Raw genomic sequence first — 60,948 nt, 5'->3', positions numbered from 1 at the left:
TAGAATTTCTGAGAGCCTGGCATAAACAAATGCAAGTCCATCTTAGAGAAGGAGAAGAAGTCCTAGGTTTCAAATATGCAAATTAAAACTGCCGTGAGAAGTCACTACAGAATATCTAAAATTAAAAGGCTTGCAATATTACCTGTGGGCAAGGATGTGAAACATTCCAACTCTCACATTCCACTGGTGCTTGTTATATATATAAAAAACATGTACAAGAATTCTCATAACAGCAATATCTTTAATAACCAAACATTGGAAACAACGGAAATGTCCCTCTACAATAGATGGGTAAATAGACTGATACACTCACACAATGGAACACTATATAGCAGTGAAAATGAACAGCCCTTTTTAAAAACGTAGACCACCTGGTGGTAGGACAGGAAGAAGGCAGTTGTGTAAAACCTCCGTTCATCAGAATGCCTGGGAGAGCTGCTACTCTTGGCGTCAGCTCCTTGCTCTCCGCGCCTTAATGGGCCAGGTTAATACAGAGGCGAATGGGTGGCCGCAGCCCTGTCCTCTGGGGGCTCACTCTCCATTCACCTAGATGTTGGGGCAAGGAATGGTGTTGTCAACCGGCAGCCCGGGGTCAAGGAACCCAGGGCCCTGTCCTCGCGATGGCCATGCAGATAGCTAGGGCGTCATTGCTCTTTCTCTCCCATAGGGCAGCTGATTTAGGATAAAATGCGCCCATTCCTGGTGCCTCCTCTCAGGCGGGCCAGGTCTGCTGGGACATCTATGCCCCACGGAGGCGCCCAGAGGAGGGATCTGGGCCTAGAGAAGGGGAGCGGGGGGGGGGGGGGGGGAGCAGAGACCACACAGGGTGACAGCAGAGCCCTCGGCACACACTGCCCACCACACCCTGGCTCACCCACCCCCTCCTTTCCTTTCCGCCCTCGCAGGTGGCTGCGCTGTGCATCGGCGTCGCGCGAGGGGGAGGAAGGGGCTGGCATTTGGTTTAAAGACCAGAAGCAAATGTCCCCCCCGACAATTTCTTGTCCTTTTTCTGGATTCAAAGGAGGGGTAGAGTGGTGAAGACAGACGCAGAGGGGCAACGAGAGACGGCCCGATTCGGGGTCTGCCGGAGGCCGGGCGAGGCGGTTCTCCCCCGCCCGGGTGCGGACTCCGGGGTGGGTGGACCGACGCCCCCAGCCCCGCAGAGCCGCGAGCCCCGCATGACATCAGAGGCAGGGGAGCGCGCAGAGCGCAGGCGCCGGCGGAGGAGGGGGCGGGAGGAGCCCGAGTCGCGCGGCCGGGAGAGCGCTCCTCCGCCCCGCGCTGTCCCTGCGCCCCGCGCCGCTCGCGCCTCGCTGTCCGCGCCGCGCCTCGGGCCGCCAGAGCGCGCCTCTCTCACCGCAGCGAGCGCCGCCCGCGACAGCCCAGCCCAGCCCAGCCCAGCCCAGCCTTCCTCCTCCTCCCGCTCCTCCTCCTCCTCCTTCGCCGCCGCCGGACACGCAGCCGCAGGCCGGGGCCGGGACGCAGCTGGGGAGGCAGGGACGCGCGCAGCCAGCCCTTCCCCCTCCGGCTCCCGCACCGCCGGCCGCCTCCCCGCGCCCTCCTCCTCTCCCCTCCCGGCTCCTTCGCTTCTCCTCCTCCTTCTCTCCCGGCCCCGGCTGCCAGCACCATGTCCGCAGGGGGAGATTTTGGGAACCCACTGAGAAAATTCAAGTTGGTGTTCCTGGGGGAGCAGAGCGGTAAGTACCCCGCTTGGTCTCCCGGCGTGGCGCCGAGTCGTCCCCCGCCGCCAAATCCCCCACCCCTTTGGGACCCCGGCCCCGGCCCCGGCTGGGAAAGGCCCCTCCACGCCCGGGTAGAGGGGAGGGATGGGCTTTGGAGGTCGGGGCGGCTCGGGCGGGGCCGGGCAGAGGAGGGACCAAGGATAGAAAACGCTGGGGCCAGAGATGGGGGTAACGGTGGGATCTGGGGTGGGGGCTAGGGCTGCGGGTGCAGGTGCAGGTGCGGGGCAGCGGGGCAGCGGGGCGGGAGGCCGGAGGGCGGAGGCTCGCTCGGCAGCGCAGACCGAGGCGTGAAGGCGCCGGGCTCGCTGGCTCGCTGGCTCGCTGGCTGGCTCGCATTGCGGCAGCGGCTGCGGGCGACCGGCGACCGGGCAGGTGGCGGGGCGCTGGCGGGGGTCGGGAAGAGGACAGACGCCCCTCTTCGGGGAAAGAGGTGGGTCTGGCGTCTGCCGACCCCCCGCGCAATGCACCGGAGGGGTTCCCTGCGGACCCTGCCCGCAACCATGCGTCCAGGCCCAGAGGCAAAGGGCGGGGGGCGGGGGTAAAAACGGACACCTGCTTCCTCCCGAAGGAGCGAATCTGGGCTGTGGGGCGCCTACTTCTCCTGGTTTATGGCCCCTGGTTACTCCCCTGGACACAGAAGGTTCTAGACCCGCTGCCCTTCACCGGCATGTGTGAGCCTCTTTAGGGCTCCGGCGTCTGGGCGATGGCAGCAAGGATTCCCCAACGCGAAGCAGATTTGGGGGACGGTCCAGGGGTGCCTCTCACCCAGAGGCGGCGGCGAAGCCTGGCGCTGGACAGAGAAAGGATCAGGCGACACGCCCTGCCCAGCTTCCCCGCACCCCTCCCGAGAGCGCTGGCAGCCGATTCTTCCCACCCCCACCTCCTAGCTCACCGCCCTTCTTGGGGGAGGGGAGGTCACCGTGGCAGCCGGCCAGGGGCGGGGAGCGGGGGAGAGACGCGGCTTCCCTGCTGCTAGCAGCCTCCCTTGGGAAAGCATCTTTGGAACCCAGGTGGGTCCCAGGGTGGGAGGACCAGGTTGAAGAGCGTGGACCCGGGAGACACCTGTAGGAAGGAGTGGTTCTCAGAACATCCCTCCGGAGGCCTCTCACCCTGGAGCTGCAGGCCCTGCCCAGCTCCACTCAGGGAGAAGGCAGCCCCTGGGGGCAGGACTCCCCGCTCTAGTTCTGCAGACCAGTCCAGTTCACCAGGTTTGGAGTCGTTCTGTGCCAAGGGCCACGACGCAGGCAACCTTGGGAGAACCTGGTGGGCTCAGGGAACACTTACTGTGGTGTGTGTACATGTGGGTGGTGGGGGTCCCACGGCCTGGGATGGATGGGCAGGGGGAAGGGTATCAGGAGGCGGTCAGGCCCTCGCATGGGGAGGGGGCATTTCAGAGCAAGGTTCACTCGGCCGGCCAGCCCTGTGGCCTGGACTCTGAGTTTCTGATCTTCAGAGGTTCCAGTTTCAGAGCTCACTTTTCCCCAGGCCTGGAGGGATTTCGGGGTCTCCCCACCCCAGGGCTAGCCTCACTGGGCCCGGAGCCCTGGGAGAGAACTCTGCAGGGAATTCCTCGCTTCAGCTCCCAGAGCAGATTTTGAGGCGTCGCTGAGCCTCCGTTTCTGTTTCTGTGGAATGGTTCCTTGAGGGCAATCCTCTGACTCCTGCATGTTTCCCTAGTGCCTGCCCTCAAAGGGCCAGGACCTCGGAGGTTCTCAATAAACATTTGTTTATTCCAAGTCTGAGCCATGTTTTAGTAAAGGGCCGGGGCTTTGCTGAGGAGAATGTCTCTGGTGAGTCTGAGTGAAAACTCGGGGCTCCCTCGGCATCCCTGATGGGCTGAGGCCCCTGCTGAGTCCTGCAGAGCCCCCTTTGCTGCTGAAATCACGGAAATTAGAGCTTCACCTCAGAGATGGAGCCCCCACCTCCCTGGCATGTGAGGTGGGATGTCTGAGCCCCAGGGATGGGGAGGGCTTACCCAGAATCCCATTGTGAGTTATTAACACTTCTCCTGCTCTCAGTCACTAACATGTCATTGGGGAAATAAGATGACCTTGAATTGAGGAAGCCCGGAACTGGGGAGTCTTCCTAAGAGAGGGTGAGGGTTGCCACTCTCTGGTCAGGCTTGGGGCTGGGTTGGGTGGGAATGCAGGGCTGGTTGATTGGGGGCAGGGTTTGTGGGTCCTTGGAACACGGTCATTGATGGATGTTAGTCTCTGCTATCAGTGGGATCGGCTATTGGCCACTCTGGCCGCTCCTAGCAGGGAGTCCTAGGCTCTGAAAAGCTTCCTCCAACGTGGGTGTGTCATCAGTGGGTTACCATAGATTTTACAGAGCTTTCAGGGCCTCTGTGTGCATCTCTGAGTGGGTGGGGCTGGGGAGTTGCCCCTGCAGCCACTGCTGCCCTCTCACCTGAACCCCGTTTTGCCTGTGTTGGTCCTTTGTGCCAGCATCCTGTGTAGCCTCTGCAGTGGAGGGAGACCCTGAGCTCTAGCCCTCACTCCCCACCCACCCACCATCCCCACCTCTCCCTCCCTCCCTGTGTGACCTCAGAGGTTCCCTCACCTAAGTCTCGGGGGCTTGCCTGAGTCCCCTGGGAAGGGGTCAGGGGAGGGATCTGGAGAGATGTGGTCTTCTCTGGTTTCCTGTGCCTGGCAAGTGTGTGAGGACAGCTGGATTCCAAAGAGGAGTGTCCAGCCTGGAGCCCGGTGATGAGAAGAAGCATCAGGCTTCCAGAGATGCCAGGGACCTGGTTTGAGTGGGAAACCCTTGGAGAGCCACTCACGAGAGAACACCTCCAGCCCGTGAGAGAGCCCCTGCTCCTGGCAGCAGAATGACCTCTGTCCACTGGACCGAGGAATGCAGGCTGGCAGGGTCAGCCTGGCAGTGGGGAGGATTGTGGGGAGGGTGCTGTGGGCCCAGGAGAAGGGGTGTCCTTGCACTAGGAAGGCTGTGCCATTCTGCTGGGACTTAGATGGCAATCTGGGCCTGCTGGCCATGCCCCTGCTGATGGCGGTGGTGGGGGACAGCCGGGAGATGCACACCAGTCCCGACGGGGGCACTTGGTGGCAGCCGAGAAGACAGGCACAGGCAGGTGTCTAAGGAAGGAGAGTGGGTCTGGGGGACACAGCTTCCTCCTCAGTTCTGATGGCATTCTAAGGGGGCTTAGGTTCATTTCGGTGTGTGTAGCGAGGAGGAGGGGTGTGAATGTATCGGATGGGCTGTGGCCTCTTCTGAGCTTCCTTCCCTGACCCTCCTCCAGCAGCAGGAAGATTGATGGACACAAGTTCCAGCCACTTTCCCAGGCTGAGGCCGGCAGGCCCGCTCCTCCCTCGGACCAGCCACCTCCCTGCCCTGCCCCTGCCAGTTGTGCTGCTACAGGTGCCACCGACGTTGAGCACAACCTGAGTGGTGTCCCTGGAGTTGTGCCGCACTGTGACCCTGTGTGCAGCTGCCGCTTGGTCCTTACGGCATTTGTTCATTCCCCCCTCTCTCCCTTCCCTGCCTCCCTCTTTCGCCCTTCCTCCTTCCATCGTCCATTTATTTATTTAATCACATCTTTGAGTGTCTCCCCGCCTCATGGAACTTATGGTCCACTAGGGAGTGCAGACAGTTGTGGGTATAATTACCGTAAAGGCCTGTGAGAGCCACCACAGCTGCTCTGGAAGCACATAGAGGAGACGCTTCTACAGGCAGCTGGCTGGTGCTCCTTTGGGCCAAGGGCGGGGAGTAGGTCCTTCAAGGGTCCCCCCCCCTTTTTCCCGGGAGCCTTGTCTGTTCTCCTCCCTGCTGGGGAGAAAGTGTGAGTGGGGGTTGGGGAGCAGGAGGACAAGGGCGACCCTCAGGTGTCTGGGTTGTTGGTACAGGGAAAGGCCTTTACCTCCACTTCGGTCCCAGTCCTCCAGGGTAAGGAGCCTTCATTGCCCCCCTCCCCCCCCCCCCCACACTGTCCGGAGGGCTCACCCTCCCCAGCTTAGCCTGAACCCTGCCCTCCTACCACCCACACCTCCCACAACCACCCTTTGCTGGCCTGGTGGTTGTGCCTGAAATCCATACCGGAAGTTCTCTCTCCCCACTGACTCCCAGACTGGCTGGCTCCCCTGGGCACTCACCGTGTTTGTTTTTTCCTGAGCAATTTAAAAAAACAATCACACACTGCTCTGGGACTTCTCTGTTATCTCGGTTACTCAGGATTTTAAAAAATGTTTTAACTTTTTTCCTAAGTACAAAAACCCTAACTGAATTTGAAGCCCCTTGAAGGGCAAAGTTCAGAAGGTTAAGGGGACGAGGGTTTAGTTGTCAGTCCCCCTCGCCATCTTCGGGTGGTTCATGATCTCAGTCTGGAAATGATGAGGTTATCCTGCTGTGTGAGATTTGCTGCTGGCCCATCAACAGATTAATAGTGAAGGGAGTCGCCTGGCTGGTGTGGCGCAGTGGTTGGGCATCGACCCATGAACCAGGAGGTCATGATTCCAGGTCAGGGCACATGTCTGGTGTTTTGGACTCGATCCCCATTAGGGGGCGTGCAGGAGGCAGCCAAACAATGATCCTCTCTCATCATTGATGTTTCTCCCTCTCCCTTTCCCTTCCTCTCTTTGAAATCAATTAAAAAAACACACACACAAAAACATTTTAAAAAAAAGTGTGTGTGGGTGGGGAGTCAAGACGGCTTTGAAACAGGCTTCTTCATCCTGACACCTGCTGCTTTCACAAGCCAGAAGATTCTTACCAGTGACACTTAGACTCTTTCACAGACAGTTAGATCGTTTAGTCTTGGTTGTGCCCGGCTCACACAGTTCATCGCATTCTCGGCGCGCCCCCTTCCCCACCACCATCTCTGAAGACCTATGAGGAACAGTAAGGCCACCAGAGGTGGGAAGGCAGGGACGCCTCCAAGCCTGATGCCAACAGAGCTCACTGTGAGGTCCTGCGCCTTAGGCTTCTCAGCCTTGCCTTCTCTCCTCCCAACCTCTCTCTCGTCCTCTGTGCCTGGAATGAGAGAGGGAACCTTGCATGTTGAGTACAGACCCAGAACCTTTGCTTCATTTGCTGAGAGAGTGAGAGAGTCCGACACCAAGATGAGAGTTCACCTGCACTTGGTGTAAGAGGAGAGTGGCGCCTCAATGCTAATGAGAGACGACAGAACTAACCAGAAGAGAAAAAAATAAATGGGTAGAATATGTTCTGATTGTGCAGATGTAATAGTAATTGCCATCTTTTGCATGATCTGATTATCAGAATCATTTGCAGCCCCCATATTACAACGAATCCCATTAAAATAGAACAAAATAACGTCATTGTCCTTTTGTGACTTAGTGCATTCCTAAAATCAGCCCATGAACATTTATCCTTATAGGTGTTTCCCTGGCATTGCACACTCACCTGGGGCAGGCCTTTGGGGGGCTATCACCTCTGTCCCATCCCCACCCCATCTCTTCCACTGTTGCTGAATGAATGAACCATTGCATGTGCAGGACTGATGGTCTTAATGTAAATAATTTAGAAAAATTGTTGGACAGAACCATTGAGGAAGATGAGAAAAGGTTAGGTGGAATAGAAAACTCATAATCATCAGGGTGGACTGCTGACAAACTGCTGGGCATTTTCTCCACGGCCCGTCGGTCTGTCATCCTATCCTAATTCTCACCAGAGAAGAGAAGATGGGAGAGGTTGCCAGGAGGAAGTACCAGCCATGCCCTGATATGGGCAGGTTTTGTTAGAGCTAAAAGACAGGCTGCAGGGAAAAGGTGGGCCCTGGGCAGGGCTAGATTTATAACTCCTAAGAGAGGTTCCTTACTGTTTCTTGGGGCTTGAAATTTCCAATTTCCTTTATTATTTTTATAATTTTTCCCTTAAACTAAGTGAGATCTTTAAAAAAAATAAATGTTCAATGTCATGAATACTTTATCAATTTAGTAAAATTATTTCTTTTTAGTAGAAAAGCATATTTATTCTGGTCTCTTGGTAACAAGACCAGTGGTGACTCAACCACGTGTTCTGGGGCAGGTAACACCTGTTCCCAAGTGGTGACATACCCAAAGGACAGGCTGGGGTCCAGGAGGGAGCAGATTATACCTCGCCCATGACTAGAAAAGAACCTTTAAGCAAAGGCTTCTTCCAGGAAATGCATTCAAAGAATGGCAGCCTAGAGCCCCAGCAGGTGCCTGGACAGAGGGGTGGGGAAGGGGGGCAGTAGGGTCTGGGATGGGGAGGGAGAGGGAGACCTCAGTTGTGTGCCTTCTGTGCTGGAGACCACAGGTTTCTTCCAGCACTTGTGGGTGGTGGGCATGCTACTTAGTGGGGTTTCCCCAGAGGAAGGGGCTTCCAGTATTGAGGTAACCAGCTCACCCAGCTTCCCCTGTGGCTGGAGAGGAGGCGAGGGTGAGTCACAGAGGCAGGGTCGGCCATGAGCTGGCACTTTGTTCTGAAGGAAATGGGGAACTGGTGGAGGATCCTCGGCTGGGGAGTGGCTCAGTCACCTCTACACATGGGAAGGATTGTCATTTTAGGGCCTTGGAAGGAGGATGGATGGGGAGGGCTTCTCACTGAGTCTGTCTGTCCTTCCTGACAAAATGGAGCCGACCCTCCTGGGTTCCCGTATCCTTCCTCCAGTTAACCTCAGATGGCACTTAGGAACACTCTGCCCGTGGCTCTGCACGGGGCACCCTGCAATAGACGTGGGATTCACCCATTTTGCAGGTCAGGGGGCAGAGGATCAGTGAGAGCTGGTCATGCCCAGGGACTCACTGCCAGCGTGGCAGGATTAGGAGTCAAACCCAGGTCACTATGAGGAACACAGTGATCTATTGGGCCTCGTGCCTCTAAAGCAGGCCCGGGCCAGGGAGTGGGGAAGATGGGACAGAGGACCACGGCAGCCTGGTGGACTTGAGGTCACTTATAAATGCCTCTTAGGGAGTTCATCAAGCTCTTAGCCAAGGAGGAGCCAGCAGATCACAGCATGGGGGTGGGCGGGAAGTCCTTTGATTCCCCTAAGCTGGTGAGGGGCACTGGAGCCAGAGCCGGGAGGAAAGAGGGGGAGGGTCTAGGAAGGAGGCTGAGTCTCCATGTGGAAGTCTGATTGCATAGCAGGCACTCCATCCTTACTCCGAATGAACTGCTTATTTGGAGGTAGCTAAACCCTCCCAAGTCAGCCCTCGGCCCACTGCATAGAGGAAAGACACTACTTAGTTCTCAGGTTTCAGCTGAGAACTAAGTACTAAAAAGGGAAGAACTAACCAAAGTAAGTGGCTGGCCTCATCCTCCCCCCAGGCCTGGAGCAGCCAGGCCCCTGGAGACCCTGATTCTGGCCCCGGTCAGCCGCCAGCCAGTTGTGTGGTTGCACAGGCCCTGTCCCATCTCTGGCTTTCTCGATGGGTCCCCAGAGGCTGCTGGACTGAGTGACCACTCCAGCCCCTGGATCTCTAACTCTTGCTCATAATTCAGTGCCATCTTAGAACATGATGCCAAGCCAGTAGCACGCCCATCCTGGAGAGATGGCCCTGCTGGTCAGAGGGGTTAGAGGGGTTGTAGGGATGAGGGTGCGGGATCAGGGTGTCCGTCAGCTATTTTGCCCTGGATCTTCTGCCAGCAGGCCCCAGTGCAGGGTCCTGTCCAGCCTGCACCCTCTTCTCCTGGGAGGCAGTCTGGGCCCACCTCCCTGGGCCCAGCTCTCCCTCGTGTGCCCCCAGGGTACTCTGGCTCATCCATCTGAGGATGTATTTGGCTCAGGTTGCCAGGCAACAGGGATGGGGCTGTCCTGCCCTTCCTGCTGGAAGGCATTTATTCTGTACAGAGGGGACCTCTGATGAGGACAGAACATGTGACAGCTCCCGGGTTCTCCATCTCTAGGACACTTCCTTCTGCAGCCAGGCGGCGGGTGGTAAGCAGGGAAGGCTGGGAAAGGGCCAGCACCTAGAGAGGTTTGCAGTGTTTCCACCCTAGGCGAGGCAACTTACCCCACCCCAGCTCCTACTCCAATCCCATCTCTCCATCCTCCTCAGGCCCGGCTTCCTCCCCAGCTCCAGCTCCACCCCATCCCCCCACCCCCACCCCATGTCTGGATGCTGTTGAGATGGAACAGGACCACTCTGTGCTCATTTTCCTCGCCAGACACTGGGGTGATTATTGCCTTGTTGGGGTTTCACGAAGACTGAATACTTCGCTGCATGGCACGTGGTAAACGCTCAGGTGACAGGTAATTTTGTTAATGAAATAGTGACAGCAGTCCCCCTTTGTAGATGGATGAGGGAAAGATGGGTAGGGCTGCGGGGTTTTGAGAATCACTGATCTGTCAATTTGGTGTCGTGAGCTGCAAGGCGCACCTCCGTGTGATCTGACAGGTAGAGCTGCCTGTCCCATTTTATAAATGAAGACTCCGAGGCTCTGAGAGGTGACGGCTTTTACATGGAGTGCAGGACCCAGAGTGCTTACTGCTGAGCTGGGAAGGGCACTGGGTCTCTGACTCCCTGGTGGGTGTTCTCCCCGCTGCCCATCCCAGCAGGAAGCCGGGGGACAGACTCACCCTGCCCCGCTCGGTGGGACCCCCACAGCGGCTCACAGAAGTGCACCTCGTGTTCACAGCTCTGGTACTTCCCCACGAGCACAGCCCAGGGGGATTGCAGGGGCGGAGGCTTTGAGGCATGTGATTAGAACAGCAGTTGGCGAGGTAAGCAGGTCATAAGTCCCAGCCAGACAGTGTTCAGTACCGAGCGAGGCTGTGGGCGGGGTCTGCTGGGGTTGTCAGGGAAGGCCTCCCGGAGGAGGCTGTGCACAGTGAGCAGGACTTGACGGGCAGACAAAGGTGGGCATGGTGAGTAGAGGGCCAGGCTGTGTCAAGGCCCAAGGTGGTGAAGGGCTTGGGGATTCCGGGGAATGGAGTGTGGTGCAAGGTGGCTGGACTGTGGCCTCGGTGGGCATCGCGTGGTGGGAGAAGGAGCTGAACTTGGACAAGTAGGCGAAGTCAGGCCCTAGAGAGCCTCGCTCCCACATGCAGGAGTCAGGGTCTTCCCTCCAGGCTGTGAGGACCCACTGGGGTTTGGATTAAGGAGGGACATGATCATGGTTTAGAAGAAGAAGGCGGGGTGGGGTCCGATTGGAGACAGGAGATCCAGGCGGCCTGAACCAGACAAGGCTGGGAACATTCTGAGGATAAAATGAGAGGAGGGCTCGTGAGAGGGTAAGCCAAGGCTCCTTCTCTGGCGGTGAAGTTCAGCCCCACTGGGGATGTCTGTCTTCCTGGTCCTTTTCTGTAGAGTGAGGAACAGGAACAATGAAGGCTTGTAGAGGAGGAGCTTGGCTTTTCCCTGCAAGGTCACACCATCCTCAGATGTACCCAAATTGGCCACCTTGAGCTCCTCTGTCCTTCCTGCCTCCACAATGCCCTGGGTTCCCTGACTGCTTCTGACCTGCCAAGGGGGTGCCCAGGACGCTGGCAGCCCTCCCACACTCTCCCCTTCTGCCACCTGCCCAGGGCAGAATGGACTACCCGGTGAGGAGCTGGCTATTAGATATCTGTGCTCCCCAGCCATCTGGTCAGTGGGTCTGTGAGCTCCCTCTGCCTCTGCCTCAGGGGTAGGGGCCATGGGGGCCAGCCATGGTCATTGTCATTGGGTGCAGGAGCTTCCCCGATCCCTCTGGTGACTGAGTGTGAGAACTCCCTCTACCCTCTTGCCATCGGGCAGGCGCAGGTGGGCGTGTGAGCTCCCCTAGCCCTTTGTGCAGCTTCCTATCACTCCCCCCCTTGCTAGGCTCCTCTTCCAGGGACACTTGACTCGCTATCTTTGCTCTCTCCCAGGGATTCCCTGCTCTTCTCCACCAGCTTCCAGCTTCCCAGCAAGCTCAGGGGTCCCTCAGGACTCGAGGGAGGCTGTGATGTGTAAGGGAGAGCTCCCCTTTCTGCCTTGAAGACAGAAACCCAACCTTAAACTGGCTGCACAAAAAGCGGAAGGCCAAGAGCCATGGAGCCAAAGTGGAAGTGGGGCTGCCATCCCGAACCCAGCCCTAGCCCAGAGCTGCCATCCCGAACCCAGCCCTAGCCTAGTTCAGGCCAGTTGCTGCCGTTCCCTGCCTCCAGGCCAGCTCACGGTCTGTTCTTGAAGCCTGAAACCCCAGCCTCCAAAGCCCTGGTGACCCCTGCTTCTTGCTCCTCCTGCCTTCTGTCCAGGCAGGGCCTGTGGAGGTTACTGAGCACCACCTGCACTCCTTTGCCAGGGGGGCTGGTGGGTGGAGAATATCCTATTTGGCATCATCAGTGATCACAGCATGTTTCAGTCACCACCCATGGCCCTTTGGGCAGTGCCAGAGTAATTGTCTGTGAGGTCAGGGCGGGTAAGGAGAGCTGTCGCCTCGGCTCGGTGCTCAGCAAGGGTGCCTCCCTGCCAGGAACGCTGGCCTGGAGAAGAGCTGGCCTGGAAGCTGGCCACAAGCAGCTCAGTTCAGTTTTGACGTGTGGGAACACCCGCTGGTCCCCCATGGCTCCTACCCCTGAGGCAGAGGCAGAACCAAAAAATCCTATTCCTGGTTCAGAACTGGAGAGTTGTGCCTGTGGTCTCTGGGGGTGGCTAATTCTGAGAGAGGCAGAGAACATGTTCTGTTCTGACCTGTTGCTGAGCGGGGAGTCCACACTGCACAGACTGAAGAGGGTAAAGGGAAGCATTTAGAACAATTGTTTCTTATTGATTTCCCCCTCCAATGAAGGGAGAGGGCTAGGAGAGAAAAACGGGTGTCGGGGGAAGAGAGCTGTGAAATCACTGAGATGGAGGAGGGAGGCGCTACCACCAGACACAGACAGGCTTCCACGAGCCACAGCCTGTCTGTGACCATGACCTGGGGCTTTGAAAAAGCCGGGGTGGTTTGCTGCTCTGGGCGGTGGCGCTGTCCATGCCTGGGTTCTGACCAAGTGGAACGGAAGGCTGAAGTTTCCCACGGAGGCATTACTGCATATTGGAGCACAGGCCCAATTCTGTTCCGTGTGGAGGATGAGGCGAGCAGCGGGGCTGCTGCTATAGTGGTGGCCGATAACCTGCAGCCAGGCAGAGCAGGAGGAGCGGAGAGAAGGGTCCTCACCTTGCCCTGGGGATCAGGGAGGACGACCATCAGCTTCACTCCCCGAGTGCAGCCAAGGCGGGGCTTCGGTGAGCAGACTGAGCTCTCTCTCCCTCCCCAGCAGTTCCCAGGCTGGGCTGCTGTGAGTAGGGTCTAGTGTTGGGGGCAGGAGATTTTTGTTTGCGTCTGTGCTCTGAGGTAGAGAGAACCTCTGGGAAGGCTTTCTTTTCAGGGAGGGGAAAAAAAAAAAAAGACTGTTACCAAAGTAGCCACTTATTTTTAGGATATTAACAGATCCTACGTGTACCACCAAGATCCAGAAATTCTCCCCTGATTCTAATTCATTCAGTCTCCCCCTCCATTCCTCCACACCCAGCCAAAACACGGCAGGCTTCTGTCCAGGCCAGAATATGAAATGCAGGCCTGAAAAGGTGCCCGGCTAGCCTATCCGCCCTGCTTCTCCCCCACCTACATCAGAAGAGGGCAGAACCCCAGATGTTGGTCCAAAAGAACTTGGCTCCTCTCCTACCTCCACCAGGCAGCAAAAGGGCCAAATAAGGCCAGGTTCTGGTGTGGACAGCAGTGTTGGCTCATCCGTCCACCTCAGCTTGGGGGGAGGGCTGGGTGTGATGTGGGAGAACTGGCTGGGCAGCGTGCAAAAATACACAGTGAAGTAGGCACAACAGGGGTCAGCCCCTGCCCACCCACAGCCTCCATCCAGGCCAGCTGGTAGCTTCGGTCTTAAGGCAGAGAGACCTGTGAGGTGATTAGCTACTTCATCAATATAGGAAAGGGGGTGGAGGCTGAGTGAAGAGGGGGGTGGAGGCTGAGTGAAGAGTAGAGGCAGCGTCTCCTAGGAACCTGTGACTGTGTGATGGTGTGGTAGACACGACCTAAGGTGACCCCCAGTGACTCACATCCTTGTATGGTCCCCTCCCCTTGAATGCACATGGAACCTGAGACATGCTTCTAGCCGATGTGGTACAGTAAATGTGATGGGGTGTACCTTGCCATGTTGTGAGAGGGTCTGTGAGGGGCCACGTGGCAAGGAACTGTGGATGGCCTCTAGGAAAAAAAAGAACAGCCCCTGGCCCACCGCCCCCGAGAAAATGGGGACCTCAGTCCTCCAGCCACAAGGAACTAAATTCTGTCAGCAACCTCGGGAGTTTAGAAATGGATCCTGAGCTCCGGAAAGAAACATAGCCCAGCTGATACCATGATTGCACCCTTGTGAGACCCTGAGCAGAGGACCCAGATAAGCTGTGCCCATACTCCTGCCCCACAGAAACTGTGACATCATCATGTATGTTGTTTTTAAGCTACTGAGTTTGTGGTGTTTGTTACACAGCGCAGATAACTAACACAGATGGGGTGAAGATGTCTGAGGGAGGGAATGCCTTGGAGATGCCCTCATTTTGCAGACAAGGAGTTGGAGCATCCAGCAGGGGCTGTGACCTGCTCCCAGTTACAAAGCTGGCTGGGCCCACCCACCGCAGGCGCGAGGGAAGCCCCTGGGAGCTGGGTTCTGGTTCCCACTCTGCTACTGCTCTCCCTTCTTGTGGCGCCGAGCAAACCCGCCTGCTTCTGCACCTTCGATTTTTCTTGTCACGTGATCAGACGTCTCCCAGGCACCTTCTTGCCATGACTTGGCATCCTGAAGCTACTCGGATCTGAGATCTTTCTGGAAGCCAGCCGTCTGCGCCTTGGTACTGTTTACTCTTTGCTGTTCCTTGGCCCCTCCCATGTGGTGTGTTTCCCCTGGGACTTCAGGAGGCAGGGTCTTCCTGCCCTGGGCACACTTGGACTCAGAGAAACCTCTGAGGTGGAGCTCTTGGCTGTGCACCAGAAGAAGTATTGTCTGGCCATGACCCTGGGGCTGTGTGATCTTGGGCAAGTGGCCCCTCTCTCTACCGTCACAACTTCCCAGCTCAGTGAGCAGCTTGTACAAGATCAGCTGGCTTATGCCATCTGTGGTGCTGCTTTTGAGATGGGCTCCTTAGGGCCCCGGAGCTTGTGGGATGGAAACAGGTGACCTGGCTATCGTCTCCCTGTCTTGGTTACCCAGGCATTCAAGCCCAGGGGAGACTTGGGTTATTAACTCAGGTCCCCTTACTCCATTCCCCTAGCCTGGCCCTCTGGCCACCCCGAAGCCTGACCAGCAGTCATTTCTGGCCCAACAGGGGTGGAGACACAGTTGCCTGCTGGGTGGTCCTGTGCCCACTTCCAAGCCCAGGGTCCTTGGAATCTAGAGTGCCTTTTCCATCCCAGAACACAACACTAAGCATTACCTGGAAGGCTGTCCCTACTCTTTGAGTCAATCCTGAGCAGGTGACTTTGAGTCTGGCCTGAGGGCAGGAGGAGGCTTCTGTCTGTTGAGAATGGGGAAGCCTACAAGCCCATTCTTCTCACCAGCTGACTGTGGAGGCGCAGGGCCTGGGATTGCACCCAATTTCTCCTTGTCAAAGCAGCAAGGTGAACAGCACTGTGCAGGCTGTATGAGGACAGGAGTGAAGCTGGGCCAGCAAACGTGCCAGGAACAGCTCCGTAGGCTCATGGAGACCTCAGAGTCAGCACCCAAGGCTGCCCAGCCCAGGGGTTCCTCTGAGAGGGGGTGAGCATCTGGGAAGATGCTCTGCCTACAGCAGCCTACAATCTGGAGGCCACCTTCCACCTTCCTGAGTGAACTTGGTCACATGGCCAGGCCACTGCTGTGCCCCCAGGGATGGGAGCTGTGGGTCCATTGTCACAAAGCCCCTCTGACTGGACCCCAACTAACAATCTAGGAAACACAAGCCATGCCTCTCAATACTCTTTCTCCCCATTCTCACTGCCCCTGTAAGTGAGGCTTTTCACATCAATGCCACCAGCAATTTCCTTGGCAAGAAAAGGATGAGCATATCTATTACTTCACCAAACTCCATGCTGTGGATGGGTCAAGAGTTCCTATCAGTTAAATAAATTACCAAATTGCATTAATACCGGCCTCGTCAGAAGATCAGCTGGTGATGGGCACTAAGCATACTTACATTTCTCTCAAACATACATATACGCACTATGAATTAATTCTTCGCAGCACCCAGGCAGCCACTCAGACACATGGATGTGATTGGCATGCGTAGGGTCTGGCTGGAACTGGGCTGAGCTCCAAACCAATTGAAATAGACTACATTCTGCCCACTGGTCTGGCTATCCAGGAAGTGGTGTATGCTGTGGGCAGGAACTCCTTTTCTGAGTGGATGTTGGAGGGTGGCTAGTCCTCAAAGATAGCGGGTGCTGGTGGTGGTGCTGGTGTGGAACCTGCCCCTACTTGAAGCTGACAAGTGTTGGAGATGACTCAGTGAGATAGAGAGGGTCCAGACAGTGGGTGGATTGACTGGGTGGGAGGAGCTCTGCAGCTCACACAGCTGTGTGGTCAGATCTCAGGTGGCTTTCAAGAAGCCCTGAAGATGTTGTATTTGTAAGGTTTTCATTTTCACAGCTAAGACACCAGGGGAACTAGAGGGTTTCCAGACACCAGGGCTCTGGTGCCTGTTTCATTGAGCTCACATGTGCAAGTGTGTGTGTGTGTGTGTGTGTGTGTGTGTTTGCACGCATCAGTGAACATGCACACATGGTGGTTACACATGGGTTCTGCCCGCTGAGCTGATCTATCTGGACTTGATCCATCTCCTGGTCTGTGGTTAGAAGTGCTCACAGCAGTTCCCCAGTACCCAGCTAGATCCTGCCTCACTGTGAAGATTAATTTGATGCCAAGTATAGTTAGAGTCTAGTTCCGTAGGAAAATGTCATGTTGACCAGAATGTCTAACTAATCAGCACAATATTTCCTGAATGTGCCAGTAATCTGAGAGAAATGGATGTGTACATGTGTGTGCATAATTTTTTAAATCAGCATTATTTTGACATAACTTTAGGCTTATAGAAAATTGTAAGAACAGTACCAAGATTTCCCATATGCCTTTCACCCAGAATGTTAACTTTTTACTGCTCTCAGAGGATTCATAACACTGCTGTGAGGTAGTCATTTCTGCTCCCATCCTATAGAATAAAACCCTAATATGCAAATCGACCAAACTGCGAAACGACTGGTGAAACGTCTGGTTGCTGTGATGCACACTGACCACCAGGGGGCAGATGCTCAACACAGGAGCTGCCCCTAGCCTGCAGGCCACGATCTGCAGAGGCGTTGGGGGGCAGGGCCAGCAAGCAGGCGGCGCAAGGCCAGCCAAGGTGGGTGCCAGTGGGCCACCCTCCCCCGATCGCCCTGTCTGTCGCCCCACAGATCAGCCCTGATCACCAGCCAGGCCTAGGGACCCTACCCTAGGCACCAGGCACCGGGCCAGCCAAGGCACCAGGCCTCTAGTTGTTAATATAAGGAAGCTGCGCCTCAGAGGATAGTAACTAACCCAAGATCACACAGGAAATAAGTGGCAGAGCCAGGATTAACCCTACCAGATTTTTCGGTACTTTGCCTAGACCTATTTTCTACAATGTCTCCAAGTTCCATCTTATTCTAACCACTTGTTTGCATGTAACTAACATTTTTCTATATCATGTTGATTTTTTCTCTTTAATGCTCAGGAGCCCAGGTATAGGGCACAGTTAGGTTCAGGGCCTCAGGTCTGGTAGGGTTAAAATCCAGGTCTGTCAGACTTTGAATGTGTGTCCTGACTATATTGGCTGTAGTGTGAGTGTGCAGGTCTCCTGTCCTTCTGCCAAAAAACTTCCTTTCTTGTGTTGCAGGTCTGCTAGAATGAATTATCTCAGCATTTTATTTTCTTTATTTTACCTTCATTTTTGAAAGATTTTTGCTGGGTATAGAATCCCGTGTTGACAACATTTTTCTTTTACTCCTGCAAAGATGTCACTTCCCTTTCTTCTAGTCTGTATAGTTTCTGTTAAGGTAACAAGATTTTTGTTCTATGTTTCTTGGGTCTGTGATTCAACATAGTATAGTAATTTTTGTTTAAACAGTCAGTTATAAAGACATTTTAACAATATGAAAGAAATCTTACATATTTATCCATGCAGTGACCATCTCCTGTGTTCCTCATTCCTTTGTGTAAATCCACATTTCCATCTGGTGTCATTTCAGTTTTCTGAAGGACATCTTGTAACATTTCTTGTTGTGAGTATCTGCTGGTGATAAATTCTGCCAGCATTGTATGTTTGAAAAGTATTTCTTCTTTATTTTGAAAGATGTTATATATCTGAAAGTTATTGAATTCTGGGTTAATGGGTGTTTCTTTTAGTAGTTTAAAAATGGCTCCTTTGTCTTCTTGCTTGCATTGTTTCTGAGGAAATGGCTGTCTTCTTTATCTTTGTTTCCCTGTACATAAGGTATCTTCCCCCCCCCCCCCCCCCACCCTCAGCTACTCTTGTGATTTTCTCCATATTGTTTATCCTGTGCAATTTGTATATGATGTGCCTTCTTTGGTTTCTTTATGTTTCCTTTACTTGAGATTCATTGAACTTTTTGGATCTGTGGGTATATAGTTTTCCTAAAATTTAGAATATTTTCAGTAATTATTTCTTCAAATATATTTTGCTGTCACCATCCCCATCCTCCAATCCTTTGAGGACTTCAATTACATGTATGTCAGGCTATTTGACATCATCCCACAACTCACTGTTGTTCCAATTATTTATTTTTATCCTTTTTCTGCATGTTTCATGTTCACTGGTACTTTCTTCTGTAGTGTCTAATCTATTGTTAATCTCATCAGTGTATTTTTTTACCCTGCACATTGTAGTTTTTACCTCTAGAAGTTTGTCATGTCCTTTTTAATATTCTCCACATCTCAGTTTAACTTTTTGAACATATGAAATGCAGTTAGGATAACTTTTTAAAAAATGTCATTGCTAATTCTAATATCTGTGTCAGTTTGGGGTTGGTTTCAATTGATTGTGTTTTCCTCCTCTTTAAGGGTATATTTTATTGTTTCTTAACATACCTGATAATTTTTTTTACTGATTTCAGAGAGGAAGGGAGAGGGAGAGAGAGATAGAAACATCCATGATGAGAGATAATCATGGATTGGCTGCCTCCTGCATGCTCCCTACTGGGGACCGAGCCCACAATCTGGGCATGTGCCCTTGACTGGAATCAAACCTAGGACCCTTCAGTCCACAGGCTGAGGCTCTATCCACTGAACCAAACTGGCTAGGGCTACCTGATAATTTTCTTATTGGATGCTGGACATTGTGACTTTTGCCATGTTGTTTTTGTATTCCTATAAACATTATTAAAATTTGTTAGTTGAGACCAGGGTGGTGTTCAGTTTCGGGCTAATTATTACCCACTATGGAGGTACAGCCCTTTTGACTCCTCTCTCCAGTGTCCCAAGATTTCCGCTCTGGAAACAGGCGGGAACAGGCACTCTCCCAGGCCCTGTGTGGATTCCAGGCACTGTTTCCTTTAATCCATTTGAGTGGTTCTTTCCCCAGTCTTGAGTAGGTTTCCTTACACACATGCACTAAGCAGTCCTCAGCTGAAAACTCGGAGGAGCCCCTTTGCAGACCTCTGGAGTTCTCTCTGTGTGCATCTCCCGCCTCTCTGGTACTCTGTCTTGTGAACTCCAGACTCTCAGCTCTATCTCCTCAATTCAGGAAGTCCATCAGGTTCCATTTGTCTCCCTGCTCCCTATGCTGTGGCCTGAAAGTTGCTCAAAGCAATAATTTGGGGGCAGTTGTGGGGCTCACCTCATTTGTTTCATGCCTCTCAGAGGTAATTACCTTCAGTGCCTGAAGTCCAGTGTCTTGAAAATCATTATTTCATATATTGCGTCTGTCTTTTGGTTCTGTCATGTGAGAGGATAAATCTAGTCCCTATTACTTCATCTTGATCAGAAGCTGAAATCTTGAAACCTGGGTTTTTCGTTTAATTATTTATTTGTAAGGCACATCGGTCTGGGCCCATGACTGCGAACATTGACTCGGACAGGGGATGTTAGCATCCTTGATTTTCATCAGTGATGTTCATCCAGTTGATTACATAAACATGTACATTTGCCCTGTAAGTGGCCACATGATTTCTGCACTCTAGACTCTTTTCAAGAACTTTCTGCTATTCTTATAAAAAGCTCAGCAACCAGTTTAGTTTTACCTCATGAGTACTGTGACTATTGCAGTTGGTCATGTACTTTTTTTCAAATATGTTTTTATTGTGTTTTAGAGAAAGAGGAAGGGAGAGGGATAGAGAAATAGAAACATTGATGACAGAGGTCATCGATCGGCTGCCTCCTGCATACACCCCCAGTGGTGATCAAGCCTGCAACACGGTCATGTGCCCTGACCGGGAATCGAACCAGTGAACTCTTGGTTCCTGGGTCGATGCTCAACCGCTGAGCCATAGCAGCCGGGCTGGTCAGGTATTCTTACTTTTATTTTTTACTCTGACATCATCCCATGACTGCCAGGGAGATCGGGCAGCTTCTTAGTCTGACTTCAGTGACTTGAGTAGGATGTTGCAAGATGTATTTCCGTAAGTAAAGTTTTTGCTCCTGCCTTTTTAGTTTACGTCTCCTTTGCCTTATATCTATCTCAAAATTCTTAATTGTAAATAAGAGAAACCTATTCTCTCTGTCCAGCTGATTTGTGTAGACAATTAACATACAGAGTAATGATTGGGAAGAAGAGGAAACCTCAGGCCAGGTGCAGACTCGCTTAATTAGAAGCTCCTTGTGTGGGTTGGGATTTCTCCCATGTTTCCTCATTTAGCCCACGGTGAGCCAGTCGGCCCCTCAGGACTCAGGTAGGAGCTGGCAGAGCCCTGGTCTGGGGCCGCCTTTCTGTGCACCGGGTTGGGCAGGGGTGATTTGCAGTGTCCTGAAAGCTCATGGGGTCCTGGGAGAGGTAGGGGCTGAGGTCAAGACCGGACTACAAGCTGGGCCTGGGGGCTTTGGGAAGTGGGGGGAAGCTAGAGAGGAAAGGAAGAAAAGCAAAGACGAGAGCACGCCATCAGGCAGAAGGAGACGTAGCCAAACCTCCCCTGTGGCAACCAGCAGTGCTGGTGTGGCCATCTGAGCCTGGGGTTTCTCCGAGCCCAGCCCTGCTGGCCACCTGCTTCCTTGGAACTCGCCTCTTTCTGCCAAACGTGAAACCTCTGGGGAAGGAAGCAGGAGGTGGGTCAGGAAGGGAGACTGAGGCTGAACCGTGTGCAGCCCCAACAGGCCATCATGTCCCCGGACACCACAGGGCTGAGTTAAGGTGTTCTGGAGGAATGATGGAGTGGAGGACCGGCCTTCATGGGAGTACCTGTGGGTTCGCAGACACAAGGAAAACTCCCCACCTGGAGTCCGAGCTTTCCTGGGTCACACGGGACCTTTATTTTGTTTTTCCTTTTCCTTTTCTGTCCTCACCCTTTCTACATGATTGAAGCATGGGCTGTTATGCTGATGGGGTTCTTAGGACCCACTCGCCCTGTTCCTTCTTACTCTAATGGGAAGCTGAGACCCTTAGCAGGGGTTGGACAGGTCCAAGGTCCATAGCCAGCCAGGGACACCCATAGGGCCAGTACTTCCTCCTGCACCCCAGGCTTTCTCCTTTCCAGCAGGTGGTGGGGGGCATTGTGAGGCTAGTGGATGATACCCCCTAGCCCTGACTCAGGGCAGGCTTTCCTGGGGTCACTGGGCTTGGTCAGAGGACAGGGGACAGGTGGAGGACAATGGGGCAGCGTGAGAGTCAGCAATGAGTCCATCTCCCAACTGGAGCAGGAGAAAGGGTCTGGGTCAGCCCAGCCCACCCCTGTCCTGCCAACCCCTTCCCATCCTTCCTCCCCTCCTCCCTCCTCAGTTCTGTCTTCCCCGAGTCCCTCGGTGAGGCCCAGGTGGCTGAGCATTCTCTGGCAGAGGGAATTAACATACTTAATTAAAGTGTCCAATGAAGAGCTTTGCATATTTCTTAATTACAGTCGGAGTCTTTGGGGGAACAGTTTGAAATGGGATTTTTCACGTGTTTCCTCATTTAGCCTACGGTGAGCCAGTCGGCCCCTCAGGACTTGGGTAGGAGCTGGCAGAGCCCTGGTCTGGAGCCACCTTCTGTGCACTGGGTGGCAGGGTAGGTGTGGAGGGGGGAGCCTGGTCCCCAGACCCCCAGGCTTGCTCACCTTGCCCCAAGGTTGGGGTTGGATTTTCTATTTTCGGAAAACAGAACAAAAGAAAACAAGGCTCAGGTAGATGTAGCTGGTGTCTTACTACCACAGGGCCTGGGGGCTGTGCGCCCGCAGGAGGGCCAGTAATGGGGGACTTTAGGGCAAAGGTTTGCAGGGCATGGTGCATCCTCCCCGGAGGCCCCTGTGGAGCAGGGAAGCTGGGCCAGGATGGTCCTGGCCTCCTTCTCAGCTGCAGGGAAGGATGGAGCCCCTCGGAGCAGGCCCTTCCCAGCACTCACAGCGTTTCCTGGCTGTATGCTGCAAACCGAGCTGATGGGAGAACCGGGTCAGCCAGCCTAGCCTAGGAGTGGGTTGCTGGCCTGAGAGCAGGTTTGCCTTTTCCAGGGCCACCTTCTGACAACTGCAGACTCTCTCTGACCTAGAGCTGGCTGAAGGGGGGCTGTGGGCCAAGATTCAGAGACTCTCTCCCAGGCAGCCCACCATGGTGGCCTAGAAATGGCAGTGGGTTCCACCAGGTCTTTTCTGCCTCCCATTCTGGGCCAGTTCTGTGACCCTGAGGAGGACCAGGTGGGACCCCATTGTCCAGCAGGGCCCGGAGCTGGCGTGGGTGGTCAATGGGAACGCGTGGCTGAGAGCAGATTGTGGGCCCAGGTCTGGCTGGGCTGGGCAAGGGGGCCACCTCGTGGGTGGGGCTCTCTCTGCCAGGCCTTGGCAGACCCTCTACGAAGTCTCCAGCTAATTTCTTGTGCTCTGCCTCACATTCTATGTTTCTGGCCGGCATGGCAATCTCTCCACCCACACCCACACCCACACCTACTATGGAGATGGCAGGGCGGAGAGGGGTCCTTCAAAGAGGGAGGCCGTGTCAGCGTGGGAATCTGGGGGCTCATGGGCCACTCAGCTGTCACCCTATGGCCTGGCACAAGCCAAGGCCCGGAGCCCTGGGTGGGTTTGGTTTCATGTGGCAGTCATGCGTGAGGCGTGGACTTTGGCATCAGATCTGGGCTTGTGCGCCAGCTCCACTGCTTACCAGCTGTGTGACCTGGGGGATAATAACTCACTCATTGGATCGTGACAAGGATCCAATGAGGGGCCCTAAGTGAAGCACCAGACTTCTTGTCTGGCTCTAAGAGAAAGCCCCGTAAGAGTTCGAGTTCCTATTCCTTCCTTCTAGACGAGGTTCCTGGTAAATGCTCAGTAAGGAATCGTCTGACCCTGGTTTGGTTGAAAGGAAAATGCATCTCTCTGCTTAATCAGGTGGGACTAAACTACAGGAATATTGCTAAGCCAAGAGCCTAGATAAAAAAAGCTCAAATGATTTGGCTGCTTGTTTTTAATAAAATCCTGGCAGTAGAGGGGAATCTTTCAGAAAAAGCTCAGCTTTGCCATACTGGTGTCTCAGACTGTTGTTAGCTGTATTCAGGACAGTGTGACCTTGAGAACGGAGCCCAGTGTGACCTTGAGAACAGAGCCCAATGTGACCTTGAGAACAGAGCCGTGTGGAGAGGACCACTCTCTCAGAGGCTGCAGGGGCTGGTGGGAAGGCAGGAGGGACCTCAGGGGAGTGTCTCCTGCCCCTCCCGTGCGCCTTTCCCTATCCGCACCGGTTGAATGTCACTGCTCCTCTCGGTTCTCCCCTTGGCTACAGCCCAGTGGTAGTGGCCAGTCAGGTGATGGCTCCAGCCTCCTCCTGCTCTTTGTGGTGAGACTGGGGAAGCGGCCAGGTAGATGGGCTGTGCAAGCTCCCCATTTCTGGGTTCCAGTACCTCCTACTCAGGTGTGGGGTGAGGAAGGGGCAGCAGCCCTTCCGAGGGGAGAGGAGCTGGCACAGGACAGCCCGTTTGCCAGCTCAGCCTCTTTATGTGAGGCCAGGGTGGAGCCTGGGCAGCCGTGTGCAAGGGGCCCCTTTTCCTCAGCTGTCTCAGGGCCCTCGGCAGCCTCCCAGAGACGTGTGGAGGATGCCTTTCCTGCATTCGTGTCAGGCAGCGTGGCCCAGGCTTTTCTCTGCGAGCTGCAGTGCCCGGAACATCCCTGAGTTCCGTCCTGGAGCCCTGGGGTCAGGGGCAGGGTGGAGGCCCTGCAGTCACACTTGCTCAGTGGGGGCTGGATCTCCATTCCTGAGGCTGCAATGGAGAGTGCAGATACGTGCCGCAGGGAGGAAGAGCCGTCGGACAGGTCTAAGCAGGTAGCCGAGCTGACAAGTTCAAAAAGGGCCTGAGCCCTGTTATCCGGGCAGCCTCGGAAAGAGGACTGGGTGGTCGTGGGGAAGCTCTGAGGCAGGGAGGAGGGGGCCTTCTGCCCTGAGAAATGAGGAAAACAAGCCTAGAGGAATAGAAAGAGATTCCCTTTTGGAGCTCATCAGTGGTGATCCGGTCATCCAGCCCAGGATTCGGTTGGGGTGCTGGGCCCCTGATGTTCAAACATGCCCACTCTGGCTTTGTAAGCCCTCCTGGGCCCCACAGGGCGCCTCAGTTTCCGGTGTCTGAGCTTCCGGTTTGGGTCAAGCACTTCCCGAGTGGGGAGAGGCCCTCACCTGCAGCTGGTCCCAAGGAAGAGGTGCCTCGGCTTGGCAGGGGCTGTTCCCAGGACTCCGGACATCCACAGTGATGACAATGATGACCTGGCGGGACCCTGAAACCCAGTTTGACTCAAAGATGCCAAGAAGGGTCAGAACTCGGAGCTCAGTTCCTGGTCAGGCCGCCTCATCCTGGCCTCACTCAGCTCTGGCCCTGGGCACGAGGCTGTCCACTCATTGCCCCTTCTAGAAAGCGGGGGTGACGTGAATACCCGCTTCAGAGTGGAGGACCGCACAGGTCGGTGCTGAGGGCTCAGCACAGCGTAGCTGCGGGCGTGGAATCCTGCAGCTTCAGGCAGCAGGTGTCCCGTCTCCTCTGTTTACTCCTGTCATGTAAATCCTCCTGGCACGGCCCCTGGCGTGTGCCTGGAACAAGCTCTATAAACACACGTGTTGCCTAGGATGGTTATTGTGGGAATGCTCAGAGAGTATTGGCTGTGGCCGGGCCCCCACACCTGTTCCTCCTGACAGTCCCAATAAACAAGTTGTTTTCTTGGGATTTTCTCCTTCTACCCTGTGAGCCAGTGGCTGGTGTCCTGAGAAGGAGCGGCTCGGCATTAGACACCCTGTGGGGATCGCTGAGTTCTCAGCTACTCCACGAACCTCCTGTTCCACTGTGTGATTCCACTGTCTTTCCTGCCTGTCTGCTCGGCTGCCCCGGGGAAGAACCTGGGAGAAAGGAACCTGGTGTCTCCCCACCTTCTCACCCTGCTCCCTGATGCTTGTCCCTTGTCCCCGGGAGTAAGGTGCGGGAGTGTCACTGCCTAGGGAACTTACCGGTGGGCCCTGCCCTGCCTCTCTTCCCAGATGATGAGGCTATAACTTTCCATGGTCTTTTGGAAAAGGAGGAAGCTGTGCTCCCTCCCATTTGTCTGCCTCTCGCTGGCTCAATGTTGCTCCACGTTTTACGCTGGGGTCCCCTTAGCAATCTCCAGCCAGGCCATTCTGGGTGGGGAGCCCCCACTTCCCACATTCATATGAAATTTAAGGGGAGATTTAAAGCAATTGGGAAGTACCTTACAGATTAAATGCCCATCAATAGCTTTTCAAAGGACAGTTTTCAGTTGCACTTAGAAGAGACCTTGGGTGCGTTACTGCTCACCCCAGAGAGGTTCTTCCAGAAATGTGGCTCTTCTGACACCAGCTGGGGTACTGCAGTCCTTCCTGCCACTGCCCACCCAGAGTTGGTGTCAGACTCCCCAGTTTAAGGGCATAGTCCCCAGTAAGACTGACAGCCACACGTGGGGTCCCCAGCGACACCACACTCTGACCAACTGGCTACAAAGCCAAGGGCTCCCAGGACCCTCCTCAGGCTCCATAACTCACCAGAACGATGATAAGGTAGCAGTTTTATTACAAAGAAGAAAGATCAGGAACAGCCAGATGGAGAGACATGGCGGGCAAGGTGAATTCGGTAGTGGTAGTGGTATCAGCTGTTTACCTGCTACCTACCTCCTTTCCGTGCTAAGCATTTCCTGCGTGCCTGGCACTTCTATGATCTTATTTCATTTCTACTACTGCCCTTTGAAGTCTCTGATGTTATGTCCAAATGAGGCATTGAGGTCCAGAGGGGCAGGGACCACCTCAGAATGATGGAGCTAAGATTTGGATCTTAGTACCCCAGCTAAGATTTGGATCCAGCTGACCCATTCCAGGTCAAAGATGGAGCCACCTAAATTTGTCCCAAACACAGTCCAACAGATGTTCCTTCTGGCTAGAAGACTGTTGTCTTTCCTTTACAGCTGTGGGCTGACAGGAGGTGGCTGCCCTTGTCTGTTAGATGTTGTACACTGAGGCCTCAGAGAAGGACCTTGCCTGGAGGAGCCCCATGGGTCACCCTGCTCCATTCAGGCAGTGACCAGCTACCCGGCCAGGTAGAGTGGGCCCTGCCATGCCTCTCTTGCCGAGGAGGAGGCTGTAACTTCCCATTGTCTTTTGGAAGGTCCCGGTCTGAGAATCGGGGAGAGGCAGACTGGAGAACTCTTGGGTGCTGGCTCTCCTGCTTTCCCACCAGGGCTGTGTGTTCCTGGCAGCCGGAGCAGAGGGGACTGTGAGCCAAGCTCAGCTGTGCCAGTCCCTTCTGAGCCTCCCGGGGCCATGGTAGACTTGGTGGGACAGTGTGCAGGGGTCCTCAAACTTTTTAAACAGGGGGCCAGTTCACTGTCCCTCAGACCGTTGGAGGGCCGGACTATAGTTTAAAAAAAAACTATGAACAAATTCCTATGCACACTGCATATATCTTATTTTGAAGTAAAAAAAAAACAAAACGGCAAAAACACCCGCACGTTGCCGAAACCGGTTTGGCTCAGTGGATAGAGCATCTGTCTGCGGACTGAAGGGTCCCAGGTTCGATTCCAGTCAAGGGCATGTACATTGGTTGCGGGCACATCCCCAGTGGGGGTGGTGCAGGAGGCAGCTGATCGATGTTTCTCTCTCATCGATGTTTCTAACTCTCTATCCCTCTCGCTTCCTCTCTGTAAAAAATCAATAAAATATTTTTTTTAAAAAAAAATCAAAAAAACACCCGCACGTGGCCCGCGGGCTGTAGTTTGAGGACGCCTGGTGTAGAGAAGCATTCCGTGCTGGGCCTGACCTAACAGATGTCCCTTCCTCCCCTTCCTCCCCTCCCAGATGATAGAAATGCTACAGTAGGTTCTTCTGCCGCTGCCAGGCCCCAGGGGACCTGCACAGGGCTGGGTCAGAAGCCAAGCACTGCAGTTAGGGAGATAAGCGGCACTTCTGGGATCCCCAGGAGACTTCCTGGTTCACTTAGCCATAGCAGTGGTTCTCAGGGCATTTGCGAATGGGGTCGGGGAGGGGAATCCAGGGTTGTCATATTAACGGGATCCTGCTGGAACTTACCCAGCGAAACCCAGGGATGCTAACCGTCCTGCAAGGAGCTGGACAGTCAGGCACACTCTCCAAAAAATAGTCCTGCCTATGAGAGACGCTGGGCAATGGCTCATTTGCACCCCCTGCTGCCTGGTTCCTTAGAAAGCCACTTCCTCAGCAGTCTCCAGGCTGAATGAATGGGAGCTAAACAGCATGCCCCCACCCCAGCCTGTGACCAAGGACAAGGCAATGTTTCCAGGAGAACGTAGGCCAGTGAGAGGAGCATCCGTCTTGCACGCGCTTGCTCCAATTCTTCATAGATGGCTCTGGCGTCAGTTACACTCTTGTGGGCCAAGAAAGATGTTGGAGTTGGGAGGTGAGAATTCACAGGGCAGGGCCTCCTTCTCCGTGCCTGGCAAGAACTCCCCTGCAGCCCAGCCGGTGTCAACTCAGCTGCCTTGCTCTGGGTCCCTCTCCCAGGGTCTGCCTTTCACTTCTGTTTCCTCATCTCATCTTTCCTTTGGGCTTTTTTGTTATCTGTAGTCTTCACATGAAATGTATTTAGAGGAACCTAGCTTGGATGCCGTGGCTGAACCCCCCTCTCTTCTTGTTTTACAGTCGGAAAGACGTCTCTGATCACGAGGTTCATGTACGACAGCTTCGACAACACGTACCAGGTGAGGTCCTGGAGCCCCTGTTCCCGTCACCCATGGTGCCTGCCGCCAGGACAGTTGCCTGGAGACGATGCTGGTCTCTCTCTGGGGCTTGCTAGTCCTGAGATGAGAATAGAATGTTCCCAGGGCCCAGGGCGTTTGTTTTGCTTTGAAGGAGCCTCCCCTCTATGCACTGGCCCCAGCCCAGTAACGACTCTGAGCCCTTTTGAAGGTGCAGACCTCGGCAAAGGCAATGTTTTCCAGGAGAGAAAGGACACGTTTCAGTCTGCGTCATCTTGCTGCCCGTGGGCAGGTCTAACCATTACAGGGTTTGGTTACTTGGGTGGGTTGTCACCTGGAGGAGGATGGACAAGATGCAAAATAATGGAGGTGAAAGAGCAGGAGGAGAACTTGTTCCTTGAGCATAGTTATATTTGCTGGACCTCATGCATGTGTGGGCACACACTCAGGCACACACCGTGCACGTGCACACACACACACACACACACAGTTGCTGAGGCACTCTCTTCCCTGGAGAGGTTGATGTGATGGGCTTATACTGCTCTACATGGGCAGGAGGCTGGTGGAGTGACCCCTGGCTCCTCACGCTCACGGTGGTCTGAGGTCAACCAAGTGGCCCAGAGGGGGCTCCATGTGGCCCAAAGGCTGAGCTCTTGGGGGTTGGTAACATTTCACTTTCCTGGCACCACGGGTGACAGAGAGGTTTGTGCAAATGAAGTGAATTTTCCTTACAATTATAGCTCTTTGCAAAAGGCACCACATTTAATCATTTCAGTTATTTTTAAGAAAAAAAATATTTTCTTCCTCAAAGCAGAGACAAATAAAATGCATTTTTCTAAGCCAGTGGGACCCGTGAGGTACCAGTTGCAAGGGGTGTAAGTAGGTTTTATGTGAGAAGAACGCAGGCAGGAGGGTGTAGTGCTTGTGCATATTTAGGGAACGCTGATGAACAAAAGGAAATCAGCTTCCTCCTGCAGGACTTCTCAGGGCCTTCACTGCATCCACGTGTGGTCTTGTGCCGAAAGGGGGGTGTAGTGTGCAGGATCCCCGAGATGTATCGGGCCATGGAATCTTTGTCACTGAGTCCTCACAGGGGAAACATTTATAGAACACACTGGGGACGGCTGGGTAAGCGGTCCCTCTGCCTTCCTGGACTGACCCAGGATGCGGAGCACGACTCACTGCCGATTGCAGTTCCGGGTCTTCTCTTCAGTCTGGGTCTTCCTCTGGACTAGTCATCGTCTTTGCCCCAGATACAGCCCCCTCTCTGCCTCTCTCGAATTTCCTGCTTTTCCTCGGCAGTTGTCTGAAATGCCGGGTAACTAGTGGACTTGATGGAAGGGTCAGAACATGAGGCTCTGGGGGAGGGGCCCTGGGTGACATGCACAGCCCTGGGCACTGGCTTTGGGAGGGTGGTCGCAGCCTCACTGCCTTCGTTGTGTGCGTTCCAGGCCGGGGCTTTGCACCGATGCAGCCTTAGCAGAGGCCGGGCCGCCCCACAAGGGGAGTTAGTTCTACCACACTGACCTGCATTGGGGATTCCTAGTATTCGGGGCGCGTGTGTGTGTGTGTGTGTGTGTGTGTGTGTGAGAGAGAGAGAGAGAGAGAGAGAGAGAGAGAGAGAGAGAGAGAGATCTCATAGATGTTCTATTTGAAGTTTTTGAATTATCAGGATACTTATAATGCCTCTTGTTGGTGTCCCATTGACTACAGTGAGATGCTTGGCTGTTTAGGGTTCTTGGCGGATGGTGACGGTGACCTTTGCAGTGTCCTCATTGGCATGGATCACCTCCTCCCCATGTTGTTTGAGTCCCTCAAAATCTCAGCCCACCTCCCTCCAGTGTCCGCTTGCTCACTCCTTGTCCCATGGTCCAGAGGCCCGCTTGCTGGCTGCTCCCCACACAGTGACTCTGCCCCAGCCCCACACCTTGGCTCATGGTATCCTCTCTGCTGGAACGCCCTGCCTTCTCCGCTGTGAAATGTTCTTCTGACTCATCAAAGCTCGGAGCACGTTTGCCTGTGTTCCGCCCCCTCCATGGCACCCTCTCCCTTATCACGCTGCCCTGGGCTCTCAGCCTCCGGACTCCACAGGAGCTCCCCTGTGCTCTGGCTCCTGAATGGGCTCTGGGCGTGGCTGGGGCCACGACCCCTCAGATCCACCACTGTTCGTGGGCCCAGCCCCGGGCCTGTCCATAGCTGGTGTCAAGCGCCTGTTGGTTCTAACGTGGCTCCGAGAGACACACTCTGCCTTGGTTTTAGACCCCACCAGACTGAGAGGCGGAGGCCCCATGTCACTGTGGTGAGAGGGGAGAAAGCCAAGTGCCCTCCCACTGCAGGCTTTGCTGACTTATTTTCCCAGCAGGTAGAGTTTCTTCCCTGATACCCTTTAAGATGGTAATTAGGCTAGGAGGCCAGGGCTCCAATTCCGTGCGTACACAGGCTCATCTTAATGAATTCTCTGGAGATGGAAAGGGGGAAGTGCTATTTTGTTTGCTTTTCTTAACTCAGTGGCAGGGACATTTGGGAAGTAGACAAGATCCCCAAGGGCTCTGGGGGGTGTTCCTTGTTGTCCCCAGCACGGTGACTACTCCCAGCTACCCCCACGCGCATCCGGCCCATCAGCCAGGACCGCCCAGCAGAGCCTGCCGCCAGCCCACCTCAATTAGCTGAGATGCCCAGACAATTCCCAGAACCAGTCACCTCGCCCTCCCTCCCATCCTTTCTGTGTGCCTCTGGCTCTGCCTCCTGCCCCCTCCCTCCACTCATTCAGACAACAGATGTTTGTCAAGTGCTCACTGGCTTGGAGAGAAAGTAGGAGAAAATAGAATCTGACCCCACCCTCAGCCTTGCGTGGAGGGCTGGGGGGCGGGAGGGTCAGCCTCATGTGGGTGGCAGTCAGTCCTCCCTCTGCCTGGGGCTGAGCATGCTGAGGCCTTGAGGGGCTGGCAGGAGGACCCATGAGGACCTGGCTATGCAGAGCCAGGTTCCCCTGTTACACCTCTCAGGGGCGCTATCCACCTGGCAGCCTGTGGGCCCCTGGAGAGCAGATCGGCTGCTGCCTACTGCCTGGTACTCCCCTCAACACACATGCACCTTGTTCTCCTCTTGGCACATGCATCCCAGCCTCTGCCACTCGACCCATCATCCCACCTAATCCACTCACTTGAAGCAGCAAAAAAATAAAATTGACAAGCATCCTGGTGAGAGTCATAGATTCACAAATCTCTTGTATAAGCCCCCAACTAAGAAATTATTTTCAAAATTTGCGATGGGAGAAACCTTATACCTTGCTGTGATGAGACTTGACCCTCCGTGGCCAGGCCCCCTCCCCACTCATAGGCCAACGAAACACACCTGCAGGCCTGGTCCGTGGGCCACCTGCTTGAAACCTGCACTAGAGCCATGTGGGTGGTCTCAGGCCTCTGCAGGTGGCTGCTGGGAGTGGGAGGGAGGATTTGGAGGCAGCAAACTCAAGGGTTTCTCATGGGTCCCTCATGGGTCCTCTATCTTGGCTGCACTTTAATATTTCTTACTAGGGGTATGGCCAGGAGATTCACAGGCCGGCTCAGTCATTGGTATTTTTTAAATCTCAGAGGTGATTGCGATGAACTTGTAGCCAAGGCTGGAGCCGCTGGCCCATCCCTGGACCGCCCGCCCACCTCAGCACAAGGGGGAACCTAGCCTATTGGGCGGCCCCAGGAGAGGGTCCCGGCTGCTGGAACTTCCGCCGCTGCTCCCCGGAGGGGAGGAGCATTTCTGGAGGAACGCGGAGCTTTACCTGCATTGGGGCACTCCTGGGGACCCCGGGAGCCAAGGGAAGGGGACAGAAGCTGAGTCCACCGAGCCCTCACAGGCGGAGCGGTTGCCTGAGGAGCTCTCACCCCTGGCAACCTGCCTGCGCTGCCCGAGGCTTTCCTCTCCAACTCCCGGGTCTGGATGAGTTTCCTGGGGCTGCCACAACCAATTACCACAGACAGGGAGGCTTGAAACAACGGGAATGATCCTTCCACAGTTCCGGAGGCTAGAAGTCTGTAGTCAAGATGTGGCAGAGCCACGCTCCCTGCAGAGGCTCTGGGAGAGGATCCGTGCCACGTGCAGCTTCCGGGGCTGCAGGCGTTCCTTGGTGTGGGGCTGCGTAGCCCTAATGCCCGCCTCCATCTTCATGTGGCCTTCACTTCGTGTCTCTGTGCATCCTCTTCTCTAGTCACGAGGACACCAGTCATTGGATTTAGGGGCCCACCCTGAATCCAGCATGATTTTTCATCCTAAGATCCTTAACTAATTATATCCACAAAGATCCTTTGTCCAGAAAGGTCACATGCTGAGGTTCCAGGTGGACAGAATTTTTGGGGACACTCTTCAACCCAGTGCTGGGCTCTAGCACCTCTCAGTCTGATCCCACTCTTTTGATGAGCATATATAGGTTAGGAATATGGTCACCTAGTACAGAAAGCTGACCAAGTGGCTTAAACAAAGAAAGGTTTTGCTTTCCCAGATGCAGGAGGTCGTGGTGAGACCTGAGGTGGCACAGCTGTGCAGTGATGCGGTCAGACCCAGGCCCTTGCTCTCATGCTGTTCCGCCTTCTGGCTGTGTGGGTTCTCGTCTTCATGCAGGCTTGCTGTTGCTGCTCCAGACAGCACCTCTGCATCCAAGGCAGCAAGAGCTGCCTGGTGTGGCTCAGTGGTTGAGCACTGACCCATAGACTTCGAGGTCCTCCAGGGACCAGGAGGTTGCCAGTTTGATTCCCAGTCAGGGCACATGCTCAGGTTTGCAGGCTCGATCCCCTGTCCCCAGCAGAGGATGTGCAGGAGGCAGCTAAATGATGCTGATGTTTCTCACTGATGTTTCTCTCCCTTTCTCTCTCTCAAATCAATAAAAACCTATTAAAAAAAGAAAGAAAGAAAGAAAGAAAGAAAAGAAAGAAAGAAAAGAAAGAAAGAAAGAAAGAAAGAAAGAAAGAAAGAAAGAAAGAAAGAAAGAGCTACCCTAGAATGCCCTCTCCCTCTGAGCAGACTGTGGCTTATGTCTTATTGGCCAGAATTGGGTCACATCATCACCCTTAACCTCTGGAGAGGCCTGGAAAAGCAGAATTTCACTTTTACAGTCTCTAGGCAAGCAAGGGAGTAAGAGGTTGCCAGTGGGTAATGGGTGGCATCTCCCCAGGGCCTGCCAATAGCTACTGGTGAGTCCCCAGTAGCTACATTTCATAAGTTGAATGGACCCATGATGCAATTCTCTGCCCCATATCTTAGTAATCCTTCCTAATTCATTTTGTAGGTTATACTTAGGTAGCTCTTAGACAACCTCAAAGTCCACCACCGGGAGCATCTTTTGCCCTAATTATTAAAGGCAGCTTATGCACTGCATCTTTATGTGACCCTTCAGGAGACTGCTCGGGGATCCGTGAGGGGCCTGACTGGTTTTGATGAAATATAACCCCTTACTTAAAGTTGGAAGGTGCATATTGTTTGGTTGATGTTTCAGACCACAGTCAGGAAATAAAAGAGCAATCAACAAATATTCCGTTGGGTGTTGACTAGCACAAGCCGCTCTCCACTAAGAGGAAAGTGGCCACCAGGACTGTGTAGACTTCGAAGCTGAGGTGCCTGTGACCTCGTACCTAGCATCCCCTTCCCCAGAGCACATAGCTGCTGGCAAGGACAGACCCTGCCCAGCATGTTTTCCAGGGACTGCTGTCTCCTTCCCCACAGCACCCGCTTGCCAGTCTGAATGCTTAAGTTTTGCCAACCTCATTTGCATGCTAATTTGCATGACTTTCCCCTGATACTCTCATCTAAGGGTTGGTGGTGTGGAGCACACACAGCAGCTCCATTGTCAAGGGCTTGTCAGGCCCGGCTGCTTTCTGCCACTTAGGGATGCTTCCCCAGCCATGGGCCAAGGCCTGGCCAAGGCTACAAAAAGGCACACATACACTCCTTTTCATGACTTCTCTTCCTGAGAAGAGAGTCTTGAGTCAATTTATGCAAATTACCATGCAGATTTCCGCTGCCGACTTTATTACTGTGTCTTGTCAGACTGTGGATGCAAAGTATATTTCATAATAAATGCACATAGCAAAGAAGATTTCAACAAGTGCGCAGGGAACATCTCTTTCCTCGGGGACCCGCTAGGCAGTGGACGCTTTTGTGCAGATGGAGGCGTGTCCTGTGCGGTCTGCACTGTGTGCCTAAGCCCCCGTTGACACTGTTTAGTACCACCTTTAGAAGGTGAATGTGGATGTGGCTATGAAATCTGGGCTTGTTAAGTTCCTCGTGTTTTGTATAAAATGAAGCGCCTGCCATTTTTCATAAGCAGTACCGTTTGCAAGCAAGATGATATTAAAGGAATAAATAAGCATTGCCAGGTTTGGGGCGACCTAATCACAGCAGAGTGCAGCCCAGCCTCCCCAGAGGGCATTCCAGGAGGCTGCTGCAGCACCGCTGAGGAGGGGGGGCGGGGATTGTGAAGACCATGGACTGGCGGGAGAGTCCCCAAAGTCCAGACTGCTGTTCATTTGTCTTGATATCCTCTTTATATCCCTGTGGCTAGTTACCAGCAAGAATAATTTATTCCAGCCCTGGCTGGTTTGGCTCAGTGCATAGAGCATCGGCCTGTGGACATAAGGGTCCCAGGTTCAATTCCAGTCAAGGGCATATGCCTGGGTTTCAGGCTCAATCCCCAGTGGGGAGCATGCAGGAGGCAGCCGATCAGTGATTCTCTCTCATCATTGATGTTTCTTCCTTTCTCTCCTTCTCTCTTCTTCTCTGAAATCAATAAAAATGTATTTTAAAAAATAATAATTTACTCCATACCTTGTAAGTGGAAATGAAGTACAAAGAATGAATGCTTTGACCAAGACTCTAAGGCCGTGGTCGGCAAACTGCAACTCGCGAGCCACATGCGGCTCTTTGGCCCCTTGAGTGTGGCTCTTCCACAAAATACCACAGCCTGGGCGAGTCTATTTTGAAGAAGTGGCATTAGAATAAGTTTAAGTTTAAAAAATGTGGCTCTCAAAAGAAACTTCAATCGTTGTACTGTTGATATTGGCTCTGTTGACTAATGAGTTTGCCAACCACTGCTCTAAGGCAAGCTAGAAGAGGGATGTGGTCTCCTTTAGAACCTACCTCTTTGAGAGCCAGCCTTTCCTGGAGTTCTGGAAACACTAGGATGTAATAGGAATTATAAGCACAAAGATTCCCAGGGCAAAAAAGCTTGGGAAACGTTGGGTTACATGAAATTGTTCATGTTTCTTCAGAGGAGGACGTTTCAGAGCCTTTACTATGCCAGTGTGCTTTATGGCTCTCCACTCAGGCTAGAACAAGCATGTCAAACTCAAAGGCTAACATGGGCCAAATAAATGAGGCATGCGGCCCACGGGCCACGAGTTTGGTATGCTTGGGCTAGAATATGCAGCCTTTCCCAGAAACACCTGGTCCCCGTTCAACCAGTGCTCTTCCAAAGGAACAAACAGAAATCCACAGTCTTAATCACAATGTGTAGGATATAACTAAAAATTACTAGACATAGGGAGCAAAATTCATATTCAAGTAAAAAGGAGAGGCTTGCTTTGAACAGGAGCAAAGAAATACGTAGAGCCTGGAAGCATGTGGGGATAAGGCCGGGCCCATGTAGACAACTTTGCAAATACGTTGTAAATCCTGGCTCTGCCACTTGCAGCTGTTGACGCTGGGAAAGTACTCTTGTACTGAGTTTTCTTACCAGTGACATATGAATACTAATGAACTTAACCCCTAACACAGGTTATCAGGATTAAATAATGCATGTACAGCCCTTAGCACAGTAGCTGGCAAATGATCAGTACTCCAATGTTTAGTCATTGTTACAGCAGTTATTGTTATATTAGAGTGTAAAACCAAGGAAGGAATTGAAGTGTTTTATTCCTGCTATTGTAAAGGAGGATGTTAGGTTATCTTCTGAGAGTAATTTGTGCTGAGGATGTGGCAGGGGCAAAATAGAGGGGATAATTCTATGGATAGAAGCAGGAGGTGATCAAGGACAAGTCACATGTTCTTTAAATAAAACCCATAGAGTTACCATTTCTGGTACTCGTGTCCCTTCCTTAATGATTTAAATTTCCATCTTTAAAATTTCCCTTCAGCCTAAAGCATGTCTTGTAATGAGGGCCCACTGGTTACAAACTATCACAGCTTTCCCTTATCTGAAAATGTTTTTGTTTTGCCTTCATTGTTAAAGGAAGTTTTCACTGGCTATAGAATTCTAGGTTGGCATGATGCTTGTTTCTTTTGGAACTTTAAAGATTTGTTCCATTGTCTTCTGTCCTACATTGTTCTGACGAGAAATCAACTATCATCCTTGTCATTGTTTCCTTGTATATAATGTGTTTTCTATTTCTGGCTGCTGGTAAGGTTTTTTCTTTATCTTTTGGTTTTCTGACTATGATATGCTTGGGTGTGGTTTTCTTTGTATTTATCCTGTTTTAGGTTCACCGAGCTTCTTGGTACTGTGGGTTGGTGTTTCTAATCAAATTGGGAAAATTTTTGACTGTTATTTTTAAGAACATTTTTTGGCTGATTTTGTTTCTATTCTTTTTATAAGAGCCTAATTGCATGTATGTCAGATCACTTGATATTGTCCTAGAAGCTCTTGATCCTGTCTTCACTTTTATTACATCTTTTTTCTCTCTGTGCTTCAGTTTGAATAATTTCTTTTGGCCTCTCTTCAGGTTCACTGACCTTTCCTATTTAAATTCAATGTATTTTTATTTTAGGTATTGTATTTTTTAGTGTTAAGACTTCATTGTTTTCTTTTAGCATTTTCTTATATTTCTTGAAATTCACCCATCATATTCACCTTTTCCTTTATATTTTAACATTTATATCAGTTATTTTAAAGTCCTGTCTGCTAATCCAATATCTGGGTCATCTGGGATCTGTTTCTATTGAGTTGTTGTTTTGATTATGGCTTGAATTCCCTGCTTCCTTACATGTCTAATCCTTTTGTATTGTGTAGGGGAGATTGTTGTAGGGATTCTTGGATTCTCTTACCTTCCTTTGAACGGTGTTCAGTTTTATTTTAATAGGCAATTAAATTATGGGCAGCTAATATTTTTGGAAGTGTTACTTACTGTATTTAAACTTTAAGGTAGGTTTTTTTTGTGTGTGTTTTTGTTTTGTTTTGTTTTTGCTTTTTTCCCCTCAGTCATCTTAAGTCCCAAGATGGCATCCATTCTTCCAAAGCTGGCTCTTTCTGGCCTATTCCTGGGGAAACCTTCTCAGCCAGTTTTCTTATCCCCTGCCCTTTTATATCACTCAACAAACAAACAAACAGATAGACAAACGGAAACCCTGTCCTCATCTTGATTTAGCTCAAACTCACTTCCTCTTAGAGGGACGAGAAGGTTCACGGTTGAGAAACTGGGAACCAGGGACAAGAGAGCAGGACCCACCTGGCATTTGACATGGGTGCCCCCCACTTTTCTGGCAGTCACTTCCTGGATCACTGAGCTTTTGCCCCTTTGCCCAAGACTTTTCAGTTTTGACCTGTCTGTGCTTTTCTCTAACAGGCAACCATTGGCATTGACTTCTTGTCAAAAACCATGTACTTGGAGGATCGTACGGTGAGTGCCTGACTTTAGATCTGGGAGGACAGGGGGTGCTCCTTTGGACCTGTCACCTGGACCCTTAGCTGGGCAACCCTGAGAGCCCATGCCTGCCCCCAGAGCTGGCAGTGCCAGCATCACAGAACCAGGACCTCGCCCACTCCCCACCCCCACCATGAGGAGCTGGCTGCCCTTCTGACCCCCCTGTCCTCCCTGCCGCAGGTGCGACTGCAGCTCTGGGACACAGCGGGCCAGGAGAGGTTCCGCAGCCTGATCCCCAGCTACATCCGGGACTCCACGGTGGCCGTCGTGGTGTACGACATCACTAGTGAGTGTGGGTCCTGGCTCACAGGGGCTCCAGGGCCCTAGTGGAGCCCCAGCCAGTTGGTGTGTGTGTGTGTGTACATACACACACACACAAACTCTTATTGTCTAAATGCAGGAAGGCAGGTGCCTGCCGTGGGGGGTTACTTGCCTTTGAACACAGCGTGTTTTCCTCTTCCCCGCCCTCCTGCTCCAGTCATGGTTGTGCAGGTTGGCCCTGCTCCCAGCCCCTCTGCACCCTTGTCGGCCCTGGCTGCCAGAAAGACCCCATGCAGAGCAACTTCTGTGCCTGTGTGTCAAGGTGGGAGAAGACACTGGTCCCTGGGCAAGCTTGCCCCAGCAGCTGTGGCTTTGTCAGCTGGCATCCCAGCCCCTCACCAGGCTCCCACTAGTCCACATAGCAAACCATGACACTGTCACCTTCCAGGCGGGGTAAATTCTCGCCCCCAGAGGGTGACTCAGCAATGCCAGGGGCTCTCCAGGGCCCTGGGGCAGCAGCTCCACAAACCCACATGGGCCTCCCGTGGAAGGCCCAGACCCACTGGCCTGTGTGGCCTGTGCTCCAGCCCCTCCCGGCGGCTGGTGTGCCTGCTGCCCCTTCCTACCTTTCCCCTCTCCCGGTGGGGGCATCTCACTCCCAGTTCTATCCCCCTTTCCACCTCCAGACCTCAACTCCTTCCAGCAGACCTCTAAGTGGATCGATGACGTCAGGACGGAGCGGGGCAGCGACGTTATCATCATGCTGGTGGGCAACAAGACGGACCTGGCTGACAAGAGGTAGGTGCAGGGGCTGGCAGGCTGGGCCCACCCTCCATGCCTCTGCAACTCCTCCTGGACAAGGAGTTCTGGGGTGCATGGGTGCAAGGAGTTCTGGGGTGCACCCTCTCTGCCTCTCCTCTTCCCATGCATCTTGGAAAGGTACCGGCGGGTTGCTGGAGGCTTTGAAAGCCCCTGGTAGACCCCTGCCCGTGTCATCTCTGAGGCCCCACCTCGCACTGCCAGCAGGGGCAGTTCCAGGGTGCTCCTCTGTGTGTGGTCTGCATGGAGCCCTGTGCATGGTCTGCATGGAGCCCTGTGCACCTGGCCCAGCCCAGCAGAGCACGGTCTGGGAACTGGCCACAACCAGCAACACAGCTGCAGGCTCCTGCCGACTTCTGCTTGTGCTGTGTCTCTGCCCCGTGACATGCCCGCACCAGTGTGGGTGTGGGTCTGAGGGTCCTGGTCCCACGTGTCAACCTCAGAAGTTCTGGTCTGGCGCTGTGTCTGGATGTGACCCTCTCTGAAGAGGCTGCTTCAGGGCACAGGGTTGACTTACATACATGTGTCCACTTATCTCAGGGGACCCAGCTTGGTTAAAGGTCATGCATTGTGGGCTTCCTGAAATATACTCTAACCATTTAAGGAATAATCTGAACTAGAGGCTGTTTTGTTTGAATCCTCTTCCTGACGTGAAGAAAATGGGGCTCGAAGCCTAGCTCCAGCTCCTTTGCTAAGTAGGCGAGCTTGGAGCAATTCCTTTTAACCTCAGTGTTCTCATTTGGGAAACAGGACTGATGACATCACCCAGAGGGGTGGCATGTGGCCTGCAGCACTTCACACATGTGGTCTCCGGCCGTGGCCACTGTTGGGAAAGGCAGCTATGGGGCAGCCCCACCCTCCTGCCACGGGGCCTGCTTCCCAAGGGGAAGATACTACAGAAGGAGGAGAGAAGGGGCTGCTGTGCCCTGTGCCCCCTTCATCCTGCTGGGCGGGCCCCTCCTCTCAGGCTGTTCCCTCCACCTCTCCCAGGGGCTGCTCTCCACCGAACTGATGTTCCCCTTCCCTCACCTGCAGGCAGATAACCATCGAGGAGGGGGAGCAGCGCGCCAAAGAGCTGAGCGTCATGTTCATCGAGACCAGTGCGAAGACTGGCTACAACGTGAAGCAGGTAGGACGCACCTGTTGCTGATCCCTGGCCCAGCTTGGCCATATGTGGCTTCCGGCATGGTCAGCCTCGGGCTCAGCCCTCTCTCTCCCCAACGGGCTAGTGACTGGGTTGGGGTAGCCAGAGTGCCCATAAACCCACCTCCTGGGGAACAAGCTTACCCAGAGGTGGTAACGCATGCGAGAAGGAAGGAGCACTGGCCCTCAGGGGGGTGTCAGGAGAATGTCATCATGAGGCACCATACAGCAGCCAGCCACGTGGCCCTGTCGCATGTGTGAGCGTCCAGTCACCAGCTTCCAGGGGCTGAAAGAGGCAGTTTCCCTAGCGGCTGGGGATGGATGGGGGTGCAGGGGTTCATGCCTTGTGCTTGGCAGAGCTCAGGGGCTGCAGGGTCAGGCAGGCTTGGAGAAAGGAGCCCACCTGGGTGTGCTGGCGCTCTCAGGAGGGGCCAGGCCTGTGAAGCAGAATCATCAGAGGAGCCGTAGAGGAGTCCATGATGCAATGCAGCAGGTCAGCGGACTTGGGTTAGAAAAAGCACTAACATCTAAGTACTCTTTAGCGTTGTTACCTTCAGCGATGAGTGTAGGCAGCAAGCCTGTCACAGCAGCAGCCCTGTGGCTTTATCACGCAGCGATCACGGCTGTGTTCTTATCGCCTTGCAGTGTGTTACGGTATCTTGAACTTGACACCCGTCACTGCTTCAGTATCACGGTGGTTATTAGACACACTGCCAACTCTTGCTGTTTTACACGTTCATGCTTTGTCACTAGTTTGTGTCTTTAAAGATCTTAGAAGTGTATTTCCATACTAAGTGGCTTCCTTGATGCTCCCGTGTAATTGATGTCACACCCTTAGAAGGCGTGTGTGGGTGTCACCAGACTGCCAGAGGGGCCTGGGGTTCACAGAAGGTTAGGAGCCTCTGCCTCTGAGGAGGAGAGGACTTGGAGAGGTGACAAGGAGGGAGGATATCCGAGCAAGGGGAACAGCATGAGTAAAGGTGGGGCAGGACGGGTGCCTGTGGCCTGGGGAGGGGACGCCAAGTGGGGAGCATGCCCTGGCTGGGGTGTCACTTCTGCCCGCCGTCCCCATTGGTGCTCGGCGAACACTAGACAAGCCGCCCATGCAGCACTGGCCTGGGTGCGGTGAAGATTCACGCCACGTGGACAGTGCCAGTGGCAGTGGGGAAGGTGGCAGAGGAGCAGAGACAGAGTGGGAGCCCCAAACTCCAGGACTCAGTCCCCCAATTGGACTACAATGTCTCCCTTCATTCGCACCCCCTTCCCAGCCTCCTTCCCTGTAAGGCCAGGCTGCCGTGGCGCCTCCTGGAGGAGGGAGCTACCCGTCCCTGTCCCTGGCGGCATACAGGAGACACTGGCCACTGCTCTTCACACCCGAATGGAAAGTCATGGGGGCGGGCGCAGAGGGCAGGCAGCCTCTGCGCTAGCGGTCATGGTCAGGGAGGCGCTGATGCCTCCCTTCCTAGCATGGTCTGGAGCCCCACAATGGTCTGAGCAGGAGTTCAGTGTGGTCGGTGGAGACCCTGTGTGGTTCAGAGGGTCTCCATGCAGTGCAGACTCCTGGACCCTAACCCTGATCAGATCTGCTCTGAGACCCACGTGTGACCCCCAAGAGCTGCCTCTGTCAGCTTGGCCGTTAGAAGAAGCTGTGACCATTTTGACGTTCAGAGCAGGGCTGCCTGGGTCAGGGCCACAAAGGAAAGCTCGGAGGAGCGACCCAGGCCCTCTGTACCCTCGCCCGGTCCTGCCTGCCCCACTCGGAGCCCTTTCTGCCGCACCCACAGGGCCCACACCCTGCCAGGCAGGCCAGTGGCGTCACCACTCAGGCCCTCACTGCCTTTGGCCCTGGGTGCTCCACAGGGCCCTCCCCCAGCCCGGTGCTCCCATAAGGCTGGGCGCTGGGTGAACCCGGGACTAAGACGCACCCTGTCCTCAGAGAGCTCACGCAGAGAAGTTGTAAGCCCAGAGCCCACCGAGTTCCCGCAGTTGGTGTTCGGGGGAAGAAGGGGCGCATTCAGAATCTTCTGGGGCCTCGTACTTCTGCTCTGCACTTACTGTCACCTCCTACCTTACACCCCTGTGCACCCCGCCCCGTCACACATACACCCCACACATTTCTCCCCATGCACTTACACACTTACACGCACAGAAACCCCATGTGCACATACACACCGCACACACTCCCCCACACACTTCACAAATGCACACACACACACAGACACCACACACCACACCACACATACTCCACACAGTATACACATCACACACCCATCCCCAAACAAACCCACAATAGCATGTTCACACTCCTGTGTTGTTCTCTCAGGAAAGTCTCTCTGCTGTGCCTGGGTGGCCCTGGCTCCAGGGCCCAGCTGCCTCGATGCCCGTGAACGTGCAGGACTCCCTGAGAGGCTCGTTTGTCTCCAGGGCAGGTGGGAGGTTGGTTCCCCACACCTGGTCCCTACGTGGACAGCAGGACAGAAGCCCTCCTAAGGGCTGTCTCTCAGGGTCTAGGTCATTATCTGCACGGGGATAGGTCCCTTTCAGACACCATGACCCAAGCTCAGCTCCTCGTGACCCCTGGCCAGCCTGCTGAGGCCCAACGCTGTGAGAGGCGCTGGGGGTGGGGGAAAGGGAAGTCGGTGCAGCCCTGCCCTCCAGGACAGTCAGTGGGACAGATAGGACAGTGAAGCCCAAGGGCAGGGTGAGTAGAGGCAAGAGGGTGGAGACACAGTGGGAGCAGGAGGGAAAGCGGGGTGTTGGGGGGCTCATGCTGCATCTCCCTGTCTCCAGCTCTTTCGACGTGTGGCGTCGGCTCTGCCTGGAATGGAGAATGTTCAGGAGAAAAGTAAAGAAGGGAGTATCCTTTTCCTTGATGAGTGATTGGAAGATGTGCTGGAGAAGCCATTTACCCATCTTAGTACTTCAGAGCAGTGGACGAGCACTGGCCTTGCCTCCAGCCCAGCTTCCCGCTGACGGATATGGTGTGGGGCTCTGTGCAGGGACGAGGCCGATCTCCAAGGTCTTTAAGACCCATTCAGCTCGAACCACCTAAGCTGTCACTTCCCACACAGGGTGGAATACCGGAGGGATGTGTACGGAGTGGTGGGAGGGGCGGGGAGTGAGACATAGTGACGCTGCCCTTATTTAGAGTGGACATCGATCTGTATTTCATAAGTAGAGTCGCCACTGCAGGGAGGGTTTCTCTCTTTACACTCACACAGGATTTCAACATGGTTCAGCTTACTCCACACAAGGCAGCCCCCAAGAGATGCATCCTGCCTGCTTCCTCGGCCCAGCCCTGCACAGCTCTGGAGCTCCCCACTGCTCCAGGGACAGGGTCACACACCACTCACATGGTCCACCCCACACCACAGGCAACACCAGAATTGACATTGAGGTTCAGAGAGATCGTCTGATTTGCCCAATAGGAAGAAGGTAGTTATTTATTATCTGTTTACTTATACTCTGCCATGTTATAAAAAAATGTGGATATAGATATAGATATATAGATATATAGATATATACACACACAGACACAAAGATAAAAATGTATATGTGTACATACACACAAGAAAATCAGGGCATAGGTAAAATAACGGTAGGAAAACAAGGACAAGAAAGAGATGAAATCATACTCAAAATATATGCCATGGCTGAATGGCCAACAAGGGGCAAGGAGGGAAACTGATCTTTAGGAGAAGCGTGGCTTTTTCTAGTACAGTCATCCCTCTGTATCTGCAGGGGATTGGTTCTAGAACCCTCCCCCTGCCCCCCATCTCCTGGATATCAAACTCCTCGATGCTCAAGTCCCTTCAATAACATGGCGTAGTATTTGCATATAACCTATGCACATCCTCCCCTATACTTTACATCATCTCCAAGCTACTTATGTCTAATGCAATGTAAATGCTATGTGAATAGTTGTTAACTGTATTGTTTAGGGAACAATGACAAAAAATAATGTGCATGTTCAGTTCAGATGCAAGTGTTGTAGGCTTAACTGCACACGTCAGCAACAACAGAACATTTTTCCCCCAAACATTTTTTATTCACAATTGGTTGAATTCACCCACAGGGGCAGAGCCTGTGGGCACCCAGGGCTAACTGTGCTTAAAGGCAGAAGAATCTCTCCCACAGTGCTTAAATGGGGCCCCCAAAAACATCCCTAGGATGCCAGTAACAGCTCCCCATAGCAGGCCTCATACCTCCCACCCCTCTCCCCAACCCCAGTGCAGTCCCACAGCCGCCCCAGAGCCTGGCCAGGAGTCATTCCGTGTGGTGTGGAGGGCCTGGTGCTCAGTGTGATGGGCCTGGCATGGTAGTTTCCAGCCTGCTGAGGACAGAGGGAAGAGTCTGTCTGTGCAGTTTGAGCCCACTGCTCCGGTAGTTCTGATTGGCGCTTCTCCAGCCTACAGTCCCTGGGCACCGATGGAAATGCTGAGGTCCTTCCGCAGGGACGTGGCATCCTCAGAGTCTAAGTGACACACGCTGACCAGAGAGCTTGAGGGGTCCATGGTGCTGCGGCAGACCAGGGCAAGGCCCCAGGAGCCCTGTGCTTCCAGATGTGGAGTCCATGCTCTCCACCTCCAGTGCACTTTGGGGTGGGGTGGGCTGGGAAGGCTGGGGGCTGGGGACCTTGCATCCTCCCTCCCCAGGCCAAGCAGAGTCAGGTGTTTGTGGAGGGAGAGAGGGGCTGGGCAGGGCAGCTGAGGGGTGCACAGGGAGGGCGTGAGGCCGGGTGGCAGCGTCTCTGTGAGAGTCCTCTTCCTTAGCCCAGCCCCCTGCAGTGATCGACATCAAGCTGGACAAACCCCAGGAGCCCCCAGCCAGCGAAGGCGGCTGCTCCTGCTAATGCAGCCTGACCTGAAGGCTTCCTCCGACACTACTCGCTTGTTGTGTTGCTTCCTATTGGTTAGCTTCCTAAAGGGGGGTGGGAAACAAGCTTATCCGGATGGGAGGATTTTTCTTTTCTCTCTGTCTCTAGGAGTAGGGTGGGGAGGGGAGGGAGGCTGGGCATCAGGGATCACGTCACTCTTAACAGCTGTTACTCAAACAACTATTTTTTGGTTTGGTTGTAATATATTGTACTTTATTAAGATTGCCAAAAACGGTTAAAATTTAAAAAAAAATTTTAATCATGTGTATACAACTTTTTGCCAGATAAAAAATGTAGTCATTTTTATTTGGAAGATGTGCTCTTTTTTTTGTTTTTGTATATTTGTAAACTTACAGAGAACCTTTCCCACACACCTCCTCCTTCCTGTCCTCTTTCAACTGTCCATTGACTCTGCCCTCCTCCCACCCCCCAGCCCCATAAACTAAAACATTAACTGAGCAATCTAATTAGGCTCCAATCCCGGGCCATCCTGCCCTGACCAACCAGGTCCCACCAAACAGGTCCGACCTGGTTACATCAAACACTGAACAAAACAGCCTCTGCGGAGGCAGCTCTGACCCTGTCCTTCTTCCGTGGCCAGAATGGGGCACCAGGCATGGCCCCGAGCTGACATTCAGACCCCCTGGACAGCAGGGAGCCCGGCCACAAGCCCCACTACCATCTGCCTCTCCCTTCTCCTCCCTGAGAAGCCTTGAAGGCGGGCAGAGCCCTAGCTACAGGCACCCTGGTGTTCTCTGTGGCCCGCTCAGTGATTGGCAGAGCAAGAGGTCCCTGGAAGGAAGGATGGGGTGCTGTTGGCAACTGTGGGTCATGTTGATGTGTGGTTGGTTCGTAGACTTGGGGCACCGTGTGTACTTCTGAAAATGTTTTAACCACCCGGCCCAGCGTTCCGCACACATATCTGGGTTGAATCTAAGGGAAGAGCAAAGAGACTCATTGTGTGGCCTCAGGGAGTGTTGTCTGCAGAACCACCACCTTGAAGACCCAGGTCCTCGGTTGCTAATACTGTTGAGTGCTGTTTTGGAAAAGCTGACTTCTTGCTGTGCTTTGCCCCGCTGGCGCGCTGCAGTTGGGGTGCACCATCTTTTGCTGGTGTTGTTGCCTAAGAGGAGGGCCGCAGTGGGGTTTCTCTGCCCAGACCTTTGCCATTTTTGACTCATTTCTGAGAAGGGCTAAGTCTGAGCACCTGTGAAATCTCTGAGGAGAACTCTCTCTTCTCATTAAGTGACATAACCCACTTGGCCTGTATTCCAAATAGACCCAGACTCACCGACCCTGAGCCTGAGCAAAAGCCAGGCAGTGAACGGCAACTCTGGCCAAAAAAACGGTAAGCCCCGCCCTCCAAGCTGGCACTGACTTCCTCCAGGCTGCTGTTGGGCATGTCCCAGGTGAGCTAAAGGGCCATCTGGGGTGCGAATTCCTCCACAAAGCAGTGCTCAAACAAGTTATTGCAATGAATTTTGGAACTTCTCAGAAATGAATCCAAAATGGCAGCCAGTAAGTGCAGTGAAACCTGGCAGGACCCACTGCTGTCTGTCCAGTGGGCCTGCCGCACACGTTCAGCTAAGGAGACGGAACGTCAGAGCTGATCTTTAAAGAGAAATGTATCTTCAGGTGGAGAAAAGAGGGAGCAGAATTCCCGCTGAGTTCCTCTTCCTAAAGGCAAAGACCAACGTACGAACGTAATTCCAGTGTCGTGTGTTTAGTTTTTATATGTGTGTACATAATTATATATAGAGATAGACTTGTGTATACACCTTCCACACACATTCTCACAGAGGTACATGTGCTCAACGTATATTCTTGTTCTTCCTGCTCTCAAGTTGGAACTTGCGTTGTGATAACAGTTTTGAAAATTCAAAAGTACTGCGACGTGTTGAAATAAGAAGTACTTAATATTGTCAAAAAACTTGTGATTGTCTTGCCATCAATAAAATAATTACATAGATGTGTTAAACTACAGGCAAAAATAGCCCACGGGAATATGTGCACCATTTCTCCTTCTATGTACTTATATGCACGGGTGTGCATGCCATGTGGGCCAGCACCCCCCCACCATGGCACACCCCCAAGTGGTGCTTGTTGGAAGAGTGCTTACTTACCTCGTGGGAATTCACAGGAGCCCATGTTACAGCATCCGGCCTGGGTGGCAGCGAGGGCCATTGCTTGTGGCCTCTGGGACAGCCCCCATTTGCAGAGATCTGCCCTGGGTCTCAGTGGAATGAATGTACGGTGGATTTTTATTTTCTTGGTACTAAAGAGTAGCTTTTCTTAAAACATTCCTGTAAAAAAAAAAAAACAAGTAGAAACTCAGTTCCTTTCTCACGTGCACACGTATCCAAGGCACCATGAACTCTGTCCCATCACAGCCTACAGGAGCAGTAAGAGACACGATAAATACTGTTTGGTTTGACGTGGCCTCCGTGAGCCCCGCCTTTCCTAGCAGGTACACACCACCCCCTTTGGAGTCCAGGCTCTCCCCAGCCCTGTGGGCCTCTGAGGGTGAGGGCAGTTGCCCCATCTTGTCCTCCCATCTTGGTGGTGCCGTTCTATTCCAGGACCCTCCTCCCTCCCTCATTTCCTGGCGCCTGTTAGGGCAGCCAGATCTCTTGCACAGAAGTGCATTGTTCTTTGGCCCTCGGGTTGAGCAGGCAGGTGCCATCACTGTCCTCTTGCTTATAGAGGTAGGATCTCAACTCAGAGAGTTCAGGTTCAATAATAAAATGACCAGGTTATGTCTTGACATCACCTCGGCATCCCCAGTGACTGACATCTTTGCTGAATCCTGATGGGCTAGCACACGGCAAAGTGGAGGACTCCGTTTGGGAAATGATCTCAGTTTACCAGTAGTTCAGTCCCTCTCCTCCAAGACTAGCCCTGACTTGGGAGATGAGTGGAGTCATCTTCTTTGGGCCTTCTTTTTTTTTATTTTTTCCTTTGGGGATGTCAAAGAAAAGCTGTCGGTAAAGCTCCGTTTCGCAGGCACTGAAAAATTGAGCGTAAGACGGAAAAGGCAGATGCATATTTGAAATGTGCACGCGACAGAATGGAAGTGTGACGGGAGCCTCTTGAGTGCTAGAGGGGCAGTTGTGTCGTCCAGGGTGAGCTCGCTTGCTGACTGATATAAGCAAGTTTCTTTTGCCAGAGGCCCCCCTGCTCTCACGGTCACCACTCTCTTCCTTCGTCACTGCTCCCTTCCCGCCAGCATCCTCCAAAATTCTGTAATGTACCCAGGTCCGAGGAGCGATGGCCAGGTCAGTTCAAGTGTCTCAGGCAACAGAAACAGGCTTGCAGTGGTGGTAGCTAAGGATGCAGACACATCTTGGTGGCGGCCCGTGCTGGAGCCCCTGCCCTCAGGGAGCAGATGTGACAGCTATGGCACCGCTGGCTTCGGTGTCCTGCAGGCCGAGCAGCCTCATTCCTTCACACGGCGAAGGCAGGTGAGGATACCAGAACGTGAGAGCAGGCAGCCGAGGTCTGTGAGGCGTGTCTGAGCCGCCTGAGGGGCAGCTGAGTGGAAGTCTGTCTGTCTGCATCAACCAAGCCGGGTTGTATGCTCACTAGTTTCCAAACTACCTCTTCCCCAAGAATGTGAGGCATTGTCACCTGGCTACAGCGGTGTGAGGCAGAGGTCTCAAACCCTTCCTGTTTCACAGGCAGGAAAACCAGGATAGAGAAGGGTGACTTCCCTAGTCACCCAGCAAGTCGGAAGCAGTCAGAACCAAGATGTTCCCATCTCCATCCGTCGCCCACCTGTGTGTACAAACGTGACTGTGTGCCTGCACATAAAGGGCTGCTGTGCATGGTGTTCATCAGACTCTCTACTCTGGTTGGGCCGTGAGATTCTGTCCAGTATCTGAGTGAGCCAGGAAAGAATCCACGGACATTTCAGGCTCCTCCCTTGCAAAGAAGGGCCAGTCCCCAGCTGCACTCCGATTGTTGTGGGCATCCACAGACTAGGGCACCCTTTGATTTTTTTGTTTGAACTATTTAGGTGTTCCAAAACCTTGGGCTCTCAATGTGTGAACTCCTGGACGCCAGCCCGGTGTGGGTGATACTGCCCGCAGTGGGGTTTGGGTGCTTCCTTCCAGCGGGAAGTCCCTATCACGGTGTGTATCAACTTCCCCCCTCACTTCCCGCACCCACCCCCGGGAAGGGACTAGCCATGAGGAACATGGAGGGTGGCATGTCCATCTCTTGCTGGCTCAGCAGGCATAAACGGCCACATTGACTTTACATAAAACTGTGTAAAACGTGGAAGACTCAGCATGTTGATCAAACAATAAACTGTCCTAATTCTCAACACAAAGTTTCTTGTCTAATATTTCTAAGTGGTGCAATCATATATGGGGCAGGGGAGGGGTTATAGGGAGGGTGTGGTGTGTGAAAAAAGTATTTCTTCAAGTGCATGCTCCACAAAGACCCTATATATGCATGTCCACTACCTCTGCTTCTTTCTTCCTCCCACTCACCTGGGCTCTCCACCAACTCAGAGGGGGCAAAGGTAGGACACACTCACTTCCGTAATCTCAATCCTGCCTAAAGGCTGATGGACAGGGAAACTCCAGGCAGAACTGAGACTCAGGGTGTGTGTCTTCTGTCTTCCCTGCTCCCCACAGGCCAAGGCTAGGGGTGATCAAGGGTGGGTGCAGGGACTGGATCTCTCTTCCTTCTGATGATTTCCAGGAAGCCATTTAGAGGCAAGAATTGAAGGTGGACCATAAATCCCCCAAGATTACAGTATTCCGGGCAACATGACTTAAGACAGCAAAGGGGGTGCATAATCGGAGAATGGTATCACGCAGGACTACCCAAGAACTTTGATAATCCTATGGTAACCTCTAATTTTTAAAAAAAAAGCCTAGTTCAGTTGAAACAAAATGATCTTAAGTCAACACAAGTACCTCACGCTCACAGGGCCACAGGGAGACACTGGAATCCCGGAGGCACCGAGACACAAGCCGTAGGAAGAAGTGGCTGTACGACTGGCCACGTGGTGCTCAGGAACCAACAGGGCCACGGTGGAGGTCACGCAGATGAGCTGAGGGAAGAGAGGGGAGGCACACAGAAAGGGAGTTGTTTTCCACCCCGGAATGGGACTGTACACCTCGAGAAGCAGGAATGGCGCTGCAGTCACTCTTCCCGGAGCCTGGCACAGGGCTTGTTGTTTTCTGAATGAACGAGTGCCGCACAAGGCTCTTGTGAGCAATCGACAATTTAGGGCTTTATAGTTGGAAAGAAAGTAGGATTACGATTACTCTCCTGCACACAAGCCAGGGTAGTAATCAGCTTTAACTACGTGAAGGGTTGAAAGAAGAGCGAGGCATCTTAATATCCTTCAGGTGAGAATGGGCATAAACCAATTGAAGCTTTGACAATTCCGTACTAAACTCAAGTCTTTTTTTAAAAAGCAGCAACACCACATTCTGGCTGAAATGATCTCAAGACAACGGACCATGGCCACGTGCCTCACACTCAGCAGGACCACTGGAATCCCAGGAGGCACTCGGACAGAGGCCATGGGAGAAGGTAAGTGGAAAACCTTAGGGACTCCCCAACAGCATCTGTTATTGATCAGGAGCCAGGACCCCAGGAAACTGGCAGGCACATGGTATGGACGGGACCTAGAACCTAATTCCAAGGACCCGGAACCCTTGCAAAAGGGGCTTGAAAGAAGGGCTAGAATAGAGAACAGCAGGACCGGTGCCTAGACCCCTCTGTCTATCTGCACGTGCACTCCACACGCCTGGAAGATTCCATTCCGGAAGCAGGCAGTACTTGCCAATGGAGTGCCCAGGGCTTACTCATCGCAGCTGCCCCTGCACCGTGGCACCTCACTGTGGCCTGCACCTCTCCCGTAGCAGGCAGGTCATTCCCATGAGGTGGCTGCTGCCCTGGAGGCAGGTGTCAGTACCCCCACACACAGCAGCTCAGACACTGCTGTTCCCAAGGTGTTTCAAGCCACAAGTGTCTCATCTATGATGTAGAGTCGTGCCTAGTCTGTCAGTCCCCATGACCTGACATTCCTCTTTCCACTCTGGCACACCTACCTCCCATCTCATAATGGAATAGGCCTACTTTGGCTGAATGGCTTCACGGCCAGGAGGATACCACCAAGGTAAAGAACACATTTGTCCTCCCACCAAAACCCCTTCCCAACTCCCACGGACCAGTCTCCATGACCTCATCCTAGCCCAACCCACGAGTATGAGAAGACTGTAGTGGAGAAGGAAGCAGAAGAGGGCCCAGGAGGGGTTCTGTACCCCGCTTCTTACATCACCCTGTTAGAAAAACTAAACAGGGCTTGTGGCCCAAAGGACTTAAAAACAAACATGCTAAAGGCACACTCCCGGTCAGTTCACTCCGAGGATGCTCCCAGGGGCCCCTGTGCCTGTAAAGGGCATGTTAAGTATGCTGATTCCTGAGGCCTCACCAAATCTGCTATCACATTGAATATTTCGGAGCAGGGTCCTCAGATCAGCTGTTCAACAAGAGAATTCTCATGCACTCACATCAGAGAATCACTGAGACAGAACTTGCCTTCTTCAGACAACCTTCTTTAGGCCTTGAGTAAAATTCACCATTGCTCCCCTTCTTCAATCAGTTTTGGTGTTATGCTTCCTCCAATAAAGTGAACACTTTATTAACCAGAGAGAAAAAAAAAGCTGAGAGAACCCAGGCCTCTTCACAGCAGCACCAAGCCAATGATTTTTACCCACATGAGCATCTATTATGATTATGCGATCACATTCCTTTTTGACTTCTGGTTCACTGTTCTTACCTACTTCCTTAAATTACTACTTGGGGAGTAAGGAAAGGGCAAGACTAGCAGAACAAAGGAGAGGAGGGGCACTAGTAGCAATGAGGCTTTCAGAAAGAACTCTGCTAGGGTCAAGGTCTGCTAGGCTCTGCTTGGGTCTAACGTCATCTTGTCTCAGCTTGCATTTATTTCATACACAAGCAGCAGGTGTGTGACATGGTCTGGGGGCTGGGGCAGGGGAGCTGGAGTACCCTCATTCAGAGCTAGAGTGGCCCACAGGAAGGGTGACAGCAGGCAGAGGCTTGGGCTGCAGTGTACGTGGGGACCACACTCACTGGGACGCTGTCAGCTCCATCTGCTTTTATTCTTTGACTCTCCCTGATCCCTCAAGGCCAGGTTAGGTGCTCCTGCTGCGTGCTCCCAGAGCACCCTACACCTCTCCTGTCATGGCTCTTACCACACTGTTCTGGGGTTAGCTCCCCACTTATCCATGCCACCCTTGTCTCCTTTTAAGCGATAGTGGGGCTGGACCCTGGTGTGTAAAGCAGGGATAGGAGAGTTTGTCCAGTGTACACTGCAATCTTTAGGCTCTGGAAACTTATAGTTAGGCCTGAATCTAACACACACTCCCATCTGTACTCATTATACCATTGCTATTTAATTGCTTTGAGCTAAACAGGCTGTTTTATTTACCAAGAAATGTATTAATAATTTATAAAAGCCATACATTTAAGAAGACAGCAAATAATATCACTTTAAAAAGGCCAAGTTTTTTTTAACGTCAGTGAAATGCACGTTAAAAATCCAGAGAATGTTTTTCATTTTGTATTTGTTCCACAGCATTCCAGCTAAGAGTACACAACAGGAGCTGATCAACAGCACAGGAAGATAGCTCAGGAGCCCTCAGCCACTCAGAAAGCAGAACGGCTTCTAAATCCCCATCTACTCCCCCGTTAGGGGGAACCACTAGAACACACCAGACCCCTGGCATTTGGTGAAATAGCACTTACGGTTCTATCACCTGGGAATGATTAATTCCAAGGGTTCGTGACATGTTTTGGAAACTTAAGTGCTATGAGGGTGGAGTGTGGACAAGTCACTGAGCTGATGAAGAACAGACCCCCTGTCAACACAGCCTTGCTGTTTTATACCTGTCTCCACATGTCGGGAGACCATATTGTAATTGTACATACAAATCTGAGAGTTCAAAAGGACTAAATGATATACTGTCCATGAACCTCAAGGGTAATTGGAAATTAACTGGTTCCATACACAGAGGTTTGTTTCCAGGAAAAAGGGACCAAAGCACAAGATAAGAAAACTTTTCAGATGGTAACCATGTTCTCATGATCTTCTCTATGAGGAGTCTGCTTGTTCCGGTCTCAAAAACCTTGACCCACATCAATCATACACTAACGGGACAGCACATACACTTTAACAAAGGGAAGGCACACGAGTCAATAAAAGTGACAAATTTGAAAGCAATAAGGGGAACTGGACTTTTAAAAAAATTCCAGGCTGGAATTCAACAATAACTTGTTTCCAGAACAAGGAAATGTTTCTAACTACACCCTCTTCCAAAACTGTCCGTCACCACATACACATGCACAGCTGGGTCTGGGTTTGCCCCTCAGGCGATTTTAGCCAGCCACTTCTCCAAGTCCTGGATGTCAGCAGAGCTGGCGTCTCTTCCACCCTTGGCACTACACTCCACGAACTCCACTTTGAGGGGCAACTGCGAGAATTCAAATTCTTTGCCTTTCTTTCCCAGCTGAGCCGGGGCTGCGCTGGAACTGTCCAGTGTGCTGGGGGCAGCAGAGCGGGTGACTCGTAAAGTGTTGCTGTGAGGCAAAATGAAAAAGAGTCAGGAAGCGAAGAGTTTAATTTTTAATATCACAATTAAAGGCCTTTAGGAAATCAAGATATTTTCTAAATATTTCAGCACTCATTTAGATATTTAATCATAAAACTGCCAATGATGCTATCATGACTGTTGAATAATCCTGTGCATTTATAAATCACTCTCCTGGGTAAAAAGGTGAGATGGGGTCCAACCTGACATGCTAGATGACAGCAGTAAAAGGCCCAGGTCACACCAACCTCCTTGCAGCCCAGTGCCCCATCCACCAGGCTCTCCTGCATGATGTCATTTTAAAATACAGGGTGTTCCCCCTCCCAAAAAATGTATACACAGGCTTTGAATTAATTATAAATGCAGTGTTTATTAAAATACATTTCATTTTCAAAATTGAGCTATCAGCTGCTAAAGTGTGTATACAATTTTTTGGGATACCCTGTATGTATGTATTTTTTAAATATATGCTCTAAGTGTTATAAAAATGTAAGTTTATGAAATTTAAGTGTGGGTAGATAGGGTAATTATATCTATCTTTAGTCTTTTGGATATAGAGCTTAGAAATCCACAAAATCCAGATTCTCATATCCTATTTGGACACAATTACTATTCTTCAACCTCTTTAACCACTAAAACCCTCACAATTTAAATCGCCTTACTGCCACCTGCTGGCCCTAATAAACAGTGCCTAAGCCAGTGATGGCGAACCTATGACACGCGTGTCAGCACTGACACGCGTAGCCATTTCTGATGACACGCAGCCGCTAAGGTGGCCGCATGCCGAGGATGAAACATTTGCTGCTCCTGAGGATGAAACATTTGCGAAATAATGTTTTTTCCTCAAAGTGACACACTACCCGAGTTATGCTCAGTTTTTTGGCAAAGTTTGACACACCAAGCTCAAAAGGTTGCCCATCACTGGCCTAAGCAATGCTCACGGGTCTACTCCCACCCTTTCTGTTATCTAAAGCAGAGGAACACATGCTGCTAATCTGCTTTCTAACAAAATAAAGCATTTCTTGCTGCTGTAACACTGCATGAACATTAGTGAAGAATCCACAGGAAAAACAAAACACTACCTTGTTTAGAAAACACCCAAACCTATGGAAAAAGTATTTTAAAAAACAAATACAAAATCAAGATATTACCTACCTCTTGAGGAAAAAAGGGAAAAGCATTGGGGAAGAGTACATAGGGCCCATAGCTTTTGGGAAGAAGCCCCCAAACAAGGTGCTCCTTGTTAATGGATTATTTATTTAATGGATATTCATTTTAATATTCTTTAAACTTAAGACGTGTTATATATTTTCCTTTGTATATAAGATGTTTTTAATAAATTATATATTTATATATTTTATATAATTATATGTAAATTTATATAAAATATATAAAATTATATTTTATAATAAAAAACTTAAAAAGAAAAAACCCCAAACATTATATGTATTCAACTCTTGCCATAATGCCATGTAAACATAGTAAACCTTCTTATTCAGAAGACTAAAATGATTCAAAGCTGACAGAGCCTAATTCTCACTAACAAAGGATTAAACTAAAATTAGACTCCTATTTTAACTGATACTAGCCTTTACAAATTGTTTAACATTTTACTTCATTACAATACAGCATTTCCTTCTGGGTTGTTTTCTATGGCTCTTTAGAGTGAAAAGCAAATGGACTAAGAAAAGTGTGTTTTAAACATGGAAAGACTTGGAATATACTGTTAAAAAAAAAAAAAAGAATATACAAATAATGTAATTTTTTTCCTAAAGATAATTTCCAACAATTACAACAGAATATTTGAATACACCAAATCATCTACTTGTTTCACTTTCCTAATGATAAACAATATGTAGTCTCAGGAGAGTGAACATAAAGAGTATGGGAAGAAATGATAAACATGCAATTTTAGAAGAGAACTTTGAAAGCAGCAAGACAAAAGTCAATTGTCACAAACAAGGAAAAACCCCATAAGACTAAAACCTTGCAAGTCAGTAGAGAGTGGGATGATATATTCAAAATGCTTTAAGAAAATAACTGTCAACCAAGAATATTATACCTAGCATATCTGCCATTCAGATATTAACCAAGAGAACTTATTCATACTTACAGTTCTTTTTCAAGCTGTTGCTGAATTAACTTTGCTGATTTTGCCATTGTAATGTCTATAAAGAAATGAGGACACTGTTATAGTTTAAACCAAAAAGGGTCTTTTCCCAAGACTTCTTGTATATATGGGAAATTCCTATTTAAACCAGTACATTTCAACCTCACACATATTCTTTTCTTTTTATCCTCATCCAAGGATATTTTTCCATTGATTTTTATAGAGAATGGAGGGGAGAGAAGGAGGGGGAGTGAGAGAGTGAAAGAGTGTGAGAGAGAGAGAGAGAGAGATTGGTAGCCGCCCACACAGGCTGGGGATTGAACCTGCAACCTAGGTACATGCCCTTGACCAGGAATTGTACCCGCAACCCTTTGATACACAAGCCAACACTCCAACCACTGAACCAGGGCCACACATATGTGTGTTTTTTTTTAAAAAAAAGCTTTTTATCACTAGTAGCTTCCTTATCAAAGTAAACTTTACATTTGGATGTATGGGTTTTCCTATAATACAAATATATTAAGCTGGTGACTCTAAAATTTTTTAGCTCTTTCATGAAAGTTTTCCATACTTTACAGATATTTTAATTCAACACATATATAATTCCCGCCAATGTAACAAAAATAAAACCTTATCAATTTTATGATTTTTAATAAGAGTCTTCACTCCAACAGAAACATCCTACCTGTCATATAAATGTAAACTAAGCATATTGCCAACTGATATTAAAATGGTATGTTACAGCATCAAGTGCACATTGGTAAGAAACAAGCACTGGTTTGGCACACAGCTGAAGCCAAATAAATATTACCTCCCCTTGTTATACTGAATAGGAGAAATAAAGAGAAGGTCAGGTAACGATCCTAAGACTGATTCCTGATTTGGCATTGTTAGATTACCTGATCACTTCTTAGAAATGCATTGGGGCTCTTCATAGAATCAGAATTTCAGACCTGAAAGAGGCCTATAAAGTGGGTGTGACTAAAAAGTTTTTAATCATTACCAGCTTAAAGAAAAACTTCTGCAAACTCCCCTTGATGAAATACAGTAGATGATAAACTTGTTTGAAAGGAGAGACTCCACTTGTCCCTCCACAACTGAGTATCTGATATGACATATTGTCAATCTGATGAAATTAGGTAAAGTAAAATGATTTACAGTTAAAAAAAAGCAAAACACTATATCAAAGAAAAAATTATTATAGTCACTCCTTTGTCATGCCTTAAAGTAACATGATCATATTAATAAAAATGCAGGAGTATAAATAAATTTTAAGAATTAATATCCTTCAATTTATAGCTCATTAGCAATTGTCTCTTCTCATGAATAATAACAACTTAGGTAACTATATCAATTCTTAGCAGCAATCCCAGGAAAACCTCAATTACTATTGCCAGAAAATGTGATGGCACCTTGCTTATTGCAGGCGATTAAGAATGATGGTGCGTTCTTCAGACTCATGCTGTCAATGAGGACTTGATACAGAAACTCGGCCACATCCTTCACCTCTCGCTGGAAGGCTGCACTATCCACAACAAACACAACAGCCCTGGAGGGGGAAAAATGAAAAGCTGGCATGTCAGCATTCAATATTAAAAAATTATAACCTTATTTTTCTTTAAGAGAAAAATCCATCCCAACAATAGAATTCTATACTCTGTAAAATTTATGGCATGAACGCATATACTAGAAAAGAAGACAAACCTAAAATCAATAAACTAAGCTTCTACCTTAGGAAGCTTGAAAAATTAAGACAAATCAAATCTAAAATAAGTAGGAGAAAATAAATAATGAAAGTTAAAGAAGAAATCAATGAAACTGATAACCGGAAATCAATAGAGAACACCAACCCAAAAGCTGGTTCTCTGAAAAAATAATCAACAATAAAACTGATAAACTTCTAGCCAAGCTAACTAAGAGAAAGAGAAAGGACACAAATTCCTAATATCAGAAATAAAAGAGGATATTACTATAGATCCCATGGATTATCAAAGAATAATGTGAACAACTCTATACTGACATATTTGATAATCTAGGTAAAATGGTCAATTCCTTGAAAGGCACAATCTACCAAACTCTCACAAGAAATAAACAACCTGAATAGGCCTACAACTATTAAAGAAACAGAATCAATAGGGCAGTGAAAATACTCTGTATAATACTATAATGGTGAATACATGTCATTATACATTTGTTCAAATCTTTAGTCTGTATGACACCAAAAGTGAATCCTGATGTAAAATATAGACTCTGAGTGATTAAGATATGTCAACATAGGTTCATCAGTTGTAACAAATGAATCAATCTGGTGGAGGATGTTGACAACAGGGGAGGCTATCCATGTGTGGGGACAGGGATATATGGGAAATCTATGCCTTCTGTTTAAATGTTGCTGTGAACCTAAAACTGCTCTAAAAAAAATTGGTTTTTAAAATCACACCAACAGTCTCATCTGTAATAGATTGCTCATAAGCACCATCTTGTGGCCAAGGAAGCAATAATAAAATATAAGTCAATACGTCTTCAAAAAATAAGTAAAAAAACAATCACCTCATTCCATCAAACTTAAGATTCCATCAATTAAAAGACATTATTATTTCAGGTACAACTAAGAAAGAAAAAAATACTGTGAATTAAACTATGATACCAGGAACTATAAGTAGCATTTCAATTTAATAGATATTAAACTGTGTCTTAAAAATCAGTAAAATCTGGTATATTGATTTTCCTCTTGAGTTTTTATCAGAGTTAGAAACTACATAAGAATAAGCATCTTAAACTGTAGCACAAGAATTTTAGGAAATAAAAGAGTAACATTAAAATAATACTAAAATATGAAAATACTGTTCTGTACTTTTGAGGTATCAATTTTAGGTAATTTAAAAATACAAATATGTAATGTTGGATTTTAATAACTTCTAGGATTCCACCTACCTTTAAAATTCTTCTTTTAGATTTTAATAGTTCTGTACATTATTAAATTTGTCCCCAGAGTAACTGAAAACTTTATTAACATGATAATAAGGGTTAACACTTTATGAACACTCTTGAGAAACAGGTCAAATGTTATCTCACATAATCCTCATAAAATCCTAGTGAAGGTAGGCTTGCAACCCAGAACTGACCCCAGGGTCCATGCTCTTTCCACTCCAGGATACCAGATGCTTCCCAAATACCATCAGAGCAAACATGTTTTGATATACAGATTTCAGGCAAGCCCATTCCACTTCTACTCACCGGGCTGAGGCCTTAAACCGCTCTAAAAACTGAAGTCTCAAGCTTTCATGGCCAGGGAGGTCAATCAAGGTCAGGTTAGTGCCCTAAGGATGGCAGCAATAACATTAATGTTTTGGTCCTGATTCACATTTACAACATAAACCTTTCATATCAGATTTCAGGTACCAGAAGAGTAGCCAATTAATTAATTTAAAAAACGTTCACTCTATTAATCAATGAGTCAAACAAATGTTCACCAAGCATCTTCTATTTATAAATCATCAGTTGAGGAAAAATGAGCAAAAACAGACATGGTCCCTGCTCTAACAGACCTTATGATCAGAAAGATCAACACAATGTAAAATTACAACTCTGATACATGTTCTGAGGGTACATGAAAAAACCTGGGCCTGACTGGGGGAGTCAGGGAAGTGTGGTCCATCTGAGACTGGAGAAATACACTAGTATAAATAATAGCAAAACTAAATAATATAAGACCCTATATTTTACCATATAGCATGTTACCATTACAGGGATCCCCAATTTGTATAACAAAACATTCTTTTACATTTCCACCATAATTTAATTTTAAATATGTCTACCAGACACACCATTTGTTCTAACTCTGTCAATATTTTGTGTCAATTCTTGATCCAGATGACAATCATTGAAACAAGGAGGACTGTGCCCTACCGAGCAGACTCATTAAGCACCATTTACGTGCTATTCATTCCAGGCCTTCATCCTTGAGCTCAGGTTCAATGTAGATGTGACAATGCTCAAAGGCAAGACTCTCACGTACAGCTCTGGCACATGTATCATTTCTCAGATACTCTACCTTATCCATAGCCATCCTTAACCATTGTTTAGCAGGAGGGAGTCAGCATCACTCAGATTTGACATAAATATAGCTAGACTTATTATGACCTGTCACTTAGTCTGTGCAGTCTTTTATGGGCAAAAATATGATGTGTATTTTTTTTTTTTTAAAAAAAAGGTAAGAGTCTAGGGACCTCAGGTTGGGACCCACTACCACATTTCATAATCAGCATTGCAGCAAACACTATTAAATAATCCATAGATGCATTAGTATCCTGACAGAGAGACTAGAACTAAAACATAAGGGGGTAAGAGAAGCAGTAAAAAAAGAAGGGAGGAACTTCTACATATTTAATAGAAATATGTAGGTCTCAGATGTAATGTTTTCTGAAAACCACGTTAAAGAAGTAAAAAGAAATAGGTAATATTAATGATATGTATTATCCAACATACAGGGTGGGGAAATAATAATATTAAGAATAAACTCTTTCACGTACTCATGACTGTAAAACTACTTTTGCCCCACCCTCTATTTAAAATATTATCCTTTTAGCCCTGACCGGTTTGGCTCAGTGGATAGAGCTTCGGCCTGCGGACTCAAGGGTCCCAGGTTCGATTCCGGTCAAGGGCATGTGCCTTGGTTGTGGGCACATCCCCAGTAGGGGGTGTGCAGGGGGCAGCTGAGCAATGTTTCTCTCTCATCGATGTTTCTAACTCTCTATCCCTCTCCCTTTCTCTCTGTAAAAAATTAATAAAATATATATTTAAAAATAAATAAATTAATTAAAATATTATCCTTTTAACATATAATGTTAAAAAATCAAGACAATGTATTTTACATTCTTTTACTCATTCCAAGTCTTCAATGTCTGGTGTGTATTTTACATTTATAGCACCCTTCCATTTGGACTAGTCACATTTCAGGTGCTCAACAGTCACAAGTGGCCAGTGACAACTCTAATGGGAAGTATAGATCCTAAGGCATACCCTGGAATACCCCACTTAAAAAAAAACCTGGTACAAGTGCCCCAAGAATTAAAGATCTCCCAAATCAGAAATTTCAAAATTTGAATATTAGGAATTTAAAAAGTACTTGGCCAAAAAGAATGTCATTATTGAAAAGAGGAAAAATATCTCTAAGACATTTAAAAGGATGTCTCTTGATTTTGCTTAAAATGTTTAATTCTGGAAGCACCAGAAAAGTAGAAGGAACACAAGAAGAGGTCTCTAAGATCATCTTTTTTTTTTTAATTCTCCCCTGATGATATTTTTTTTCATTGATTTTTTTTTTTTTTTTTTTAGAGAGATTAGAAGGGAAGGGGGGAGGGAAGGAGGGAGAGCAGGAGACGGAGAGAGAGAAAGAGAAACATAGATGTGAGACACATATTGATTGGTTGCCTCCTGCATGCACCCTGACCCAGGGTGGGATGAATCTGCAACCCAAATACCTGCACTTGAGAATCAAACCCTTGAC

General features: G+C 50.7%; 2 protein-coding genes across 3 annotated transcripts in view; one reads left to right on the top strand and one right to left on the bottom strand.

Moving 5' to 3' along the window:
* Nucleotides 1-1,291: 1,291 nt before the first annotated feature.
* RAB6B (RAB6B, member RAS oncogene family) lies at nucleotides 1,292-49,020 on the top strand. 2 transcript variants are annotated; one of them, XM_079795499.1, is made up of 8 exons: nucleotides 1,292-1,697; nucleotides 27,919-27,977; nucleotides 37,520-37,573; nucleotides 37,778-37,883; nucleotides 38,545-38,656; nucleotides 39,713-39,806; nucleotides 42,611-42,677; nucleotides 44,608-44,849. In XM_079795499.1, exons 1-8 carry the CDS (start codon nucleotides 1,628-1,630, stop codon nucleotides 44,670-44,672), a joined length of 627 nt encoding a protein of 208 aa, XP_079651625.1. In that variant the 5' UTR covers nucleotides 1,292-1,627; the 3' UTR covers nucleotides 44,673-44,849. The 2 variants fall into 2 exon arrangements, with proteins under 2 accessions (XP_079651625.1, XP_079651624.1); XM_079795498.1 differs by lacking the exons at nucleotides 42,611-42,677; nucleotides 44,608-44,849 and adding an exon at nucleotides 48,712-49,020.
* A 3,129-nt stretch (nucleotides 49,021-52,149) lies between these two features.
* SRPRB (SRP receptor subunit beta) overlaps nucleotides 52,150-60,948 on the bottom strand; it is an 11,590-nt gene continuing 2,791 nt past the window's right edge. Inside the window, exons 4-7 of the mRNA XM_079795357.1 lie at nucleotides 58,677-58,759; nucleotides 56,852-56,988; nucleotides 55,443-55,497; nucleotides 52,150-53,318 (exon numbers count right to left, since the gene is read on the bottom strand). Of these exons, the coding sequence (XP_079651483.1) occupies nucleotides 53,108-53,318; nucleotides 55,443-55,497; nucleotides 56,852-56,988; nucleotides 58,677-58,759 (486 nt within the window). The 3' untranslated portion in view covers nucleotides 52,150-53,107. The remainder of the gene's footprint in view (nucleotides 53,319-55,442; nucleotides 55,498-56,851; nucleotides 56,989-58,676; nucleotides 58,760-60,948) is intronic.

This window comes from Cnephaeus nilssonii, assembly GCF_951640355.1.
Source record: "Cnephaeus nilssonii genome assembly, chromosome: 17".
Classification (NCBI taxonomy): domain Eukaryota; kingdom Metazoa; phylum Chordata; class Mammalia; order Chiroptera; family Vespertilionidae; genus Cnephaeus; species Cnephaeus nilssonii.
The sequence above is the reverse complement of the archived record's forward strand: the minus strand, read 5'-3'. Positions and strand labels throughout refer to the sequence as shown.

Bases quoted from the DNA above. Each gene is read 5' to 3' on its own strand.
- RAB6B (XM_079795498.1), top strand. From the start codon at position 1,628: ATGTCCGCAGGGGGAGATTTTGGGAACCCACTGAGAAAATTCAAGTTG. The intron at 38,657-39,712 runs GTAGGTGCAGGG...CCTCACCTGCAG, and splicing joins ACGGACCTGGCTGACAAGAG to GCAGATAACCATCGAGGAGG. The intron at 39,807-48,711 runs GTAGGACGCACC...TGAACTATTTAG, and splicing joins CTGGCTACAACGTGAAGCAG to GTGTTCCAAAACCTTGGGCT.